The 72,089-nt window shown below is 36.5% G+C and overlaps 4 pseudogenes; 1 reads left to right on the forward strand and 3 right to left on the reverse strand.

Moving 5' to 3' along the window:
- Window positions 1-17,818: 17,818 nt before the first annotated feature.
- Window positions 17,819-25,733, reverse strand: LOC143649342 (vomeronasal type-2 receptor 116-like; annotated as a pseudogene).
- Window positions 25,734-26,104: 371 nt separating this feature from the next.
- LOC143649343 (vomeronasal type-2 receptor 116-like) lies at window positions 26,105-48,500 on the reverse strand (annotated as a pseudogene).
- Window positions 48,501-49,155: 655 nt separating this feature from the next.
- LOC143649344 (olfactory receptor 7A10-like) lies at window positions 49,156-50,085 on the forward strand (annotated as a pseudogene).
- A 12,742-nt stretch (window positions 50,086-62,827) lies between these two features.
- On the reverse strand, window positions 62,828-63,757 carry LOC143649345 (olfactory receptor 7A17-like; annotated as a pseudogene).
- Window positions 63,758-72,089: the final 8,332 nt, after the last annotated feature.

Below are 72,089 nucleotides of genomic sequence, written 5' to 3' on the forward strand. Positions count from 1 at the left end.
GGATTTATCTCCTATCCCTTGACACACGAATGCCTTACCAATAAGTTTAGGGTGGTTGCTATTTTTTACTCACTAGGTTCAATCAGCATGGTAAATAATGGGCCAGTGTGGTGTCTTGTGGGAACGAGAAGCAGTCAAAATCCCAGCAGACAAGATTGTGACATATAGGTCTGAAGAATTATTATATTCATAAGGCAGAATAGGTATACTGCTGGGCTTGCCAGCAGAAGGCAAACTCTTTCTGATGGTCCTTACTGACAGCTATTGAGAAAAAAACTTCTCTCAGATCAATAACTGCATACCAGCTACCAGGAAATGTATTGTTTTTTTCAAATAGCGATACCACATCTGGAGTCACAATCTGATTGAGTTTATGATAGTCCACTGTCATCGTCCAAGACCTGTCTGTTTTCCACAGAGGCCAAATAATAGAGTTGAGTGGGGATGTAGTGGGAATCACCTCCCCTGCATCCTTCAAGCCCTTAAGAGTTGCACTAACCTCTACCATCCCCCCAGGAATATGGTATTGCTTCTGACTCACCATTTTGCTAAGCAGGTGAAATTCTATTGACTTACACTTCAACTTTCATACCATAATATCCCTTATTCTAGGACTCCTGGATTCTACCCATTGTTGAGTATGTCAGTTCCACTTATGTACCCTGGAACTAGGAAATGACCACAGAATGGGTCTGGGAACCCACTGGTCCCACTGTGAGATGGATCTGAGCTTAAAAAAGCCATCATCCCCTGACTTCCTTGAGCCTTTACTCTGACTGGTTGACCAGACTGATGTTTTGAGTCTCCTATAATTAGTGTCACTTCTGAACGAATGTCTAGCAATCTCCAAAATATCTGCTCATTTTCTTTTCGCCTGTGCACAGTCACCCTGCTAAAATGTGGTAGGTCTCGTTGGGAAAGTCTGGGAGGAAGGTTACCAGTGTAAATTTTGGAGAGTGTCAGAGGGTTCTTCCCTAAGAGTACCCAACCCTCTCCTCATTCAGGGGTTCTTGTCTGTAAACTGTCTCCAGTGTGAGAATTGATTAAAGGAAAGTGACTCTCACTTTTTGTAATGCAAGTTATACTTCTGTTCACTTGACCAAGAACTCTTTTGCTTATACAGCTCAAATAAGAGTTCTTGAGCTTATACAGCTCAAAAACAGTTGATTGCCTATCTATTTTACCTGCAGATACCCCATGACCTGTTAGCCAATGTCACAATTCTGTGCAAATCAGATTATTTGATTGCTGCTTTGAGTCTGCTGTTCATTTTTGTGGCCACACCTAGCTTGTCTGTGGTGATCAGTGTCACCACATGGCTTCTGCCATCTTGGGATCCCATCATCCCCTTTGTGTTTAAGGATTCCAGTTCAGTGACAACTTCCCACAGTAATATCTAACTACAAAGAAGGGCGACTACAGAGCTGATTAGGGATGATGGAGCTGGTCTCACAAATTTATTTCTTAAGGTTCTAATGAAAAATGTGTCCTCTGGACATTCCTGGTGTGTATGAGCAGGTCTTCTATGATAAACCCACTCTAACATTTCAATCTCTCTAAGCTTCTGGATCCTCTCATGAGCATTATACCAGGGCAGTTCTGGCATTTTGACCTCAGGTAACATCAGCTACCTTTTGATCCATGTTTCAGCCAACCATACAAGCAAACAGTTAATGTACTTTCTAAAGCCCCTTGAGTTACAACATTGAATGCAGACTCTCTGCTTAGTTGGCCCATATTAATAAATTCAGCTTCATCCAACTTTATATTTCTTCTACCATTATCCTGCACACTTAGTATTCATTCTCACACATAGCCCCCTGATTTCTTTCTGCATTGATTGGAAAACTCATGCAGTTCTCTTTGAGACTATCCTACCTCCTCATGGGGCACACTTTGTACCTCACATTTTGGGGTCTGTTGATACTCCAGTCTAGTTACAAGTCTTGAAGAAAAGTGGACTGGTGGGAGTGGGTCATGAAAAGAAATAGAAGTGTATTTCAAACCAATTACCTCAAGACATTCCATTTCAGATTCATCTGGTGAAACAGGATTAGTTGCTCCAGAGGAGTGAGGGATGTTCCCCCAGGGGAGGTGGTTTACGGGATAGTAGGCACTGAAGGGTTAATCTCATTAAGTGGAAGTTTGATGTCAGACTCTTCTGTGCAAACTGAAGGTTAGGAATCTGTTTCCTCAAGGCAGTTCATTACAGGTCTATCTAGCAAAGGCCCAGAAGATTCCAGAGATTCTCTCTACCCATAAACATCATTATCAAGCCATAAATCTCCACATCACCTCTTAGGATCACATTCTTTCCAATCAAAGCCCTTATTTTAACAACAGACACCCTGCAAGCTTGAGATTTCAGTTTGCATTGTAAATCTGCTACTTGCACAATGAGGTTCTGTGTCTGGTTTTCAGAGATCTCAAGTCTGCAACCACAGGAAATGAGATTTTCTTTCAGGACAAACATGGAAACATTTACATTGTTCGTATGGTGCTTAAGTTGCTGTTTGGATCCTCCAAGTCATCCCTTTCCCTCACCACGGTCTCCAGCATATCTAATAAACAACCAGCCAACATCATCATACCTCTTAATTCTTCAGACTCCATTAAGTTGTCAAAAACACTCTCACCTAGAGTCTTGCCTTATATATACCATAATAAGCAGAATCTACTGGTGGTATTTTGAGTATCTGTGTTTCCAACTTACCCCATGGACTGTCAGTGCCATTTTGATTATTGGAAACAGTCATTAGGGCCTCTGAGCCTAATCAGAGTAGGGAACCAATTGTAAAAAGCCATTTTTAAGATTCTGTTTCTCAAGAACCACTCCAGGTACCAAGGTGTATTTTTCAGGGCTCTCTAGAAAAACAGAACCAACACAATACATCTGTAAAATGAGATTTACAAAAGTGTCTCATGCGACCATGGGAGTGGAAGACTCTAAAATCCACAGAGCAGGCTGGGAAGCTGGTAGCTGCATTGAGGAGTCAGAAAAAACTCTATAGGGGAGGGTTGATGGCTGAAGAAGCAGTGAAAATACAGATCTTTGCCCTTAAAATCTTCCACTGATTGGATTACCTCATCATAAGGAGACAAGCCTTAGTTGATTGCAGATGTAATTAGCTACAGAAGCAGTCAACTGACTGATAATTTAATAAACCAGCTTTTTGGTTTATCACCCAGCCATGAAATATCCTTACAGCAATAAACCAACCAGTGCCTGCCTGACCAGACAACTGGACATCATCACTTGGTCAAGTTGACACCAGAACCTAGCCATCACATATGATTACACTTATATGAAATACCTAGCTTAAGCATATATCATAGAGACAGATATTAGATTACAAATTCCTACACCTGACTTGGGGGAAAGGAAGGAGGAATTATTGCTTTGTGGTTACAGAGTTTATAAATTGAAGTGATGAAAATTTGGAGCAATGTATATTGGTGATAGTACAACATTGTGAATGTAATCAATACTGCTGAATTGTAACTTAGAAGTGGTTAAAATGAGAAATTTTGAATTGTGTATATGTTGCTACAATGGAAAGTGGAAAAAAAAGGAAAAGAAAAAGAATCTGCTTTTCATTACAATATGCTTTTTGTAATTTAGTAAACCTTAAAAGAACAATGTCCATTGCATAGACTTGACAGACAATAAATTATATATATAAAGTAGTGTGAAATTAATTGTTTCAAGACTCAAATTGTGTAAATACAGAATTAGTGAAGGGATAGAATGTTATGGAAAGATTTTGTGTGCATATGGCATTGAAGTTAAGTTGATATCAAACCAAATGAGATTGTTGCAGATTGAAGAGCTCAAGCAAAATCGGTGTAGGCCTTCTGTCTGGGTAATGGGAAAGTTCAGTAATGGGTGGTGGTGAAGCTAGTGAATAATACCAATGAGTCGTATTCGTGAATGGTTTAGACAAGAAAGTACATATTGTATATATGTTTCCACAATAAGGAAAGAAAAACTAAAGATAAAATAAGAATCCATTCAATACATGATCCTGAACAAAATCTAATAATGGAAGGGAATAGATTCAAAGGACATTATTGGGGCATGTGAGAAAATTGGAATATAGACTGTAAGCTTTATACCAAGGTTAAATCTCTTAAACTCAATAATTCCATTTAAGGTACATAATGTTCTTTGTTCTTGGCAAATGTACTGGCAGCTATTATGTGTTCAAGGAAGAGGGTGTATACAACTTATCAAATGCTTACAAAATAGATGGGTCATTCAATAGACAGATGGACATGTAAATAGAAAATTGGTTGATAGTTGGATATATAAATAAATACATTGATATGACAAATGTGTAAAGTTGTTAAAATGGATTGTTCTGTTTATCTGGGGAAAGGTATGTTGGTGTTCTCTATATGAGTTTTGCATTATTGTTGCAACTGTTTGTTAGATTAAAATTATTTCAAAGTAAAAGCTTAAGCAAAAGGAAAAGCATCAGTTCCAGATTAGATTGCAGAATATTAAAAAAATCATTGAAATCTATTATAATTCTGAAACCACCATTCATGTATACTGAAATTCATATGGTGGATAGTGAAAACAAAGTTTCTCATTCTTGGGATGGAAGGTTGCAGATCAGCAATGGAAGGAGGATAAAATGATCCATGTGGTAATGGATTAGAGTTGTGGAAATCAATATAAATTCATTTTCAGCTTGTTATCGGTGCAGATAGTTACATAAACAAATATGTATGAATATGTGCATATATAGGTGTTAGTATCCACACATGTTTTCTGTTCTGTCATTGGAGAGGGCCTAGAAAAAATTAAATCAAAGTTTGAAAGAGTAAAAGTAGTGCCCAGAAGATGGTTTTAATGCCATTTTCAAATAAAAGAAACCAGAGCTCCTTGGAAAATTGGAAGATTCTGTTACTGGTGTAGGATATATTGAAGATGTGCTCAGAGCTTCTTTTATTGCCATAAAATGAGAGTGCTGAAAACATACAAAGCCTACAAAAAACAAAACTACAACAAAATCCCAAAGTGGTAGGTATATGTCAAAGAATATAGGAGTGAACTGAAAGAACTCCCATGGTCAAAGCTGGAACCATTTGAGCAAAAAATAGTGGATAATTTGGATTGTCACTGAGAGCACAAAATAAATATCCATGCATTCATTCAAATATGAGTAAATGACTGAATAAATTGTGCAAAAGAATTCCATGCAATTTATTTAAATACTCTGTCCTTTAAGACGTGGAACATAAGTTTAATTTCTTAAATATGGGTTGTGCATAAGCATTTTCTTCCAAGGTGTAAAGTTTCAAAATGGAGACAAATGAGTAACTTTGTAGTTCAGAAGCCTGACAAACACTACTCAAGCCAGATAATCAAGCTTAACATCAACTGTTATAAATGATACAGAATGCTTGTGCCATTATATGATATGATGAGAATGGCACTTTTTCATTCTTATTTTGCTTTTGGAGACATATTACTGAAGTCTTGTCAAAAAAAAAAACAATAGACAAATTCCTAGTTGGCGATTGGGGTGTGCTTTAGTTTACTAGAGCTGTCAGAAAGCAATATATCAGAAACAGAATGGATTTTTAAAAGGGAATTTCTTAAGTTGCAATTTTATATTTCTAAGGCCAAGAAAATGTGCAAATTAAGGCAACAACAAGCACTTACATTCACTCAAGAAATTCTCATGCCCTCTGGAACACTTCTGTCATCTGGGAAGACCCATGGCTGACATCTGCTGGGGTCTTTGCCTCTGGACACCTCTGTCAGTTGCTAGCTTTCTCTCCTGGCTTCTCATTTCTTAAGGATCCCCTAGGGCTGTTTTCCTTCTCTGCATATTGAAAGGTCTCTGGCTGTGTGAGCTGTAAAACTTTTTCCAAAATGGTTCCCACTTCAAAAAACATTTTTTATTGTGTAATATAACATATATACAAAGAAAAGAAAGGAAAAAGCAATAATTTTCAGAGCACTGTTCAACAAGTAGTTACAGGACACTTCCCAGAGTTTGTCTTGGGCTACCACACCATTCTCTCAGATTTTTCCTTCTAGCTACTCCAGAATATAGGAGGCTAGAAGAATAAATAATTTTTATCATCACAATATATTTTTCCTTTTTTGTGAAAAATAGCATATGTATACAAAAAAGCAATAAATTTCAAAGCACATCACAATTAGTTGTACAACAGATTTCAGAATTTGGTATGAGTTACAATTCCACAATTTTAGGTTTTTATTTCTAACTTCTATAAGATACCAGAGACTAAAAGAAATATCAATTTAATGATTCAGCAATCATACTCATGTGTTAAGGTCTACTTTCTCTGAATACTCCACCACACCTTTGATCTTTCTAACCCACTCCTTAGTTGTTCTTTAAGATTGGCAGGAATAGTTTTGGTTGGGGTTTGGCAAGTTATTATAGGTAGCAATGTCTAACTGACGCTTGTGTAAGAATGACCTACAGAGCAGCCTCTTGAGTCTATTTATACTCTGTCAGCCACTGATACTTTATTTGTTACACTTCTTTCCCCCTTTTGGTCAGGGTGGCATTGTTGATATCATAATGCAGAGCCAGACTCATTCCTAAAACAGGTATATTGTTCACACATTCTCTCAGTGTCTGTTCATCTTTAAACGTTTTAAACTCTCCCTCATTTTTAAAAGAAAGTTTTGCTAGATATAGGATTTTTGGTTTGCAGTCTTCCTCTTTCAATTTTGTAAATATATTATATCATTGCCTTCAAGCCTCCATGGATTCCTCTGAGAGATCTGTCCTTAATCTTAGTCTTACTGAGATTCCCTTGTATGTAATCAATTACATCTTTCTTCTTTCTCTCTTCATCTGACAATGTGGTTAGTAAGTGCCTTGGTTTAGGCCTATTTGGATCTATTCTGTTTGGTGTACACTGCACTTGTTGCTTCCTTAATTTTATGTCATTCATGAGAGTTTAGAAGTTTTCAATGGTCATTTCTTCCATTTTTCTTACTACCCCTTTTCATTTTCTTCTCTTTCTGGGACACCCATAGCAAGTATATTTGTGCAGTAATGTTGCATTTCAATTTCCTAAGACCCTGCTCATATTTTTCTATTCCTTTCCCTATCTGCTTTTTCATATGTAGTGTTTCAGATGTTCTGCCCTCTAGCTCACTAGTCCTTTCTCCTGCCTCTTCAAATCTGCTGTTATTATGTCTGCACTTTGGTTTTCATCTCTTCTATTGTGTCTTTCTATCCCATAAGTTCTGCCATTTGTTTTCTCAAGCTTTTAATTTCCTCAGCACGGGTACCCTGTCTTCTTTATATCCTTCATCTCTTTTTCCACATTTTCCTTTAGCTCATTGAATTGATTTTGAAGACTTGTTTGAACGTCTGTAATTAGTTATTTCGACTCCTGTAGCTCAGTTGAGTTATTAGCTTGTTTCTTTGGTTGGGCCATATCTCTGGTTCCCTGTTGTGAGTTTTAATATTTTGCTGGTATCTAGACATTTGATTTCCTTGCATAGTTTATTCTTCAAAAATTTTTTAAATTGGTTGGCTTTGTACTATCTCTGTTCATTCTTCTTGCCAGCCATTTGTCATACTAACTATGGTGCTGATCTTCCCTGAAAACCAGATGCCCACAGTGGCCTGCCTCAGGGATGGGCTGTAAGCACTGGAACCAAAGCAAGTCTTTGTGGGTAAAACAAGTCTGCAGGGTCCCAGTGGTGCTCTGTATTTCACCAGTCCAAAGACTTGGGTTTGTTTTAAGGCACTGCTTTAACAGTTTGGTCATCTGTATTTCTTAGCCAAAACATGGCTTTCTTTTCATGCCGGGGTTTTAACTAGCTTCAAATGGTCTGAGTGAGTTTTTCTCAAGTTTCTCGGGAAAAGCCCTTCAGTACCCTTGTGCTTTATTGTATGCCCAGGAGATGAAGCTAGCCAATAACTCAATATTCCTCAGAAGCTATTTGCATTGTAGCCCAGGTTATGTCTGGCTGTATGGGGCTGGGACTGTGCACATCCTTTGCTCTGCCTCCATCAGCCAAATTCTGGCTCAGTGTGGGCTTGAGTCCCCCAATTTATTTGTGTAAGAGAACTCCCACATCTGGCCTAAAATTAAGCTGGCCCCCAAGTTGGGGTCAGTCCACCTGTCATTGTATCCTTCAGGAATGGGGGAAGGGTTTTTGTGCCCAGGGCTGGAATTACAGTGTGCATCCATGTTTTGTTAGAGTCTTTATCACTCACTGACCTGGACCTTGAAATGTCCTCACACATCCCGTGGGTCTTTCTCACTGTTGTGAGAGATTTTATATTCTGTGGGGTACTCAAGCTGCTATTTCTGAGCCCTTTCATCACTGTGTGTGAGATGAAGTGAGGGAGAGGTGAAAGGACTGATGCCCCTGTACAGAGGTCTTCTACCTGATATTGTTCTTCTTCTACATTTTTTTTGTATGCCATGTGGCAGGGGTCCCATTTCATTCTTTTTCTGTGTGAGTATCCCCTTATTGCAGCACCATTTGTTGAATTTTTATTTGGTTGGTTTTTCATTTGTTTACTTTGCTTGTTTGTTTATTTGGTAAGTGCATCGGCTGGGAATTGAGCCCAGGTCTCCTGCCTGGCAGGAGAGAATTCTACCACTGAACTATCCTCGCATTCCCCCTGATATTATTCTTTATCTTCAGTTTGGCATTGTAGGATCCTTCTCTAGTCTCTATCTTTCTACAGATTTCTTGAAAATATGTAATTGTCCTTTTTACTTGAACTTCTGAGGAGAGATATTCAGTAGCTCTTTAATTCACTGTGTTGATGATATCACCCTCTAGTTAATACTCTTTTCAAAATTAAAGATATTTTCTTCCATTTCTAGCTTAGGAATTTTGTGATTTGGTCAAAGTATTTTTTAACTTCTCTCAAAGTGATTATTCTTTTTTTATTAAATTTATAAATTTAATTAATAATGCCAAATATATATTTCTGGGAAAATCTTAATTGATCATGATGTTCTTTTTTATGAGACTGTTTGGAGTAAATTACCATTTGCAGTTTTTGCATCTATTTAAAATTGTATTGACATATATTTTCCTTTGAAATGTCACCCTTGTTGGATTCTTAAGTGTATATATGAAAAGAACAATATTTTTAAATGAAGAGATGGTGAGGATTAATGTATTGAGGGATAGATGGATGGAGAGAAAGGGTCAGTGGAAAAATAAAGATGGAGTTTATGGATGGGTGAATGGAGGGTAAGGGAAAATGCTGCCAAAGGGACAAAATAGAAGGATAGAAGGACAGTGGTTAACTACACAATTTGAGAAAGTGAATGAATGTAAAGGCAGATGATACTGAAAACCTGGACCAACAGCAGGAGAATAGAGAATATCTTAAATAATATAGTCTCACTTTTACCTCTTGATATAAAGATAGACTACTCAGTATTGCCCCCATTAACTCTATCATAATTACAAAATCACTGTATAACTTGAGTGTGTTTTGGTTGCAAAGCACAGGAAACCAAACTTTAATTTGATAAAGCAAAAAACAGGGAGTTATCCTCTACAAGTTATGAAATTTTGGGCAAAAATCTTAGAATTTACTTTCACCTATTGCTCAAATTAGGCCATGTAATCATTTCTTACTTATTCACTGCCACTGATGGAAACACATATTGTAATTTGGTTTAGCCAAATTTAGGACTGTGCAGGTGTTTCATTTTGCTAAAGCTGCCAAAAATACAATATTCCTGAAATAGGTTAGGGTTTAACAATAGGGGTTTATTAGGTTACAATGTTATAGTTAAAGGCATGTAAATGTCCACAACAAGACACCAACAAGAAACCCTCAGGGCAAGGGCTGATGGCATCTGGGGCTCCTCATCACATTGAAGACACTTAATACTATCTTACAGTCTTCTCCAAAATATCTTTGTGGGAGGTTTATTTAGTGCTTAGCTTCCTTTGGCTCTGAGTTTTGTTCAAAATGTCTCTCTCTTAAAGTAATTCAGCAAGTGGATTAAGAACCAACTTGAATAGGCAGGGTCCCATCTCCACGGAAACAACCTAATTAAGAGTTCCCACTAAACAATAGGCCTTCTCCACAAGATTGGATCAAAGGAACATAAGTGTGACAGGACAAGGTGGTGGCATAGTTAGGTGTGGAATTTAGTTAATCCTACAGAGCAGCTGGTAAATAGCCAGGAAGTGTATGGAACAACTGCTTCCATACACTCTAGAAAAAGTGGAAGGGATGAGATCCCATACAGAACTATATGTTTCCAAAATTGCTTAGGATAGTGCCCAACTCCCCACCATGAGTATGGCCCACTGGTACCCTGAGGAGAAAGGAAACTAACTTTACTAGTAGCAAGGGCTTAACTCAACCAAGCTCTGATTGTAGAATTAATTAGCAAATTTTGACTACTGAAAACAGGCCCTGGGCATAGAAAAAACTGGAGTAAGCACTAAAGGAACCAGGAGATTTTGCCCCAGCAAAGAGAGGACAGGACTGCTGAAAAATAAAAAAAAGAGGCTTTTTGAGTTGGACAGCACAGAATACTAGAAAAGGGCTGGAAAAGAGCACATAGAGCTTGGGGATACATAGAGCCATATACCAACTCAAGTTCTTGAAAGGCAAATGCAGGGAGTAAGGGTTTGGCTTTCAAAAGTTTTTTTGCTTTTTGTTTACTTCTTAACAGTCCACTAGATAGAACTGCAAGCATTCTCAGGTTCCAGCACTACCCCAGGCAAGAGCAGAAGTAAGGCACATCTGAGAGAAAAAGTAACTAGTCACGTGAAAAGGGCTAATTCCCTTAAAAGGTATATTTTCCCAAGAAAAGCAGGGTGGGACTCAGCTCAAGTGGAAGCTCTCCCTCAGGGAAATCAGGCCCCAGGGGCTGGAAACACAAACAATCAAAGTGCACCCACCACCTAAGCTTCTGTCTCACCACAGCACTGGCATGGAGGGCTGCTGAAATTAAGGGCACCACATTATTTAAGGTTGTTAGGGAGTGGCTGACTCAAAATGCCATGTGCTGAGTAGGATAGGAAAAGCAGAGAGTCTAGAGGCTTCATAGGAAAGTCAGAGAACTTCTGAGTCTCACTCTCAGGGAAAACTGATGCTGAATACTCTCACTTCCTGAGACATGGGCATGTCTAGTCTGGGAAATTCTGACTGAGGTCAATAATATCTGAGGAGACCATCCTAAGAAAGGGCTCTATTTAGGCAGGGAAAGCAACAGGAAAAATAAGAACTGACAAAATTATGATCAGTTAAAGAGAACTTATACTAGAGATCTAGAATAAGTTGAACTGAATGTCAAAGACAGATAGATCACAAAGTCATCCAGCAAGAAAACCCCAAGTAAAAGAGTGAAAACAACCTCCAGAATAAAGTAATTAAGGAAATCAAATGCCTAGATGCCAGGAAAAATAATGAGTCATAATAGGAAAATCAAAGATATAGCCCTGTTAAAGAAACAAACCAACACTTCAAATGAGATAGACAAGTTAAAACAACCAATTTAGAATGTTCAGAGAGACATACAAAATCTCATCAAAAACCAAATTGATGAATTGAGGGATGATATAAAGAGGACATTGGGCAAACAAAGAACTAGAAAGTTTGAAGAACAAATTGCAGAATTCGTGGAAACAAATGGCACAATGGAATAGATGAAAAAACAATGAAAACCTATAACAGTCAATTTGAAGAGGCAGAGGAAAGGATTAGTGAACTAGAAGACAGGACATCTGAAATCTGACTCGTAAGAAAAAAGTAGGAAAAATATGAGCAGGGTCTCAGGGAATTGAATGACAACATGGAACACACAATTATTGCATTATAGGTGTCCCAGAAGGAGAAGAAAAGGGAAAGGAGTATAAAGAATAATGAAGGAAATGATCCCTGAAAATTTCCCATCTCTTATGAATGACACATATTCAAGTGTAGCACACCTCAAACAAAATAGACCTAAGTAAACCTACTCAAAGGTACTTACTAATCAGATTGTCAAATGTCAAAGAAAAAGGGAGAGTTTTGAAAGCAGCAGAGAAAAGCAGTCTATCACACCCAAGGGAAGCATGATAAGGCTATGTGTGGATTTCTTGGCAGAAACCATGGAAACGAAAAGGAAGTGGTATGATATATTTAAGATTCCAACACAGAAAAACTGCCAACCAAGAATTCTATACCCAGCAAAACTGTCCTTTAAAAATGAGGAGGAGCTTAAAATATTTTCAGACAAACAATCACTGAGAGAATTTGTGACTAAGAGATTGGCTTTTCAAAGGAATATTAGAAACAGAAGTAAAAGCAGATAGAAAAATATGAGAGACATCTGGAAAAAAGTGTAGAAATGAAGTCTATCAAGAAAGTGAAAAGAGAAAAAAGGTATGACATATAAAATTCTAAAGACACAATGGTAGAAGAAAGTACTGCATTTACAGTAATAACATTAAATGTTAATGGATTAACTACCCAATCAAAAGGTATAGACTGGCAGAATGGATTAAAAACAGGATCAAGCTATATGCTTTCTGCGGGGGACTCATTTTAAACCCAAGGACAAAAATAGGTTGAAAGTGAAAGGTTGGAGAGGATATTTCATGCAAACAGAAGTCTGAAAATAACAGGAGTAGGTATACTAATATCTGACAAAATAGACTTCAAAGGTAAAACAGGAGAGACAAATAAGGACACTATAAATTAATAAAATGAGTAATTCAACAAGATGTCATGACAATCAAAAATATTTATGCACCAAGCCACAGTGTTCCAAAATAGAAGAGGCAAACACTGACAAAACTGAAGGGAGAAGTAGACACCTCTACAATAATAAGTTGGAAAATTAATTCCTCACAATCATCAATTGCTAGACCTTCTAGACACAGGATCAGTAAGGAAACAGATTTTGAACAATATGAAAAATGAACCAGACTTATCATACATTTCAGATCATTACAGCACACTACAGTAGGATACACATTTTTCTCGATTGTTCATTGCTTATTCTCAAGGATAGACCATATGCTGTGTCACAAAGCAAGTATCAATAAATATAAAAAGATTGAAATTGCTCAAAATACTTTCTCAGATCATAATGAAATGATGTTGGAAATCAATAGAAGGCAGAGGGCCATAAAATGCAGAAATATTTGGAGGCTAAACAACACACTCTTTAACAATCAGTGGATCAAGAAAGAAATTACAAGAGAAATCAGTGAATATCTCAAGGCAAATGAAAATGAGAATACAACATATTAAAATTTATGGCATGCAGCATGCCTATATTAAAAAAAGAAGAAAGAGTAAAAGTTAAGGACTTAAATGTTCACTTGGAAGAACTAGAAAAGGAACAACAAACTATCCCCAAAGCAAACAAAAGGAAAGAAACAGCAAAGATTAGAACAGAGATAAATGAAATTGAGAATATGAAAACAATTGAGAAAATCAACAAAAACAGAAGTTGATATTTTGAGAAAATCATTAAAATTGATGGATACTTGACTAAGCTGACATGAAAAGAGAGAGGATAGGTCTAAATAAAATCAGAAATGAAAGAGGGGACATAACCAGTGGCCCCACAGAAATAAAAGATGTAATGAGGGGGTAAAATAAAAAATTATATGCTAATATACTAGGCAACATAGATTTAATGGATAAATTTCGAGAAAGGCATGAACAATCAGTATTGACTCAAAAATAGATGACCTCAACAAAGCAATAACAAGTACAGATTGAATCAGTCATCAGGATGCTCTCAAAAGAGAAAAGTGGAGGATCAGATGGCTTCACATGTGAATTCCACCATGTATTCAAAAAAAATTCTGCTCAGAGTCTTCTAAAAAACTGAAGAGGAAGGAAAGCTACCAAACTCATTCCATAAAGCCAACATCACACCAAAGCCAGAGAAAGAGACAGATACTACAAAAAGAATTACAGATCAATCTCTTTAGTGAATATAGATGTAAAATACTTAATGAAGCACTTGCAAATTGGATCTAGCAGTACATTAAAAGAATTACAAACCTTGACTAAGTGGATTTATTCCAGGTATGCAAAGCTTGTTTAACATGAGAAAAACAATTACTGTAATACACCATAACAATAAATCAAAGTGGAAAAACCAAATGGTCATCTCAGTTGATGCAGAAAATGAATGTGTCAAGCTTAACATCCCTTCTTGATGAAAACACATCAAAAGATAGGTACGGAAGGGAACTTCCACAACATGATAAATGGAATATATGAACAACTGACAGTTAACTTCATTCTCAATGTGGGGAGACTGACAGCTTTCCCTCTAAGATCAGGAACAAGACAAGGGTGCCTACTCTCACCACTGTTATTTATCATTGTGCTGGAAGTTCTAGCCAGAGTAATTAGGCAAGTGCCCTAAGAAAAACAATCTATGGAACAAAATGGGGATGGAGAAGATGTGAGAAAGATAGACAGTGGTCAGACTCCACAGATTTTCTAGTTTCTTTTAAGGATTTGAACTTTATTCTAAGAATAAGTATTGTATTTGAAAGACTGACACTGGGAGAAGTGAAAGTTGCTCATCAAAAATGATCTCATTTGTTGCAGTTGGATTTTCATAAAATCTGGCCTCATATAAAGCAGAGATGTATATTAAATCTCTTGACCGAAACTCTTGGCTCTATTTAAAAAGTTTGTTAAAATGCAATACTAAATATTATCTTAAAAGCAGCACCATATGTATCATACGTTTGCCAATTTTAAGTGTGCCCATTCAAAGACTGAGTAGAATTGGCTGCCTCAGATTGTTACACATCCTTAATGCAGGTTCAGTTTTAAGAAACCAGAAAGATAAAAAAGAAAGAACTGAACAAGAGGCAAATTCTCTGAAATACACTACAAACAAGTATATTTTGAGAACAAATGAGGTCAAAAGGTGCATCATCCATCTTTGAAAAATGTGTGATCACCAGAACCATGTTTGTGAAATTACAGGCACAGGAAAGGAAGTAGGGATAAAAAATGGAGGTCCAGGGATAATGTTTTTCATTTTGTTTAGTCAAGCTTGCTCCCCATCTCTTCTGTGGAAGAGAGTGTGAATCTTATTTAGTAAGACATATTTTCATAAAGCTGTTATTTTTTATCCAAAATAAAACAATACTTGGTAAGTATTTAGTATATATATCTCCCTGATTATCTAACAGGTTGAAAATTTTTACCATCATTTTACAAAGGAAACATAAGAGTATTTGGATGAGTTGTTTACATAAACACTCTTTTTATCCCCCAAAGATGCCCATATCTTAATCCTTGGAACCTGCAAATATGTTAACTTCTGTGGAAAAGGAGACCTTGCAAATTTGATTAAGCTAAGGATTTTGAGAGGAGGACATTGCTTTGGATTATATGGGTGGACCTAATGCAATTATAGGGGGGATTATTATAAGAGAAGGTGGGCAGAAGAGTCAGAGATGGAGATATGACAATGACTTTAATTATCAAAGCCAGCAATCATATATCATTCTAACCTCTGTTTCCTCTGTGAATTTAAGAATTTCTGGGAGGCAGTCTATGTGGCTAAGATATATAAATGAAATTAAAACAACACACTGGAAGAATATAGTGCTAGTTTATCAAAGACAATGGCTTATATCCCTAATATAAAGAACTTCTAAAAACCCAAAGGATAAAAGATCTACAAGCAATAGAAAGTGAGGGAAGGAAATAAATGCTCAGTTCACAAAAAGGATATTAAAAATTACCCTGTGGATATTTGTGAAAAAGATAATCATGCTTATTCATTGTAAGAGAAATGCAATTTAAACTGCACGGATAAAACATATTTTATCTATTAACGTGACCAATACTTGGGTGAGAAAACTCTCCATCGGTGTGTTTAGAGAGAAATGGGTGTTCTTACTCTTTACTGGTGGGAATTCAAAAGGATGCAGAGTGTACGGAGTGAAAGTTGGCAATAGTTACCAATATATTTACTTTGAGTGCAATGCAAAATCCCTGTTTAAAGACTTCTGTTTTAGTTCTCTTCCTCACTCCTCTTTGTTGCATAAAGCAGTGTCATAAATTGGAAAACTGTTAGGGACTCTTTAGTCTTTTTTGAAGCACCTCACTTCAGAGAGAAGTCATCATTCTACATAGCACTTTATTAGTCAAGCAGGGCACATGGTATTATACTGAGTTGTAAGAGATTAAGTGACTTTTCAAAGACCATAGAGGGTCCAGAGCTATAATCCAGATTTATTAGATTTCTGAGGAATCCCAGACATAAGGATGTTGAAAAAGGTTAGGTGATGATGAACTGTTTGAGTAAACTAATGCATCTTAAACATCATCATCATTCGAATATTTCCACTGGGCAGAAAGTTGCATCTCTAAAAGAGAATTTGGCTTTATTGACAACAAGGTATATCATTATTTGCTTATTTACAACAAAACAGCATAATACAGTTATCCCTTCCCCATTGCAGGGGGCTTTTGGCATTCCCCACCACCCCACCATGATCTGGAAAATTTGTGTAGAAATTTTTTGGCCCTCCTTTCACACCAGTTTTCTTCAGTTTTGGTAAAGTCCTTACCTTCCTCTTCATCAGAAATGCTCCCTCTCCTGTTACTTTTACATTGCATAGACTAAACTTTTTTTTTTAATTTCAGCCTAGTCTTTCGCTGGACTGAAAATCTATAAAAAGCCTTTCACCTACATTTTCCTCGAAGAAATCATGTAAGGACTGAACCTTTTCATGTTTGATGCCAGAGCATAACCAGGATGCCTTCATTATAACAATCTTGCACCCCAACATGTTGAAATTTCTATGCAAGAGGTATGCAGATCACAGTGGTTTATGCAAATGCTTTGCAGATTCTGCTGTAGCTGACACAACAGCTACATAGATTTCCTTTTCTTTTTCCTCATATGTGTTAAGGCCAACTCAATGTCGTAGTAATGGCACCACCTGCAGCAGCTAATTTGCGGCTTCCACAAACTCCCCCCAAATTCCCAGTTAATGTCTTATGCTCACCCACAATATATGGAAATGGCAATGGGGAAAGTTGTGATGTGGAAGGAATAACTGTGCATGGCTAATGAACAGAAAGAGAAAATCAGTACCAAAGAATGGAGCATAACACAAATATTTTGATCATAAATGTTATTCTAGTTGCTGTGGCTGAGCATCAACCACACAATTCTTATTATCAATGAAGATATTATTTTCTTAGAAAAATGGCAGACATTCTTAGATATCAACTCAAATAATTTTCTTATAGTGAAACCTTCCTTTTAGTTAAGACTCTGAGAGGCAAAATGAACAGTGCTTTTCATAACAGTTTTATGATTAAAAAAAGAAATATTTATTCATGTCTGTTTCCTGAAACCAGGGCATGTCATTAAATATACTGTATTCAGAAGGTTATTCTGAGAGAAGCAAAGCTAATGGTCCATGCACAAAGCTTCCTGTTGGAATATGATCAGAGGTGGACTTCAGAGAACCTAGAGAGGACAGGGCAAAGTACTCTTCTTTCAGATGATCTTCACTAAATAACATTTCTGTCAGGCACACTTTTCAATGGCACAGGTATCATGAGGTTTTACTCTCTCTTAAGGTGTAAAATGATGCAATAAAGAGGACAGAAATGTTTTGTCAGCTATCAAACAAAAAATACCATCAAGTCCAGCATATTAAAACAGTCCTCTATTGTTAAAGAGAGAAAAAAGTAATAAAATAATAAATATTAAGGGATTTTGAAATAGATATATTTGTAGGTATATTTAGAAACAGAGACTATATTTAAAATATGACAATGGAAATCTGTGGTTTCTATTAATTGTGGGAAACATGAGTTAAAACTTAAGGAGGCTTACTGTGCCCAGAATAGGTTTTGCATCGTAGTCCATGCTGAGTGTTCCTCTCTGGCCTTAACAAAATAACATAGCGTTTGGGGGCAAAGATGCAGCCCAACAATCCAGCACTGGAGGCCAAGATGGAAAAGATCTCCACGGCCACCATGACCTTCCCCTTGGTGCTGTGGTAGATGGGGAAGAAAGTGACCCAAACACCACAGAACACCAGCATGCTGAAGGTCAAGAAGTTGGCTTCATTGAAGGTATTGGGCAGGTTCTTAGCCATGAAAGCTACAATGAAGCTCTCCAGGGCCAAGCATCACAGGTACCCCTGGACACAGTAGAAGACAGTGATGGAGCCCTTGTTGCACTCGATGATGATATTGTCAGGCTCAGAGTGTGTGTCTATGTCAATCAATGGGTGAGAAGTTCCCAGCCAGATTCCACAGAGATTCATCTGGACCAGGGAGCAGATGGCAATAACTGAGTTAGGTGCCCCTTACCCCAACCATTACCTCATCCTTCTCCTTGATACGGTGACCTTGAAGGCCAGAACCACGGTGATGGTTTTGGCCAAGACAGTGGACATGGCCATGGTGAATGCCATTACAAATGAGATTTGTTGGAAGATGCAGGTAGCTGTGTTAGGATGACCGATGAAGAGGATGGAACAGAGGAAGCACAGAAGCAGGGAGATGAGCAGGACGTAGCTGAGAGCTCTGTTGTTGGCCTTGACTATGGGAGTGTCCTGGCACTTCACAAAGACTCCAAGAACAACAGCCGTGAGCAAAGAGGAGCAAAGGGCCATGCAGACCAGAGTCATTCCCAGAGGGTCTTCGTAAGCCAGGAAGTTCACAGCTTCTTGGAGGCAGCGAGTTCTCTTCCTGTTTGCATACTGATAATCTGTACACTTCATATACTGGTCTGTATCTGGTGAGAAATGCAAAGAGCCATTAGCCCAATAATTTTCTCTTATTCACAGGACCCCAAATGATACACAGTGGACAATTTTTGCCAAATTCAGTCCAGCTCGTATGGATTTCTGTGTTTCACCGTGTTTGGTTTTCATCACCCAAGTGTTCCCTTAAACCGATGGTCTTCCTTTGACTATCAATTTCATAACGGTTGCATTTATCATTCACTGTTGGGCTTTATTTGTTTTCCTTTTAAATATGTATTGGCATATAGTATATTTCATAAAAGGGTATATATCATAAGTGTATTGATAAATGAATTTTGAGGATGTTAACACTGTAATACCACACCAAGCCAAAGAATAAAACATATTCAACCCCATAAGAAGCCCCTTTCCTTACCCTTTGAAACCATTATCCCTGGCATATCTCCAAAGAAAGTACCTCCTTTATTTCTGACTCTATAAATTAATTCTGCTTATGTACTTTTACCAAATAATATGTTTCTGAGAACCATTAATACCACTGAATATAGCTATAGTTCAATCACATTTTCTTTTGGATGCATGATCCAGAAATTGAGCTTGAGTATTCTGTATGGAAGACAGGCATTCTAACCACTGAACCACCCGTACAGTTCAATCACTTTTTAAATACATGTTTTGTTATTTTCCTTTTGCAAACATATCATGTCCAGCAAACATACATTTCCCATTTCCTCTGTGCCCAACCCCTTAGTAATATCTACTTTTCTGTCTCTTGGGTTTTTAGTTTCTAGACATCTCTTATAATTGGCTCTCTACATTATCTGTTCTTTTGCGTCTTAGTTATTTTAATGAGTATAATGTTTACAAAGTTCTTTCATGTAGCAGCATATCTCAGAAATTCATTTTTATTTGTGGCCAAATAATATTTCATTGTGCATATACACCATATTTTGTTTATCCATTCATTGTTGATGGACATGGGTATTTTCCACCTGTTGGCTACTGGGACTAATACTGCTATAATCACCGTGCCCAAGTACCTATTTGAGAATCTGTCTTCACTGTGTTTGGGTATATGCCTAGGAGTGTAATTGCCAGGTCATATGGCAATTCTACATTTAATTTTTAAAGCAACTGCCATACTGATTTCGACATGGTTACACAATTTTACATTCCTATCAATGGTGCATTAGAATTCCAATTTCTCTGTGTCCTTTCCAACACTTGCTATTTTACATTTTGAAAATGTGGTGATCTTTGTGCTTGTGCGGTGGTATAATCCATACACTTATACTCCTGGATAGAATTCAGTTATATTAACACATTCTGTTTTATATTTCCCATTTTGCTACTGATAGATGTTTGGATTTTTTATGGGATTTGGTTATTAATAATAATGTTGCTATGTACATCTTTGTATGTCTGATACGAATATGATGGTGTATTTCTCTGTCATATAATAGAGAAGTACCCACCTTTGCATGCAATACCATACATTTTCCAAATGGCCACACCGGTTTTTACTCCAACAAACCATATTGGATTTCCAATTGTTCCAAATTCTCTCTTGACACTTGACACAATATCTGTTTAGTTTTAGCTATTATGGGGGATATTTTGAGGTATTTCACTAAGATTTTCATTTGCAATTTCTTTGAGACTAATTAATTTGAGCGCTATCTCAAATGTACATTGCATATTTAGAAATGCTTTTGTATGAAGAGCCTGTTCACAAGGCATGTCCTTTTTACTAAAGGATTTTCTTCATGTCTTGTTTACATATTCCAGATGTGGTTTCTTATTGACCCAATCTATTTTTTCTTTTATTTTTTGTTTAGTCTTATCTATTTCTTTTAAATTTATTTATTTTCTATTTATGTTTCATAACCACATACAAACACAAACATTCTTATCATATGATCATTCCATTCTTGTTATATAATAAAAAACTCACACTATCATCACATACTTGTATTGTCATCATATGGTCATTTATTAGAACATCTGCATCAATTCAGAAAAAGCAATAGAAAGAAAACAGAAAAAAATTCATCCATGTCATACCCTTTCCCCCTCCCCTTCACTGATCACCAGCATTTCAATCTATGAAATTTATTTCAACATTTGTTCCCCCTATTATATATTTATTTTTAATCCATATGTTTTACTTGTCCATCAATATGGTAGACAAAAGGAGCAAGAGACACAAGGCTCTCACAACCACATAGTCACACTTCGACAGTCATATCATCATCCAATTATCTTCAAGAAATTTGGCCACTGGAGCACAGCTCTGCATTTTCAGGCAGTTTCCTCCAGCCTCTCCATTACACCTTAACTAAAGAGGTGATATCTATTCAATGCATAAGAATAACCTCTTGACTCTGTTTAGAATCTCTCAGCCATTGACAATTTATTTTGTCTCATTTCATTCTTCCCCCATTTGGTTGAGAAGGTTTTTTCAATCCTTTGATGCTAAGTCCCAGCTCATTCTAGGATTTCTGTTCCATGTTGCCAGGAAGTTCCATACCCCTGGGAGTCATATCCCATGTAGAGAGTGGGAAAGCAGTGAGTTTTCTTGTTGTGCCCGGTCCTGTCTATCTTTTTTTTTTTGGCTTGGGCAGGCACTGGGAATTGAACCAGGTCTCCAACATGACAGGTGAGAACTCTGTCTGCTGAGCCACCGTAGCCCATCCCCTATCTATTTTTAATATGTTATTACACCAGATGCTTGACATTCCACTGATGAACAGGAAATTGTAGTTTCCTATACTTGCATTTATTTAAATTTGGCTTTAAGAGTGAGGCTTTAACTGTCTTGTTTAAGAAATTTTTGCTTTCTTAAGTTGAAAGAATTTTTCTCCTTTGACTTCATTTACATTTTTTAACTTTTTGCATTTAGATCTATAATAATTCTCCCATTGTTTAGTCCATTTTTGACCAATGCGTTTCTGGATTTGCCACTTCATTCCTTTCACTTATTTTATATCCTTATGCTGAACCACATTACTGTGACTTTAAAAATCTTGAAACAGGAGAAGTGTTCCTATTTCATTCTTTATCTTCAAGTTTGGTTTAGCTATGCTTTTGTTTTCTTCATATTCTTAAGAATTTTTTTAATAAGTTCTAAATCCAAAAATAGTTGTGACTGTGATAGCAATTGCACTGAATCACTCAATCAATTTAGAGAGCACTGGCATCCTGAAATGTTGCATCTTTTCATCACTGGGTATGGATTATCTTTCCATTACTTTCAGTCTTATTAAAAATGCTATTAATATGCTTCTATAACTTTATGAGCACAGTCTTTCCAAAGTTGCTTTACTTTTATTTATGTGAATTTTTGTGTTTTCAAGATATTACAATGTCATCTTTTAAAATTTCATTTTAGAATGCCTTATGACTGGCCTATATAAATTTATATCTGTCTAATTTCCTTGTACTCAGACCACTGAAATAAGTTTATAAAAATCTTCATATTTTATCTTTACACAATAATATCACTGGCAAACAAAATCAGTTTTATCATTTCTGTGTTGATTCCTTTCACTTCTTTACTTAATCCGCTGGGCAGGATCCCCAGGGTAATGTCTAGTAGAAGTGGTATTATTCAGCACTTTAGTCTTATTCTTGATCTCTCTGCCCTGAAATGCTTTCACTATTGCACCATGAACTTGAATGCTTGCTCTAGTTTTCAGGAAGTATTCCTTATGGGATTAAGATGGTTTCCTTCTATTCCTGATTTGATTTGATGAATTGTTTTTTTGTTATTTGTTTTAAGATCACGAATGGGTGTTGAATTGTATTAAATATTCTCCTGCATTTATTTAGATGATTATTTTCCCTTTTCAGTAGTTCATGTGATGAATTACTTTGCACAGCTAAACTGTGTCATGATATACCCTCTTTATAAAGTAGAGATGGATTGGGAATGTAGATTTTTAAAAATATGTGACTTTATGTTCAAAAAAGAAAGTGTCCTGTAAATTACCTTTCTTGAAATGATCTTGACAGATTTTGGTACCAATGTTATGCTCTTCTCATAAAGTGAATTGTGAAGTTTTCCTATTACCTGAAATAGTAAATGAGTATTATGTTTTCCTTTAAAATTTGGTAGAATTCCCCAATGAAGCCATTGGTTGCAATATAACTTTATGAGAATATTTTAAACTAGGGATTCAGTATCCTTGGTAGATATCAAACTTTTCAGATTTTTAAAATTTATTCTTGGGACTGTTTAGTAACTTTTACTTTTCTGGGAATTTGTGAATTTCATTCAGATTTTCAAGTGTATTAGCCTGAAGTTGTTTTTACTATCTTTTTTATGATGCTGAAAAATGTCTATACAGATGACCCACTTTCAACTCCTGCTGTAATTTATCATGTAATTTTTAAAAATACATCTTTCTAGGGCTTTCCCATTTTGTCTTCCACTGGAATTGGCTTTGACTGTATTATCCTCTCCTTATTTGGCTTTTATTAACTTTTCTTCTTTATTTATAACTTTCTGTCTTCTAATTTCTTTATGTTCAGTTTGCTGTTCTTTTTAATTTTGTGATGAATACTTGGAACATACATATTAATGTACACACTAAATAATAAATAAATGTATTATGTAAAATTATACATTTTTCTCTAAGGAAGCTATAATTCCATCCCATAAAACTTGATATGTAATATTTTCAATTTCAAAACATTTTATAACTTCTATTGTGGTCCATACTTTTAAATATATATTGTTTAAAAGTTTATTTCTTAATTTCTGAACACATTGGGGGCAATAATCTTTATATGAGTACATGAAACATATACTCGAACTTGCCTTATACCCACTGTGTCCATAAATCATTTCCCAAATTGACTAAATACCAGATTATATTGTCATTCTCAACTTGTTTCAAAGAACAGATATAATAGCAAGTATTTTATGAATTAAACTACATATAAACCACAGAAAGAAAATTAGAAAATCATCACTATAGAGGTGAATCCAGCATTTAATACCATGAATATAAGTAATTTCAAGATGTTAACTACAGTATTGAAAAATCAGAAATATTGATTTTCTGTCTCTTTTCTACATCCTGTCCTAATCTTCAACCCCAATCTTCTCTGTGATATTTTCATGTGAACCTTTGTTTTTTAATTCCCTGATCCTAATAATTCTGACAAGAATTTATTCCACCCTTCAATTGTCTCACCTAATACTAATTCTAATACTAATTCTACTGCCTCTATGGAGAAATCTATGATCCCCTCCTCCTAACATAGATACTGTTCCATGGTCCCTGTATGCACCTTTATTGCAGCCTTGAAGGATGAATGAAAACTGTCTCTATTTTTTCTCCCCTACTCGGCTCTAAACTAGAGCAGAGCAGAAACTGAAACCTACTCACTGAGCATCTGCTTTATCATCATCATGTTAAGCAACATAGAAATACCTTCTTCTTAAATCAATCACAACTTTTCTGAACATCTACTCTGTGTCCACAGTGTTAGGCACAGGAAAACTGAGGGTAGTTTAAATCCATGCCTTCAATGTAATCTAAATAGACATTCAAACAAGAACAGAAGCAGGTAATTATAATACCGTGTGTTAAATTCCAAGATATGGATGAAACAGGTTAATGTGGTGTGGTAAAAAGAGTGTTTCCTGGAAAAGATTTTGCCTGCAGTGACTCAAGCTAATTCAGGGCAGAGAGAGTTATTTCAATGGAAAATATTATTGATTATAAAAATCAAACTACTAAATGAAGGAAGGAAGAATTTTGACTCTGAATTTGTTTTCCATATTCTTTCCAATTCCTTGTGTGGTTTGGAGACATAAAGGAGAGGTGGGGACTTTCAGTGTGTATACTCAATTACCTGTCTCATTGAAAATCTCATTCTCTGGGCAGGGGGTGCAAAGAAAACAATAGGCAGGCTTTCTTTCCTGAGCAGTTTTCCGGAATCCAGGAATACACCTGTCACTGCATACAGACAGGGGAGTCTGAAGAAAATCATATATGTGTTGTTAACAAAGTGACTTTAACCATCTAATAATTAGGCTATTTCGGATATTGGACCGTTAACAAATTTAAATTTTAAATAAATCAAGTTAATTGATGGGTGTCATCTATATTGTGTGGTGTGAAATATATAATAATTTAGAGATATGTGTTTGAATAAATGTATTCTTTTTCCATACATTGGATAGCGCATAAAAGGAAAATCTTCCACTTGAAAGGTGAGCTGTTAAATGCCTGGATTTGCCCATTTAGTGAACAGTAAGGATTCAGAAAACCCCCAAAGACAAGATTTTGATAATTTATGTGTAATATAAAAAAAGCATGGCCTGGGTCCCACTCACCTCGGAAAATCCTAAGGCCTATGCTATCAAACATTCATATACAGACAATTGTTGATCACGTGGAACATCTGAGGCAAATTCTCCTACTTTGACTTTAAGTCCAAAACCTTCTGGAAAATTGCAGAAGTTGAGAATGACATAACAGGCATCCAATTTTCTTGCATCATCCAAATTCACTGGGTCACCAGCAGGATTGTTAAATTGGATGTTCCTCAGAAATGAGTGCAGCTAAAAGATGTGCATCATTTTTGAAGAAGTGTGTCCCAATATTGAGGACAGAAAACCCAAACTCAGGAACACCCCTGATCCTCTGTAAATCCTTGCTTCATAATGCAATTTGATTATTAGCTTCCAACGAAGGAAAACAAATGGAAGCATATGGAAGATTAAAATACAACAATGTTTATAAAATAGCAGTCAGTTTCAGTAGAAAATTCCAAATACAAGGAGATCAAATCAATCGGTGGTTGTGGGATGCAGGAAAATCTTAGTGGAAGAATCAAAACCAATGATTCTTTTGCTATCTGAATTCTCCAAAAGCATCAGCTTGCAAAGCAAGCTTATCAATAGCTGCAGCAATTGCAGGGGGCAGAATTAAATGAGATAATTTATTTATAGTATATTCTATAGTACCCTGCTTATATAGTCAGTTAAAGAACAAGTTCTCTCCATGTTGTCCCAAAAAATTTCATGGAAGATATCTGGATATTTCCTTTTAAAAACATTTGTTGGGTACGATTTTGATATCCTTAACACAAAACATTGTCCTTAATTCATAACTCATTCCTCCCTGACACTTGACACCTTATTTTTGATGACATTTCTATGTAGGTCTAGATTTACCTCCTAGATGGTGAACAAAGTACATAAACTTCTATGATTTTGGAGAGTGATTCCTAAATTACTTAACTCAAACATATGTGGAATGCCAAAAGTTTCGTTTATGACACATGTTAAAATACATGTGGTATGAAATGGAAGAGACATTACTACCAGGGTTCAGCGACCAGCTGATCTCCATTTATGACTGGCCATCTTTCCATTCATGGAAGAAGCACTTTGTGAAGAGTCTGAGCCACAGCATGTACTGCATTGTACACATGATAACTTCCTTCTCTCATGACCTTCTCAAATTGCCAAAAAGGCAAGGATTCCAAGGAGGCATTGAGTGGACATTGCTCCAGTGTTTTACAGTCAGATTTAGAAACCAAGCAATCAAAACAGATGGACAACAACTTAGAGAGTTAAAAGTCTTCTGGGTATTTGGAAGGGTTAACTGTCTGAGTAAAAGTCTTGAAACCATGTATCTTCCATGGTGGTGTGAAAAAAAATGAGAGCTCCATGGAATGTGCCAAGGAGAAACTCTCTCTCATTGGAGGAAAAATTCCACTGTGAGGTTGTGACCCAGACTTTATGGATCATTAAATATTCCCATCTCTGAAAGTTAAAACCTAGTAGTGAGTCAGAGTCCCCATACACAACAACCACATTCATGGAGGATTCCTCGATCTGCAAATGATAGTGGCAGTACTTTGAGTAATATAATCTCTCAGTGATGGGGATGCTGAAATGTAGCATCAATCAGACCATGCCAAGGGCCAGAGATGTGTCCTTGGGGGCCATCTGGTAGAGAGATGGAAACTGGCCACCATCACTCAGGTCAGGATCAAAAAGGCCATAGGAAAGCTAAAGGGGGAATAGAAAATGAACCAGTGTAAGGAAGAGAATTGGTGAGGAGCACAACCTCAGTCCTTGTTAATATTAAGCAATGATAAGAGGTGATAGAAGGGAAGATTTGCATATGCTGTTTTCTCATCATACCTTGATCCATGAGAGCTTTCTAAAACACAGCTGATGATTCTAAGATTGAATAAAATATTTTCCTCTCCCCCCTTACCTTTCTTTCTATTCCAAATTAATGATACAGGCACATCCTGCCAAGGGTATGTATACTGGTTGTACACTGAGAGATGCAAAGGTGCAAGTACTTCATTTCCCCCCTTTTTAGGAAAGGAACTGAAAAAGGCACTAAAGGAAAAATGATTTAATTTCCCTCCCGTCTACCCAGGCTCACCTGAGGTACTTTGTATAATTCTAGGAGTGTCCCAATCTGAGCAAACACTGCCCATGTTGTTCCTGCAAGGGCTGTTACAGATTTTCTCTCTGACCTACAGGTGTAATTAGGGTTGCCCTTGCCCAGCCCTGATTGCCAAAGGATGGTACTCTCCAATGTCCTCTGTTTACTGTGTATGGTGTTATAGAGATCATACCCAGAAAATGTTGGATAAGAGATGAGGGTTCCTGTTGATCTCTTTGATGGCATAAACTAAGGCCAGGAAAAACTGGTAGTTTTTTGTCTGAAGCTTGCAATGAGGGCACAGAGATATTTAGGCAAAAGAATCAAATCACAGTTATCTTCAAATTCAACACAATGACTGAACTGAGAAGGAAATTACAGTTGGCTTAGGCTCTATGTGGCAGCAGCTGCCTCTTTTCAGATCTTAGACTTTCAGCATATGCAAGTAATATAATGTTGGCTCTAGAAGTTCTTGACTGAACTCTATATACATAGGGGAAGAAGACGCTAAGTACAAAGGAAAGTATGATGAATGGAAAAACAGACTGACTTTCTGGTGGTATTTGCAATTTGTTCTTTGATTCAGAAACGACAGAGTTTATTATTATATTAACACATTATTAATTGTTTTGTAGTATGCTGTTAATATGAACATGAGGTTGAAGACACAGTAATTGCAACTGAATGGTCTATCTCCTTAATGGTTTAGCTCCACATCATAGGCAAAATAAGATGGGGTTAGCAGAGGCATAACATCTGAAGGTCCCAACAGAAGACTGACAATCATGCAGCTTAAGCCTTTACCTCATTAAATTTTGATTATTCCATAATGAAAAATCAATAAACTTTCCCAGTGTCTGCCCATGCAAAAGTAAAAAAAAAATCAACAAACTGCGGGGAACCACAGAGCCCCAGTGAATGTTGAATCATAGAAGGAAGGAATATTTAGTAGAAGCAAAAACCTGGAGAGGGAGATGACTCTTACCTATAACTAAAAAGGATGGGGAATACGTTAGGAATCTAACTGGAAAACATCATAAACTCTAAAAGGTCTATAATCCATTTCTCAGTTTAAAACTATAACAATTACGTTAACGTGAATAATCAACATCTTCAGTAGTATCTCCTCCAAATGATCCTTATTTTTTTCACCTTTCCTGTAGACCTGTGCACAGTTCCATTTTCTTTCCAAAGAAATCATCTCCCAGACCTAAGAAAATTCCCTTCCCTTTTATTACCTGGGATCTGAAATTCCAACAAAAATAAAATAGTCCCATATATTTATTCTGAATGTCCTTTTGTTTAGGTTTGATTAACATTTTACTACTGTTCCTGTTCCCTGTACCTTCGAGGAGAATGGGCACTCTTCAACAGTTGGACAAGAGGTTCCAAATATATCCAGTAAATCAAACTTCTTAAATTTATTTCACCATATAGTTGATATTATATATATATATATACATATATATTATTTATTTGAGAAATATTAAAATTTCTCAATATGATCGTTGATTTTATATCTCCTTTTTTCATTTTTGGCTTTATTCACTTGAGTCTATAGTATCTTCACATAATATATAATAATTACTGTACCTTTGTGAAGAGTTGGGACTTTTATCATTATAAATTGACCACTTGATGCCTAAAAATGTCTTATATCCTGATCCATTTTCCCTTAATATAAATATACTTACCCTTGATTCATTTTAGCTAGTACTTGCCTAGGATATCTATAAATTCTATTGCATACTCTGGATTTCAAGTTTTCCTTTTTTTCCAATATAGTCTTATAACAAATTTCATAAGTAAAAAGCATGATGCAGCCTTTATGAAAATAAATTGAATTATCTGAAGAACACAGAGAGGCAGCTACATTTTACTTACTACAGATGTGTCTTGTACCTAAAAAAAAAAGGCATCCCTATTCGAGTAATCAGTAATAAAGCTTGCATGTTACTTGGGTTCTCCCTTAAGTAGATGCTAAGATGGAGTTACGAGTATGAGAAATTTACTGGTATATAAGAACTTTGAAAAATTAAGGAAGTGAAAGTTGTATTAGGTAGGGAAAGCTTCTAACCACAATGTGAGATAAAATCCTCACACCCCACTTCTTATCTGCTGAATCAGAGGGTCTTGCGGGTAGGTGGCATTCAGCCATCCAACTGTGTTCTTTTTTGTTTTGCATGGGCAGGCAACAGGAATCAAACCTGGGTTTCTGGCATGGCAGGCAAGAACTCTGCCTGCTGAGACATTGTGGCCTACCCCAGCCAATTGGGTTTAAACAAACATTTTAGGTGATTTCAATGCATGATAATGTTTGAGAATCACTGGTTTTGGAAAAAAAGCCATAATATCCAAGAAATAAACATAAATGCAGAAAAATTGGTTTTAGAAAATGTAAAATGTAAAATGCCAGATACCTTAAAACAGAAAGCAGGAAAAATCATCTGGATTGGCAGTTCAAATTATGCCTAGATAGACTGGATTTGGAGAGACGACTAAGAAGTAAAAACTTAATAAAATTTTTATCTAAGTCAATGAGACAAGGCCTTAGATTCTGCACTCTTCTTCATCTTCTTCTTTTTTACTGAAAAATATTCTAAAATACAATGTAAATAAGTTGCATATTACCAAGCTAGTAAAGGACATTTTAACAAGAACAATTGTTAAACTAACAAATCTAGGAACAATTAAAGGAAGTGAATTACAGCAGCTAATAAAGAACCACAGAGGTGTATCCACATATATCATTTTAATTATTTAAGTGATTTTTTCAATATTCAGTGTTAATCTATGCACAGACAACATATGAAATCTACACTAAACATAGGTACCAAAATACCAGGGATTATCCATGACAATGCCATAAAAATATTCAAAAATAAAGCTACATTTAATATGAGACAGTTAATACTTTCACACACCCTTAAGGCAAAATAAATGTTAAAGGAGAAAAAAGTAGGGTCTCAAAAGCATTAGCACCACATTGTAAAACAATTAATAACACGGAATTATACACTTAAATGTGGTTAAAGAGTAAATTGTATTTGATATACATATTATTAGATTAAAATAAGTAAATAAATCATTCCAATCTGCATGTACAATCAGTAATTCTTAATAACATCACATAGTTGCATATTCATCATTTCTTAGTACATTTGCATCGATTTAGAAAAAGAAATAAAAAGACAACAGAATAAGAATTAAAACAATAATAGAAAGAAAACAAAAACAAAAACAAAAACAAAAAACCTATACCTCACATGCAGCTTCATTCGGTGTTTTAACATAATTGCATTACAATTGGGTAGTATTGTGCTGTCCATTTCTGAGTTTTTATATCCAGTCCCGTTGTACAGTCTGAATCCCTTCAGCTCCAATTATCCCTTCTCTTTTTTTTTTTTTAATTAACGGAAAAAAAGAAATTAACCCAACATTTAGAGATCATACCATTCTACATATGCAATCATTAATTCTTAACATCATCACATAGATGCATGATCATCATTTCTTAGTACATATGCATTGGTTTAGAAGAACTAGCAACATAACCGAAAAAGATATAGAATGTTAATATAGAGAAAAAAATAAAAGTAATAATAGTAAAATCAAAACAAAACAAAACAAAACAAAACAAAAACCTATAGCTCAGATGCAGCTTCATTCAGTGTTTTAACATGATTACTTTACAATTAGGTATTACTGTGCTGTCCATTTTTGAGTTTTTGTATCTAGTCCTGTTACACCGTCTGTATTCCTTCAACTCCAATTGCCCATTATCTTACCCTGTTTCTACCTCCTGCTGGACTCTGTTATCAAGGACATATTCCAAATTTATTCTCGAATGTCTGTTCACATCAGTGGGACCATACAGTATTTGTCCTTTAGTTTTTGGCTAGACTCACTCAGCATAATGTTCTCTAGGTCCATCCATGTTATTACATGCTTCATAAGTTTATCCTGTCTTAAAGCTGCATAGTATTCCATCGTATGTATATACCACAGTTTGTTTAGCCACTCTTCTGTTGATGGAGATTTCGGCTGTTTCCATCTCTTTGCAATTGTAAATAACGCTGCTATAAACATTGATGTGCAAATGTCCGTTTGTGTCTTTGCCCTTAAGTCCTTTGAGTATATTCCCAGCAATGGTATTGCTGGGTCGTATGGCAATTCTATATTCAGCTTTTTGAGGAACCGCCAAACTGCCTTCCACAGTGGTTGCACCATTTGACATTCCCACCAACAGTGGATAAGTGTGCCTCTTTCTCCGCATCCTCTCCAGCACTTGTCATTTTCTGTTTTGTTGATAATGGCCATTCTGGTGGGTGTGAGATGATATCTCATTGTGGTTTTGATTTGCATTTCTCTAATGGCCAGGGACATTGAGCATCTCTTCATGTGCCTTTTGGCCATTTGTATTTCCTCTTCTGATAGGTGTCTGTTCAAGTCTTTTTCCCATTTTGTAATTGGGTTGGCTGTCTTTTTGTTGTTGAGATGAACAATCTCTTTATAAATTCTGGATACTAGACCTTTATCTGATATATCATTTCCAAATATTGTCTCCCATTGTGAAGGCTGTCTTTCTACTTTCTTGATGAAATTCTTTGATGCACAAAAGTGTTTAATTTTGAGGAGTTCCCATTTATTTATTTCCTTCTTCAGTGCTCTTGCTTTAGGTTTAAGGTCCATAAAACCGCCTCCAGTTGTAAGATCCATAAGATATCTCCCAACATTTTCCTCTAACTGTTTTATGGTCTTAGACCTAATGTTTAGATCTTTGATCCATTTTGAGTTAACTTTTGTATAGGGTGTGAGAGATGGGTCTTCTTTCATTCTTTTGCATATGGATATCCAGTTCTCTAGGCACCATTTGTTGAAGAGACTGCTCTGTCCCAGGTGAGTTGGCTTGACTGCCTTATCAAAGATCAAATGTCCATAGATGAGAGGGTCTATATCTGAGCACTCTATTCGATTCTATTAGTCAATATATCTATCTTTATGCCAATACCATGCTGTTTTGACCACTGTGGCTTCATAATATGGCTTAAAGTCATAGCCCAAATAATTCTTGTTACATACCAAAATGCAGTAAACAAATGCAACAACTTATTAACTAACAACCATACTCGTGGATAATTCTTGGCTTAAAGAGATAATCATACCAGTGATCAGAAATGAGGAGCAAGTAGCCAATGAGACAGAGAGAGAGGAAGAAAATTTCTAATGTGAGATAAAATATCTGAGGGCTTCATTTCTTGAATAAAAAATAGAAAGGGAGAATAAAAGAATGTGAAGTAAACCTCAACTCGAAAGGAGAAAATCAAGGGGAAAAAGAGAAATGAAAGGAGTAAGAAATTAGTTTTAAAACGCAAAAAGTGTACTCAACAGATGTAAATTATATCCCAAAGAAAAATAGTCACAAAATCTGTTGTTTTAAAAAGGCCAATATAACTATATCATCCAGACAATTTTGATATAGAAAAAATAGGGAAAATAACTATTAGCAACATTGGGTAAGAGAAAGATACAAGAATGAAGCCACAGAAGAAATTTATTATCATCAGGAGAACATTGTGTATAATTATATGTAAATACTCTTTATGATCTTAATGAAAGGGCTGTTCATTTTACTCAAAGAATATATAATCAACCAACTGAATGAAATATCAATGAAAGGGAGATATTATAGCAATGATAAGAGAAGATATCAGGCATTTTTTTAGAAATAAAATTGAAAATATACAGCATGGATAGATTCATAGAAGCTTCTCAAATTTAAGTGAGAGAGAATTACTCTTGTGGAAAACTCCCAAAACATAGGGAAAAAATGGAGCATCAAAAGTTTGAGCAACACTGAAAAGAAAATATGAGTGAAGAACCATCTTAACAAGATGATTAACAATTTAGGTAATTGTTCACTAATGGTCCTTACACTTCTGCGAGGATAAAAAATTATGTCCTCATTGAAGTAGAAAAAACATTTGAACAAATTCAATGTCTGTTTCTAAGTAACACTGGTTGAGGAAAAGGCCTTTTCTTAGCATGTTTAAAAACAAGAACAAATACCCTCTCAAATTCAGAACCTCGGCTTGGCTTAATGCAAAGGTAATGAGTCACACTCAGGTATGTGTGAAGGTGAGTCATGGCAGAATTACTCGCACCCAGGAGCTCATCTACCTGGTCAAATACTCCTTCGCTTCCAGATCTGAAGTCACCAACACTATTAACCAGGTTTATCGATGAAGTGTCATCTCCCTCAGGTATTGTGGGATAAAAAATGCTTAAAGAATCCCTGAACAAGAGGTATTTCTACTAAAATCAAGATTAAAAGTGCATTCTGTTAATCCCAGAATTACTTAGTACATTCCTGGACTTGTTAGCCTATCAGATAATACAATAAAATAACAGGCAAAAAAGAATGGAAAGGGAGGAGCAAGCCACAATATTTTTCTGGGGATAAGACTGTTCACCTGGGAAGCCCAAAAGAAAATATGAAAATGATACATAATTGATAAAGATGTAGTCAACCAAGCATACAGCTATCAATGGTTTTTTAGTATAACATCAATAACTTTTCAAAGAGTTATGGGAAAATATGTATTGATAGCAATAGACAAAGTTTTCTCTGCATACTGTGGACAGAACTAAAAAGCTCTACTGATGAATGTAAAATCATTAAAAACAATATTGCAAAGATGTCAATAGTCTATAAGGGCTTCTATAAAAGTTAACAGAGATGGTAGATTACAGGTGACCAGGGCCTAGGAGAAAGGGGAATTATCAATTATTGGTGCAGATTTTCTGTGAGGTGTTGAAATTTGGGAATAATGAGTGTTGGTAACGGCAGCACCATATTGTGAATGCCATTAATACCAGTAAATTGTACACTTGAAATTGAGAAAAATGGAAAATTTTGAGTTGTATATATGTTGCTACAATAAAAAGTTTTAAAAATAGTTTCAAAGAATTTTTTAAAGTAATGGTAATATAACTTTAGAGATTTTTTAAAGCCATGAAAAGTTAAGGAAATTAGTGAAAATAATTGAAGATGAGTGAATTTGACTTATCAAAACCCATAATTGCTATTAGTAATTGGTCACAATATTTTAAGCAAGTTAGAATGGCACTAGAAGATATGGTTATATCACTTGTAGTGTAGAAAAGAGAAGCACAATGTGTGTTTAGGTAAGTGTTTAATGCATCATAAAGAAGGTATTGAAAACCAGTAGAGGAATAATGACCAGTTTAATTAATGGTGAAGATAAATCATTTTGAATATAAAATCAAGGTAATCTACCTCACACTTGAGGCAAAAGCTTCCCATTTTTCATAAAGAGAAACTAAGTACTAGAATTAACATTGCCTATTTATAAAATTGTAGCTTTGGGAGGCATGGAAAAAGACAGAGATAATAGGAAAAAAGATGATTAAATTTTATTCTGCACGCATGAAATTCCACGTTGTTTTCAATCTTCAACATGCCATAGGCAAAAATATTTAAAACAAGCACCAATCTGATAAAATGAATAATGTGAAAAGCCAAATACTTGTGTTTTATAAGTATTTTTTAAAAATTAAAATGTTTGTAATTGAATAGGAAAACAACATAAAAACATAAAATTATCAAATGATGTATTCTTATGATCAACTGAGACAAGGAAATAATACCAATCCATCTATTAATAAAATAAAATACAAATATACTTAATCATTTTCATACATTAATCTGTCCAAGTATTTTTTTAAATGGGAAGGAAATGGAATCTGTGCTTCAAGGTTATTTAAAGTGTGAATTAGTGCATTTCTGCAGGGGTCCTAAGCAATATGTCTTTAAAATGCACAAAGTCTTGCACTCAACCTCTTTACTCTAAAAATTTCATTTGCTTTTTCCAGTATAGAGTATAAAGGTCTGTCTACGCATATGCCCATTATTGTCAATTTTAGTAGCACGTAATTAGAAAGCAATAAAATACAATAGTTTTTAGGTTAAAATTATGTTAGCTCTAAGTCTATAATATTATGCAGGTGTAAGAATGATGGGTGAAGAAATTTATGTATATAAAACATACTTATGACACCCTGTTTTGTAAGAAAACCATGTTAAAGAGAAATGGGGACAAAATGATCCCAGCTTTGTAATAATCTCATATTTATGCACAGAAATGTAAAGAATATGATGAGGGATTCATTATAAATTTTGGGACCAGAGGCACTTTTGCCTCTGTGAGCCTCTTGTTCCATAAATAAGTATATATTAGATATCATATTTCATGACTGAATTGGTATAAAGACAGATATATTAATATTATATGTTAAAACATTTTCTTTGACCAAAACTATTTTTTCTTCTGAGCTTAAAGGACATGAAAACATTTTCTTGATCTCCTGACATCTTGTGAGCCCTGGACACTGTCCTTCTGAGCCTAGTGGATATGTCAGCCCAGAGGAGAAAGACTTATATGATTGCAGGTGTGCTTTGTTAAGTGTCAGACCCGGTTTTTGTCTCTGGGTCTCTAAAGAGCAGATCTGACAGGGTACATGGTTCCCTGTGGGGGTTTGAGTGGAGAGCAGAGGACAGGAAGAAAAACATCCTTTCCCTCCACCCTACAGGGTCCTTCCAGTAGGCTGGGTCATATGCACGAAGTTCACCTGCTGCCCCAGGAGATTCAGGCCAGAGCTTCCCTGAATCAACCACCCTTCACACCTGCAGCCCTGAGCCTGGCTGAGAGTCAGCACTCAGCAGCATCCATCAGGACGAGGTGTATGCATCACAGACATGGAGAACAAGGTGGTAGATACATTTGGGAAAGTTATAGAAAAAAATAAGCAGGGAAACATTGGAAGAGTGTCAAAGAATAAAAAGGGTAATCAGACAAACATCTGGAAATGAAACGGAATTAAAGATATGTACAAACTGCTTCTCTAAAAGGAAGAGGACCCAAAGTCCTAACCCTGCCATCCCTGGTCAGAAATGGGCACAGCTCCTGGGAAACCATGCGCCTCTGGTACTTTAAAAAAGCAGCAAGCAGTCATATTCTTGAGGGAATTACCCTCTTCTCACACAAGCAGAAACAATCTGCTGTAATTCCCTGATATTTTACTTCATAAATGTATTAATTAGTCCATCAAATAGAGAACAGGCATTAGCAGAAATCTTAAAATAGAGGTTTTTCAAATGTGCTTGTGAAACAGAATCAAATTGGAGTAGAAAATACCTCACAAATCATTAATCACTTATTCCTGGCCTGTCTTACAGTTCGTGGAGGTCTGGAAGATACCTGCCAGTCTGTGATATAGAGATATTTCAAAGAATAACCAGATGCCCTACAGTAAGAAGTGTGTCCATGCAAGTGGGACTCAGACACCAGTGGCATTTTTGTAGAAATGTTGGTAGTTATGCCCTGGAGGAAAGAAGCATTAACAGACCCTTGACTTCAGCGAAGAAATATTTTTCTGTAACCTCTTAGTACAATCCTACTGCCAGTGAATTATGTTCCTAAGGGATAACACTTGAGCCACTACTTGTGGCATCCAAGGTGGGAAGAGAAGCAAGGATGGTGGAGTGTGGTGGAAAAGGCTGCAGAGTCAGCAATGGAACAGAGGAAGTCATGGAAATTAAAAGAAGAAAAATGGAATTCTCCCATTCCCCTTTGAAAGAAAAAAATCAAGTGGGAAGAAGCAAAATGAAATATGGACAGTGTGGGATGTCAGTGTTGCAGGTGTGAAGGAGAAGACAAATATGTAGAGTGTGTCCATCTAGCCACCTGAAAATTGCCTAGACAGCATTCATCCTAATAATCAAGCAGAAAATAAATGAAAAAGGCACTCACTGCTGGAAATATACATCGTTGGTGGGCTTGGCGATTCCATAGTGTGGCATAAATGTATAAAGGGGGAAAACCAAGCAATAGTCAGCTCTCTGTCTTTAAATACACTGGGTTTCATTCTGAGGAAGCAGCTGTGGTCATTTGAATTGCATACAGAGAGGGGAAGCCTCAGGAGCAGGAGAATAATAATCAATGGAAGCATCTCAGAAGTATCGCCACAAACTCTAGCCAAGTGTGTGCAAGATATGGCACAGCAAAAGTGAAATGAAACCTCAGGCTCAAGCAGATAAATATGTATATATATAAGGATACATGAATATGCTTTTGTTGTGAACTGGAGAGGCAGCTCTAATGCTTCTAATGACATCTTTTTGCTAAACCTTTCCATTCCCTCTGAGACAATTGGACATCTGGAAATTTTCTGCCCTGGTGCTCTACAGCTGAGGTCCTATGCCAAGGTGAAAAACCAAAGTTGAAAAATATATTTGAAGACCATCCTTCTCACCCCTAGGTGCTGTGATTTCATCCAAGTTCATGGACAGCCAGACCCCAGGGATCAGCTCCTCCCCAGGCAGATTTAGTCCTAACCCTTGTCAACAAACCAAGCCCATTCAAGGAACCGACATTTATTCTATCTGAAAAACTTGAATAAGATGATAAAATAACAGTCCTAACATGCATATTTACATGGCACCACAGTAGGGTACATGTTTTCTTAAGGTGCTCAAGGATAGACACCATGTTGAGTCACAAAATACAAAACAATTCTTAATAAATATGATTGAAATTATTCAAAGCACATTACCTGACCATAGGGAATGAAGCTGCAAATCACTAAGAAGCAGGAACCAGAAAACTCACAAATATATGAAAATTAAACAACACACATTTAAGCAATTAGTGGGTTAAAGAATAAATTGCAAGAACATTCCATTAACATCTGAAGATGAAAGAAAAAGAGAACACAACATATCAAAACTTATGAGATACAGCAAATATAGTATTTGAGAGGGAAATTTATAGCCCTAGGTGCCTACATGAAAAAAGACAAAGGTTAGAATCAAACACCTAGCCTTTTTGATAACTATAAAGAGAACAACAACAACAAAACTAACTAATACCCAAACAAGCAGGAAAAAAATCACTAAGATTAGAGCACAAATAAATGGAACTGAGAATAAAAACAATAGAGAAAATTGAAAACCTCAAAATTAGCTTCTTCAAGATTAATGAAATTGATAAAATCTGATGGTAAAATGAAGCATAATAATGAGGCTACACAGTTAGTAGGTCATGATAACCAGATAGTGGAGGGATGAGAAATTGCCAAAAAGCTGTCATGGGCCATCACAGTGAGAATCAGACCGTCCAACCACCCAAAGCGATTTTCAAAGGACAACTGTATCGGGTAGCATATACAGGAAATTACTATTGAATGAGTATCACTATCCATAAGCTTCTTTGGGACTGTGGTAGAGGTGAAACCAGCACCAGCCAAGGTTGAAGAGGAGAAGCACATAGGGGTACGATGGTGGGAGTCTCAGGTGACAGCGTGTTGAGTAAGTTTCCCAGCATAGTGACCTGATATATGGACAAAAACAACCCAAATAAGAGGGGTTGAAGTTCTGGGTCAGCTGAGAGCCCTAAGAGGAGCAATTGTGAGATACTGGTCCCATTCTGGGGTTCCACGAAGCAGAGACATATCTGGAAACGAAAATAAGATTTTGTTAAAGAAATAGTATACAGCCACCCATCACTGTGTGTTTATTTCAGATTCGAGTAACTCATATATAATATATAACCTTCACACTTCAGGAATATACACACTGGTATCTTAGCAATACTTTTCAGTTTTTACAAACCAATACTTTTTAGAGTCACTTTGCATTGACTTCTTTGGCTTTTCACGCTGTTTCTTGATACTCCCACCATAGAGAAACTGGGAGCAAGGACAAAAGAACAGAAAAGAGCCCATGAATGCACTTAGATATCTCTTTCCTCCATGAAGAAACATAAGGAATAAGAACAACTCTTCTTAAAAAACATTGTAATTGCAGAGCGTTAAAACACACTTTACCAAAATGCATTGAAATGAATCTTCCTCATTTGGGCAATTAATTAATATTTCATGTAACTATATAATCAAGAATATGATCCCATTTTTGAATGTTTGACTCTTGACTGCATTTAAGTCTCATCATCGATGTTACTGAAACTTAGCATCAGCGGTGATAAGAAACCCTGCTCTCTCCTTCTGCACTATGCAGAGAATTAAACCAGGCAAAGCAAATTCCTAGCATGGGGACTCTTAACCCAGTCTGACCCACTAATCACAACAGAAACACAAATATGCCCACTTATCTTGCTCCCTCAAGCCATTTTTGACCAGCCATTTTATAACCAGTCTTGGAGCTCTAGCCTGTTCTTCATAAACAGTCTCTTTATGTAGGTAATAACCTTTCCAGACATTTTTGGACATTTGAACCAAATATTGGGTGGTAGTCAATCCTGTGGCTTCAGAACCATCTAAAAACCTACAGTAGGAGAACTTAATTCTAACCTAAATGCAAGTTTATTTAGTAGGCTATATTTATATATAATAATTAAACCTATATTAGATTTTTCTTGGAAGAATTTAAGTAAAATAAGAGAGAGAGTACTCACAGCACTGCATCTCTATTCTGTTTGATCTTTATAAATACCCATAAGTGCTAAAATATACTGAACCAATAAAATCAGAAGTTCTCCATAGGAAGCCTTTGGTGACTCTTAAGTTCCTAGATTTAAGAACTATTGCTAAAACAATGTTAGGAAATTTTTAAATGCTCCATTGATTATACCTATTATTATTATCATTTATAGCAAGCTATATAATATTGCAAACATATAAGCCATTTGCTTTATGTATTACTATTTAAGCTATTACCAGTGTCATTTCATTGTTTCTTCCTATGTTTATCTTATGCTTTTTATTTGCATTTCTGTCCATCTCAAGCAAAAACTGTCATGAATGTGGTTGGTACATTTACCTAATAATGCTTCCTTATGTTAGTATTGATTTAAATATTCATAAAGTATTTTCTTTTACATTTTCTTAGTCTTTTAATATACATATAACCTGAATACATTCTCTTTTACTCCAATATTGTATTTTAAGTCTCTCTGTCAGGTACATACATCTAGTTAAATTCTAGTTTACTAATGTATGGTATTACCTGGGGGATGTGCATAATTTTATTCGCCAATTCCTCCTTACAAAAAACTTTTGAAAGTTCTTCCTTTCTCCATTGACACAAGTGAGAATTTCTATAAAAATAAATTCATAAGGATACTTGTATGAGTCATAATAATATATGCATCTTGAATGGTACTATTACTTTCCTACACCTTCTTAAATAGAAAAATCAAACATAATTAACTACTTGCTCTTATTGTTGAGCTATAGAATCAGAAGTACAACTAATGTCATTGTAATAAGATTTATTTATGAATGATCCACAAATTTGCATCTTTGTACAGAATATTTATGCTCTCAGACTACAATTTGAGCTGTAAAATGCAATTTTACTCATGGAAAACCCAAGATTCACTGTATTTCTTGTACAAAATCCCCTTTTAAAAAGTAGCTCACATGGCAAATTTAAAGATGCATTCTGGGTTTGTTTCCAAGTCCATTCATCCCCCCGCCCCCCCAAAAGATGCATTCCACCTCTGTTACAAGGAGAAATCAATGTTTCTACCTCTGTTTTCTTCCTGAGACTGAAGTAGATTTAGAAAAAAGAACACTTTATGTTAAAGGGTCATATTCCTAGTATTGAACCCAGAATTCCCTATCTTTCAAACCCTGGAATTTGGTCACTTATAAGATACTCAATTTTATTTTAATATTAAATAGTATGAGGAGCAGATTTATTGATGAAATAGTATCACAAGAAATAGTTAATTTCCTTTTTCAATAATATGTGAGAGAAGTTCAAACTTATCTTATCTCAAGAAATTATAACATAGAAAGAGTAGAAATCCTAAAATATTTCTAAGACCACACAATAAGATTCTTTCATCCACCTCTATCTATTTTTATTGCTTTACTTTTGATGAAAGTCTGCAAATGTTAAATAAAGTAATGTCAGACAGGCTACCTATTAAGTGAGGAAAATAGTAGGTTTCATTCAAACTTCATGAGACAGTATTATAGCTCTAGATCTTTCTTGTCTTTGGTCCTATTGAATGTCCCTAAAACGTATGAAAGCAGATATAGGAATCAAACCATTGTGTAGGATCCATAATCATGCAATTTGTGCCTGTGAAACAAAGGGGTGTAATAAATATTTAATAGAATTTTATTTGTTTACTCATTATGTCACACACTGTATAGACTCTTGGGAATCAAGCAAATGTGACTTAGGAATTTACTTCTAACCGCTCTGACCGGAGAGACAGCAAAAAATATTTTGCATGTTGCATTGCTGGAGGACAATACTGGACAATTTGCTGTGTGCCTTGAGTCCCACTGCTGAGGTTAAAGCTTGGGTCAATGGTTTCCACACTAGAACTTGTTAAAATGAAATAAAAATTACATGATCATTTGGACATCTGTAAAATAGCATTAATATTTGCTCTTTATATTGGGTATGATTCTGCAGATGGAATGATAGAAGGAATTTAGAAACTGAACTGAGAGCTTTGCACTGGATAGCACTCTGTAACTCTTCATGACATTTTGGTTTCTGTCATTCTCTTTCATGATCATTTTGGAGTGATTAGCAGATACTTTACAGTGACATATTTCAGTTCTGGTGCAGGATATTTCTATGGATGCTGGAAACACTGTGGAGAACAAGAGGACTGAGAATGATGGCAATGATATACCTACTAGAATAAAGAACTAAAACCTGTAAGCCTCTGAACTGAAACTTTGTATTTCAGAGCCCACCCATTTGGCTATGTCTTCTGCTTATTTCTATAGTGGAGAAGCTAATCCTACCCATAACTGTGCCTAAGAGTTGCTTCCAAGAAACACTTGTGCTGCTAACTGTGGCCTATCCCTCTTTAATCACACCTCTACTAGGAAGTTCATCACCTTCCCCGCTATGTGCAACATGATATTCAGGGGTGAAAGTCTCCCCGACAACATAGGACAGGACTCCCAGAGACTTCCCTGGGCCCATAGGACTGACAATGCTTTCTGGAACAAAAGGGGAAAAGGAAATGAAACAGAATAAGGTATCAGTGGCTAAGAGAGTTCAAATGGATTTGAGAGACGGTTCTGGAGGCTACTCTTATGTGTGCTTAAGCTAGATATTGCTAATCTCCATAGTTTCCCAAACACCAACAAACATCATTCCTGTTAACCCTAAAGAACTCCCAGGGCTCCATCTCAGATTCTACCAAAAAAAATCAGTGTAGATATGCTGGTTTGAGGTGTACCTAACACTGTATTCACATTTGCTAAGTTGCCTTCCTTTTTCAGACCTGTGGGTGCAGGTGACCTTTCTCCTGCTTACTGGTATTACTTGTTCAGCAACTGCTGGAAGATGCTGAGGAGCTCTGCTGCATGTTGAAGCAGAGAGCATATGGATATTGAAAGTGGCAGGGTCACAACATCAGTAAGAAACACACCTAGTTAGATTATAAGCATAAGAATCACTCATGTATCATTTAGCATTTCAAGTACAGATACACTCATTCTATTGACACACATACATTGTGAGGGAAGTTTGGTGGAGTATTTCATGTTATCATTAACTTACATGGGGGTCCTGAGAGCTTAATATTTAATCAGAAGAGAATACAATACTTTAATTCAGAGGTCAGTAATCTCTTTCTGAAAAGGGCAAATAGCAAATGTTTTACGCTTTGCATGACAGATTATATCTGTGGTAATTATTTAAATCTGCCATTGCAAGCAATTAGGCAGCCAGATTCAATCCATAGATTAAAGGACATGGGTTTATTTTAATGCTTTATACACAAATCAGCAAAGGCTAGAAATAGCCTTTTTTGCCTAATTTGCATTAAAAGGCAGTCCAGATGAAATGGTTTCTTAAACAATGGTCAAAATCAAGACTTGGTAAGTTATAGTGATTACAAAAATTGAAGAAGGCTATACTGGTGGTTGGATATATAAAAGATACATGGGAACCGCACTCCAATGATTTGGGGGCAGCTATTCAATGGTTCCATCAGTAAATTCTGGCTGCCCATCCAAGGAGTCTCCCCAGGGATCCCTTCATGACTCTGTTCCTCAGATTGTAGATGAAATTTATCCTGATGGGTTTCATGTTGTACATTGTTGAGGCCATGAGAATTGTCCTAGAGGTCAGCGTGGCTGAAGAACACAGGTGGACCCAAATGGTAGTGCCAAAGAATAAGGAGGCAACCAAGAGGTGAAGGGCACAGTGACAAAGACTTTATAATTACCCCAGGATGATAAACTTTTCAAAATTGAGGAGACAATCAACAAGTTACATTGCTCCAGTGAATGGAATCACCAGCGATCAGTTGAAAAATATCTGCTTGTTCCTGATGAGTATTTTGGACAAGTAAGTAAGCTAGATTACTTCAGGGAGTTCCAATTATTGAAGGAATTCAATAACTGCAGAAAAGAAATCCATGACCTATAATAATTTTCATGAATGCCTATTAGAAGCTCCCAGGAAGGACTGGGGTTCAAAATGACCATGCCATGCAGGTGAAGATAGATGGCCATAATTCTTCAGAGCTCAACACAGTGAGTAGTAAATTTTTACCAAAGTGGAAAAATAGTGAAAAAATATATAACTGTCCTATGTTTAGCTAGCTTAGGAAATGCTGGATATTCCATAGAATCTTAGGATAAGTGGCGGAATTGAAAGAGATAGAACAAAAGGAAATGTTGGAGAAAAAGAATTACACAGGCCTCTGGAATTGGGAGTCTGAAATAATGGACAGAATAATGAGAAGATTCCCCATGACACTGAGTAGGTAGACCAAAGATAACGGACTGCATCTCTGGATTCTAAGAAAGTTCCAGGAGAGAAAGACTGGAATATTTGTTGGTTTACTGATATATGAGTAAAGGAAGTATCTGCCAAGAAGTGATGTAGAAGGAATCCCAAATTGGACACCAATTGCTAAGTTTATTCATGTTTTAGATGTATCAGAATTTTATTATTTTTTATGTCTATGAAATATTCTATTGAATTGATATGTCACATTTCATTGTCTATTCATCTGTGGTTGTACTCATGAGTTCATCCATCCAGTTGTTAAAAACATTTGTAGAAACACACAGCATATTAAGTTATAGGGCCTGTGGAGAGGAAGAATGGAGAGTTATTTCTTAATAGGCATGAGTTTATGTTTTGGGTGATGAAAACATTTAGTAATGGAAGGTGACAATGGTAGAAAGCATAATGCAGTATGTGTCAATGAATTGTACGCTTAAGCATGATCAGAATATTAAATTTTATATTGTATATATTATTACAATAAAAATAACTAACACCTTAAATGATTTTCATGCAGTAAATGAAACATAGTTAATAAGCATCTCAGAAAGATTTCCAATGAATCTTATATATTGTTGAGATAATTATAAGAGCTTTAACAGCATCCCTGGTCCCTAATAGTGGATACCTTGAACCACATCAGCATTTAAACTTCCCAGCTTCAAAGCGCTTTATCATGAATGGAAAACCACCATCTACATAATGGAAGAAATTATTTGGAAACCACATATTCAGTAAGGCTTTAATATATAGAGTATATAAAGAAAGACTTCAACTTAATAACAAAAAGGCAAACAACCCAACCTTTAAAATGGTCAAAATAACAAGGAAGTTCTGAACTCCAAGTATAGTGCCAGCACCCTCAGTAAAGACTTGGCTTCATTTTGTTATCCAGTCCATTTGGGATCTGCAATTTCTGCTAAGTGCTTGGACTGCCTGAGTGACTATACAAAGGAAGATAATTGATATCTGAGATATTGACAATGTAGTTATTGATTAAGTTATGTAAATTAGATGTGATTTCCAATTTGGAACAAGAAGAGAAACCATGGAGAGAAGGATTAGAATTTCTCTATAGCTAGAGTACAGGTGATCTCCATGAGCCTTTTCTGCAATATTTGTTGGAAGATGGTAAATGAATGAGCAGACCCTCGAAAATGTCAACTGCAGATTTCCTTAACTGAGTGATAGTCTCTGAAATATAGGAAGGGAAAATGATTTTAAACACAGGAAATTGTATTCATTCAGTATATCTGGGGGAAGAACACATCCACCTTCCTTGTAAAGCAGATTTCTCACACTGGAGGGAATCCCTTCCTATGTATTATCTGGGAGAAGATTTCAATCACAGCTCCCCTTTGACTCCAAATGTGCCAACTCACCAGTCTTATGTCAGCAAACAATTTCAAAAAGTTCACGTGAACAGTCGTCCTGAAATCAGCATAAGCAAATTCACACTAGAATAAATTTCAATTTATTCATAAACAACATGATTGTGTAACATTTGGAGGAAACCTATGTCTGCAGGTACCTGCAGGAGATTGCATCTGATCTCCTGAGTATGCACAAGAAAAACTCAGCATAGGAGTAGCCCCGGAAACAATTAAATACACAGGAAAGTCTTTACCACAAAAGGGAGACTCTAGAGGAACCACAGAAAATTTTTCTGAAGAAGTCATTCAAATAAATATGAAAAGTCTTTTAGATACAAGCAACGTTTTTTAAATATGTAAGGTTACACAATGTATAAAAACTCTGTGCGTGGTGGCAAGGGTAATTTAGTGGTAAAATTTTTACCTGTCATGCAGGAGATCCAGATTCAATTCTTGGGCAATGCACTTCACAAAGAAACAAGCAAACAAATGAAAAAGCAACCAAAAAATTCAGCAAATGGGGCTGCAATAAAGGGATACTCACATGGAAAAATGATGAAATGTGACCCCCACCATCCATCATACAAAAAAGTCTGTGTGTAAATAATAAAGGAAAGTTTTCTGTGATTTGGAATTCCTTCATCAGTGTTAAATTTTTGCTTGTGGAAATGCCAATCCTATAGTCAAAGGGAAAAGTCCTTCAGCTTCAGCTCAGATCAGAGATATTAGACTGGGGAAAAATCTAACAAGAAAACCTTTGCCACCCAATTCAACCATGGATTCAGAATTTTGCCTTATGATCTAGTATTGAAAAAAATAAAATAAAGATTTATGATTGTAAAGGGATCTGATAATGATGAAAGAGAATTTGTAATGAGTAGTTGGCAAAGATATGACACATTTTTCAACATATCAGTACTTGCTAATACATATTAAATGAAAGCTGTTGCTGAAAATTATAATATGTTGGTCAGTTTCTAGGTTTAATGCAACTCTAAACATGATTGACATGAATAGGTTGAGTCATAAAATATCTTTGTATGTTAATTGAACACTGTGCAACAATACACCATTATTGTTATATTTTTAATTTGTATGTAACTAGCAGTGATGAATGGAAGATAGGTAAATAGGGAACATGGGAGTAAAATTCTGGTGGTTCATAAAATTTCCAAGGAAATTGCCAGTATTGTTCTCATAACTTAAAATGGTATTAAAATTAATTTAAATATTAAATAAATGGAGAAAATTATTTGAGTAGCTATTTCTCCAAATGAGATATACAAATGACCAAAAAGCCCACCAAAGGATGCCCAACATCATTAGCAATTAGGTAAATGTGAATCAAAACCACAATGATTCACAGTTCCCTAACTGCTGCCAGAATGCAACAAACTGAGATGAATCTACTTTTAATATAGGGATTTATTTAGTTACAAATGTGTAGTTCTTCCTATGGAAGAGATCTCTTCAGAGCAATGTTCATCGTGGCATTCTTCACAATCCCAAAAAGATGGAAGACATCCAAGTGTCAATTAACTGATGAGTGAATAAAGAAATTGTGGTTTGTACATATGATGGAATATAATTCAGCCATGAAAAGGAAGTAAGTCTTGAAAATGGGAGACAACTTGGATAAACCATGATGATGTTATGTTGCGGGAAATACATGCAATATGAGAGAATAAATGTTGTATGAACTTACTATTTTGAAATAATTAGAATAAGCTAAATCACAAAGTCAGAATTGTATACACAGCATTCCAAAGAAATGGGGTGAAGTTAGGGAAAAGAGAGTTAATGCTAAAATGTACAGAGTTCCTATTGGGTAAAAGAAAATTTTGGCATTGGATGGTGGTGATGTAAGCACAACATGGTGAACATAATCGAAATATATATCAGAATGTGCTTAAAATGGGAAATGTTAGGTTGTATGTAAGGAACAAAAATACACCTTAAAAAATTCATAGAACTACACAACAGAAAGAGAGTACACTGACTTAAATCATGGACTACAGTTAATATTATAAGTATAAAAATGTGCTTCCATCAGTTGTAACAAATGCACCACACCTATGAAAAGTGTTAATATTAGGATGTTATATGGGAAGCCCAGCTTTTAGGGAATCATCCCTAAAATAAAAACAATCATGTTTTATAAACCTGCAAGTTCTCTAATGAATAAAAAAGAGAGAAAAAACAATAAAAGAAGAAAAAGAAATAGTAGAAATTGTTACTTTTAAAGGATTCTAAGAGAGCAATTTTCGTTTGTGTAATTTTAACATGAAGAACTGAATAGATTAGGAAATTCATTGCATTCTGTCATGTTGCAAACAATTCATGTAGCTCAGCAGAGTGTAAGTTCTTTAGTATTTTATAATACCAAAACAACATAAATCAGTTGTAAAGAAAGTTTCTATTTGTAATAGAACAGATTTTATATGAGCTCTTCCCTGACCATATCTCTGGGCATTGCCGTGTAATCACAGGGGGGCCAGAATCACCCATTTGAAATCCACTGGCTGAGAAACTCAGAACAAGAAACATCTGTAGAGTTCCAAATAATGTCCAAGCATTACCTGAGTCATAACTTTTGTCAGATAAATTTTGAATCACCATTTATGCAAATTTAAATTTGGGTTCATAATACTGCTCTTAGAGAATGATTTTCATAAGAATTCAATGTGAAAGTTCCTATCAATGTGCTAGGCTCAAGAAATGTCACATAAAGGGATTAATTAATTTGATGGATGGGAAAGGTGCTAGAAGATTAGAGCTATGCAAGGCAGCAGAATCCATGAGCAGAAAGAGTGATAAAGCTGGATACACTTGGTGTAATCTCCTGTCTTGGGAACAGAGATTGTGCAGGACTCATTTCCATTGTCTTCGGACCAGTGTCCCAAAGGGAAATGATGGGTCAGGGGTGAAGCAACAAGGGAATGCATTACTGAGGGATACAGTGAGAAATGTGCTAATGAGGGACAGAATGATAAGCAGGAATGAGCAGCTGTAGGAAAGCTGTAAATAACCCCTCTGTCGCTGTCCCTTATTCTGTGCAGTGCTGGGTAGCTGAGACATTGTTTTATCGGTGGGGTCCTAAATCTGGCTAGGGGACAGAAAACTGACTCCTTCCTACCTGTCTGATCAGGAGACAGAGTCTCAGGCTCCATCACCAACCATCCAGGAAGGAATTCAGACTTTCATGCAGAGACCATTTCAGAGCTGTCCAGGTGAGATGGAAAGTAAGGTAGAGGCTGCAGGAAAGTGTCAGGGACTACACCTGCCAAGAATTTTTATTGTATGTCATCTGAGATCAATGCACCAGAGCCGAGAGACAAAAGATCATTCATCTATTTTCCTTCTTTGCATAAATAAACTAAAGTATTTGTTCACCGTGAAGTTAAAATTGTTTTTGTATGATGAACAGATATTCGTAAACCTCTGTGAAAACATGCAATGCCATTATAGCCTCTGCTTCCTTGGGTTTTATAATAGATTGGAGAAGTTAAGTACAATAAATAAGTGCATGTGATAGAATGTTCTCAGGGATACAACAGAATAAGAAAGATACTATCATAATACAGTCTTGACATGTGCAGATATTTATAGGGAATCATCTTGAAATTCCTTTGCATATTGTATGAGGTACAAAACTAGGACTCGGTGTCAATATTGGATTGTCGAAAAAAAGATCAAAGCACAAAATATAGAAATCAATTTTCTGAATGAATCATATATTATAGCATGTCTACTAGACTAGCAATGCCCATTTATGTAAAAATTAGTCACATTCTTTATCACTTTCTTCCTAGCTACATCAACCACATGGAACCAGAAAATCACACTTAAATTTCAGAATTTCTTCTTCTGGGGTTATCAGAGGAGCCAGAACTCTAGCCCTTCCTCTTTGGGCTCTTCCTGTCCATGTACCTGGTCACTCTCGTTGGGAACCTGCTCATCATCTTGGCCACCATCTGTGACTCCCACATCCACACACCCATGTACTTCTTCCTCTCCAATCTGTCATTTTCTGACTTGTGTTTTATCTCCACCACTACTCTAAAGATGCTGGTGAATCTTCAGACACAGAGCAAAGTCATTTCATATGCAGGATGCCTCACCCAGAGGTCCTTTTTCTTACTCTTTGGAGGGTTGGAGAATTTCCTCCTGACTGTGATGACCTATGACTGCTTCGTGGCCATCTGTCACCCTCTGCGTTACATGGTCACTATGAACCCCCAGCTCTGTGACCTGCTGGTTCTAGGGTCCTGGATCATAAGTGCCCTGAATTCCTTGATACAATGCTCAGTGGCATTGCATCTCTCTTTTTGTAGGCATTTGGAAATCCCCCATTTTTCCTGTGAACTTTATCAGATGGTCCATCTTGCCTGTTCTGGCAATTTCATCAGTGACCTACTGATGTATCTTGCAGCTGGGCTGCTGGGTGTGGTTCTCCTTTCTGGGATCCTTTTCTCTTACTCTAAGATTGTTTCCTCCATACGTGCAATCTCGTCATCTCAGGGGGAGTACAAAGCGTTTTCCACCTGTGCATCTCACCTCTCAGTGGTCTCCTTATTTTACTGTTCATGCTTAGGGGTGTACTTTAGTCCTGCTGGTTCACAGAATGCACATTCAAATGCACTTGCCCCAGCGATGTACACTGTTGTCACACCCATGATGAACCCCTTTATCTACAGCCTGAGGAATAAAGATATAAAAGCAGCACTGAAAAATTTCTTAGGAAGGAAATCTTAAAAGCATCGTTAGTGCTGGGACTGAGAATTGTTTGTGATATCAGGGCTCAAAAACAGATTTAGAAATCTGATTTATTTATTAAAGCATGGAAATAGGAAGTGCCTTTTTAATTTTTTTCAAAGCATTTCATTAATATGTTTGATTTGAAAACAAAATTGATCCACAGTTTTCTCTTTGTCCACTTTCCCACTTTTCCAATGTTATTCAGAACTCCTGCTGAGAAACAGCTTTGAAATTCTAATGTATCAAAAGAAGCCTGGATTTCTTGAAGAAATATTTTCCTTCAGCTAACACTTATTATCAGAAGTGTTTATTTCTTTTGTTTTACTAAAGGTGGTGAGTTGTCCTGGTCCTGTGGAAAAGTACACATAGCACCTCAGACTATTTATTGAATTGTTATGTAAATTTATGTAAAATAATTTACATAAATTATTGTTATGTAATTGTTATGTAAATTGTTATTGAATTGTTATGAAAGTCTGGCAGTGCAGCATATCAGTTTTGTGTCCATCAACCCATTCTATGTCTATAGTTTAAAATACATTTCTACTAACAACAGCATTTATGTGTTTGTGCTGCTTATTATAGGCCATCTGGTTTTAGTGTCCATTTTAGGATCCTGCATGCTTATTATTTTCATTGTCGAAAGTGCATTGATTTCATATGCACAGAATATTAAAGCCAAAATTGTTACCCAAATGTTCATCTTTGAAATGGAGTTTGCTAGAAGACATATTTATGTATGATTTACATGATATGTCCATAACATCACAGATGATCTAAATACAGAGGAGGAAAATTTTCAATTGTGCAGTGTTAAACCACAAAGAAATTTTCTCTTGATGATATAAGTGCACTCATGAGAAATGGAATCTTTGTGCCAATATATAATAGTATATAAGGGGGTATGTGCATTGGCATTCAGGAAAGTGCATGTATCACATATTATTTATTGGTCTATATGTGTTATGCTTTTTCAGTTTTAACACTTCCAGTAATACCAGAAAACGTGATTCTATTCCTCTAAACGAAGTATCTGCCATTTTCCTGACTATTGTGAAAAAACTAAAGGAAGGTGAAAGAACAAACTGTATTTGCTCTATCATCCCTCTATCTCACTTATCAAGATTCTCTTCAATCCTTGTGATCAGATGTATGTCATTCTATACTCTCCTAGTTGTCTGGAAAGGATACTTATTTGTATTCACATTTAAGTACAATTAACTGAAGTAAACCTTAATAACAGGTGATCATCAGTCCTGACTTCAAATGTCTGAAGGAATGTAAACAATTGGAATCAGCAGGCTATATGAATACTCCCATGTCTGGCTAATATGTGTCATTTACTGATTGTTGCATAAGAAGTCAACACAAAATACATGACTTCAGATCATGGTTTTATTTCCCATAGGAGAGCATGATTTGGAGTTCCTTTGATCTTGTTTGGCTCCTCATGAGTCTGGTCTGTTGTAATTGGCTGGGGCTGTTTTGATCTTCTTGGTTAAGCTCTCTCACCATTGGAGGACTGATTAACTGCAGACTGGGCTGTGATGACCTTAAGTGGAACAACTTGCCTCTCCTCCACATGTCCTCTGATTCTCCAGCAGGTGAGCTTGGATGCGATAAAATGGCTGAGCAGGATTACAGGAGAGAGCATCAGAAACACATTGAGTCTTCTTGAAGTACGCTGCCAATTCTGCCATCTTATATTGACCAAAGCAAATGAAACATACTTCCTGCCCTGATTTAAAGGTGGAAAAAGAGACTCCACCATTTAATGGGTGGAGCTTCATGGTAATATTGCAAATATATGAATACAGAGAAAGCTGGAGGACTGGTGTCATCCCTGCAATCTATCTACAAGATTATAATTTCTGATTCAGTTACATTTAATGTGATATTTCAAGAACTAAGTCTTGAAGGGTGACATTTTTTTCCAATGCTTCCCTCAGGAATTGAATGAATTTCTTGATGAAGAAAGTGAGAGTTGAAGTGCATTTTTAATGAGAAGCTACAGAAAAGCTACTCCAGAATATATCTGCCCTTCATCTCCAGCTCACCACCTCCTAGGTAAAACAAATATCCTTTTTCTCTCTAGATACTACACTGAGTCCAGGGATTTCATGTCTGTCTCATTGATTAGGAGACTTACAGAATTCTTTCTTCACTAGTGCCATCTTGATGCCCTAATGCATATACTTCCCTTCTTTAGATTGACCTTCTTTTTAATAGATTCATTAATTTTTCTACTCCAGTACTAGTAAGTGGGGATATTGGAAACTTCTAAGGGAAGTTTCACTTTTCAAATGCAAATAGACAATGGGAATTAAGAATTGAAAAAAAAATGGAGTTTTGAGGGATTAAGTCCACTCTCCTGGGATGATTTTTCCCACCCTAAATGTAAGGATTGAGGAGAGTTGGGTCTCTGTACACTACAAAGTCACCAGCAGAGATGGTATGAAGTGATATTTCTGAACCTCAGTCAGCTTTCCACTCAGTTGCACACAGGTTTCATGGACACTGATTCCTCCTTATGCAGAAAATAACTTCCCTTTTCTTCTTCAATTTCCCTGTTAAATGTCCTTCATTTTCCCCTGTTGTGGTAGCAGTTCTGTGGAGATGTTGCAATTTATTAAGGAAATTCTTGGTTCTTTATCAAAGCATTTGCACACTAAATTGAATTATTATCATAAACTATGTAAGGAACATGACTATTTTCTATTACCACACAGCTCTTCTAAAGGTGATACCAGTTAAAAAGTCCTAAAATATACCACAAGCTGTGAACTTAGAGACAACATCAAGCTGCAAAACAAAAATTAAGGATTTATTAACCCATATATCAACAGGTCTAGCCTGAGGTGTCCCTGACTAAACAGCTCAATGAAATTGACAGGAACTCTGGATTCATTAACTTTCCTCTTCGTGTGGTTTCCATTCTTACCATCACAGAATAGGTGCTGCAGTGCTAGGTACTTAATCAGCATCCCAGTCAGGAATAGAATCAAGGGCATGGTACAAGTAATTTTCAAGACATATATTTATGAAAGAACCTGTTATTGGACTATAACATATATATGGAAAAAATGATGAAATATCATAGACTCATTGAACTTTTACAAATTGAATACACTCCATGTAACTAGAATCTAGTCCTAGAAATAGAATATGAGTAGCCCCTGAAACTCTCTGTGTACTCGAATCTAATCACCTATTCCTTCGCCAGAGACATCCATATTCAAAATTGTAACAGATTTGTATTTGTTTTTTTAATTTTGTGTGATTTTATCTAACTATTTATCCCAAATTTCTTCTTTTAACCATTCAAATGCCTATACTTAAGTGTTATAAATTATATTCACAATTTGAGTTTACATAAACATAACCATATAATGTGTCTTTTGCATTTGGCTTTTCTTTGCTCAACATTATGCCATGAAACTGTTTTTTTAAATTAGGAATACACATGTTTTCTTTGAAGCTCCATGTGACCTTTGGTTATGTTTCTTTGGCTAAAGTTGGAAGACATGGAAAGGTTGAGCTTGATAATTTCAGGGTGTTCAGAAATAGTGAGACATTTCAATTACTTCACAGACAGAAAGTCATGATACTTAAAACTTTTCAGGAATGTTGACAAAAAGGTCATGAGAAGGTACTGGCACAGAGACAGGGCTCCAGGTGATCATTTTGTGCTGGTGCTGACAGACAGCTATGAAGCACTTGTAAGCCATCACAGTTAGTTGTAAATTGTGCAAGAGTGGAAGAACAGTGAAAAATTACAAATTATAAACTTGAATTAACCAGGTATCAAAAGTAAAGCCGGATATCAGATAGTAATTTAGGGTCGTTAATGGAGGTGAAACGATTATAACAAAAGGGCAGGTTGGAGAAGACTAAGTACATGGACCTGTCGAGTCAGGCTTCTGAGATGATGGCAAGGCTGATGAGCAGGTCATCTATGAAGGTGACCAAGTACATGGACACAAACAGCCCACAGAGAACAGACTGCCTCTCTGGCTTCTCACAATGTCCCAGGAGGACAATTACTGGAAGCCCAGCTGGTTTCCTGAATCCTAGAAAAAGAAGTGTCTGCCAAAGGCGATGTAGAAACTACACTAGATTAGGCACCAGTATCCAAGGTCGATTCATGATTTATGATAAGTCAGAGCTTTTTTTTCTTTTTATGTTTGTTCTATTCCATTGTATGGATATAGCACATTTCGTTTGTCCTTTGTCTGTGATTACACTTGAGATTTTTCTACCTCTGGATTTAAGTACATCCATTGAAACACAATGTAGATTAGGTTATGAAGGCTGAAGAGAGGGATACTGAGGAGTTATTGCTTAGTAGGTAAGAGATTCTTGTTGGGTGATGAAAAAATTTAACAATGGAAAGAGAGGATGACAGCGCAACATGGTAAAAGTTAATTATGCCATGGAATTTCATGCTTAGAAACAATTAAAATGCCAAACTTCTGTTGCACGTATATATATATTAGTGTAAGTACATTAAAAGCCAACTATTAATAATTAAATTAATAAAATAAAGCAAAAATATCTAATAAGCACCTCAAAAATATTTGGCTTAAGCTAAATACATTATTGACACAATTGCACAATTGTAGGATATTTAGTGGCACCCCTGGTCTCTGCCCACTGGATAGTATTTGCACCCCTTCTTCTCCTGTTGATAAAGTATAAATATCTCCAGGCACTGCTATATAATAGCAGGGGTCCAGAATCTCCCATGGTTGAGATCCACTGGATGAAAGACTGAGAACTGGAAATATTTTTGCAAGGCTTCAAACAGTGTACCAGCACTTACTTCGTTTATAACTTTAGACAGCTGCTTAATCCTTTGTTCCCCACCCATTTTGGTAAATTCCAGAATTGGGCACACTACAGTACTACACTTGTAGAGTGGACTTTTGTAAGAATTCAATAAAACATTCCCCATCAAGGTGCTAAGCTCATGTAATATTGTATAAATAAGAACAGATCTCTTTCAATTAACAAACATTTTATAAATAAAGGACTAAATGGCCCCTCTTAACTTGCATTATAGGTGGCACGTTCTTAATTGACTGGAAAAAACATCATTAAGCAAAGGGGTGTACTGGTTAAAATTTCGTAGCCAAGGTGTCCAGTTCTCCACCTTTTTGTGAAGGGAAAAGTAGTGTTCTACTGAAAATAACAGAGGTTGTGCCCTCTCACAAAGGCAATGATTTGGGCTGCAAGGTACTGAAGATTGCTTTGGAATTATTAGTTGTGGTATAAACTTTAATTCAAAGGATGGGAAAGGATACAACACTGCAAGGCAGTAGGATATATGAGGGGAAGGAACAACAAAAGCTGGACTCATCTGATGTACCTGGTTCTCTCGGGAACAGAGAGTGAGCAGGAGCCATTTCTCTTTTCTCCTTTCTGACCAGTGTCTAGAAGGGAATGATGGCTCAGGGGTGAAATAACAAGGGTATGCCCTAATGAGGAATAGAAGGAAATGTGCTAAAGAGTAGCTCAAGAAAAGCTCTAAATATCTCCACTGATTTTCTCCTTCATACTGTGTGATTTCTGACCAGGTAAGGCATGATTGCTTCTTTGGGGTCCTAAATCTGGCTGGGAGAAGATATCTGACTCCTTCCTACTGATTTGTCTGTGGAAAAAGCTTTAACCTCCATTAACAACAACCATGGAAGGAATTAAGACTTTCACAGAGAGGTCTTCATCTCAGAGGCATCACCAAGTGAGTTGCAAAGTAAGATAGAGGTTGTTGGATGGTGTCATGGAGAATGGAAGCCAATAATTTTTCTCTGAGTTCATGTAGAGTCAATGTAGCACAGCCCAGAGCTGAGAGACCACCCAGTTGGCTTATTTGACTAATAAATGAATGTATTTATTTCCAATGTACTTAAACTTTATTCCTATATAAAAGGACATAAATTCAGAAACAACTGTGAAAACACACAGATGAACAAATATCTGAGTTGCTGCTCATTTGGAACTTAGCTTTAACTATAGTAGTCAGAGAACAATTTAATAAGTACATGTGACATAATTTCCTTAGGAATACATCCAAAGGAGAAAGGCACATCAGAGAAAGCAATAATTGTGGTGTGCATGTTTATATCCACTGTAATCTGGGAAGTTATTTGCATATTGTATGAGGTATAGAACCAGGAATGGAATGTAACCATTGGGTTATCAAAAACAGATCACATAATAAAAATATTAAAAAAAGAAAAAGAATCAAACAGACGACAATCACAATATCAAGAATAGTAAAGAAGGTAATGTCTTGAAAGTAAACAGAAAAACAGTCCTATTTCATCCACTGCTGGACCATATGAAAACCACTATCATCTAACAAATATGTGATAGGCACAGGAAAAACAGGTAGATCATTCCCTAAAAGGGAGGCAGGTGATCACGAGGCAGGTACGGGAAAGTCATCTGCTCCACCTGTGGCTCTTGAGTCTGGAGGAGCCACAGCTCCCACGCTGGCTGCTTGTACTCACTCCAAGCTTGGTCTAATTTTTGGGCTCCGTTCAAAGACATTTTCCCCCACTTGGAAGGACTGACTTGCCCCTTAAGCTTTTCTTACCCCTAGTGAAGTACTTTCCAAAAATTTTTGCCCATTTTCCAAAATATGAAAGGCATATTACCTTGTGACTTACAATGTGCTTTTGTGTACACACACACGGGCACAGCACACAACACACACAATTAACATATAACACATATAGATCAAGATAGAAGATTTACTACTACACATGCCCAGTATACACAACACACAGCATACACACAAATGACATGGATATGCATGCTTAGATGCACACACATCAATGTAGATACACCCATAAAACAACACACATACTGCTCTAGTTTGCAAGCTGCCACAATGTTATATATGAGAACTGGAGTGGCTTTTTAAAAGGGTAATTTAATAAGTTAAAAGTTTATAGTTCTAAGCCCATAAAAATGTGCAAAGTAAGACATTCAGGGAAAGATATCTTAATTCAAGGAAGGTAAATGTGAAGGAAGTATATTATATATTAAGATATCTTAATTCAAGAAAGGTCTATCAGCTGGGAAAGCACATGGCTGGCTTCTGCTGGCCCCTTGCTCCTGGACTCTGTTGCTTTCACCTTCTGTTCCTGTCTAGATTCCTCACTTTGCTTCTCCAGGGCTGGTTTTCATCTCTTGGCTTCTCTTGGCTCTTTCCGTGTTCTTCTTGCTTAACAAGTCATGGTGATCGCTGCTGGGTTCCAAGCATCTCCAAATATCCATGTCTCTGTTTTCCAAGTGTTGGAATCTGTGTCAGCTCTCTCTCTGTTGGCTCTGTCGTTTCTGTCATGTCTATCATTTCTGTCATTTCTCCAAAATATTTCCTTTTTTGAAGGGTTGCAGTAAACTAATGAAGAATCACCTGGAATGAGTGGAGTCACATCTCTGTCTAATTAAAAGCTTACATTCATATTTGCATGTGTCTCATCTCTGTGGAAATACTTTAGCCAAAATTTTCCCATTTACACTATTGAATCAAAATTAAAAGATCATCACCTTCACAGATTGGATCTGGATTAAACATGGCTTTTCTGGGAGACATAACAGTTTCAAAATAGCACACATAGTCAACAAAGAATTTCTTGAAATGATTTTGAACATACCCATACTAGATATGTTGCCCTTTGATATGATCTCTATCATTTTATTCTAATTCACTAGAAAAATGTCATTTTGAACCTTTCTGAGCAAACATCTCAAGAATATGGCATTCATGCTTCTAGCAATTTATCCTCACCATTCTTCAACCTTTCCCTGCTTCTCTTTCTCTCATCATTGAAGATTCCTATGAAAAAACATTTGTGCTGGTTTGAAAGGATGTATGCACCCTAGAAAAACCATGTTTTAGTTGTAATCCCATTTTGTAAAGGCAGTCATTCCTTCTAATCCTTATACAATACTGCATGTTTGAGACTGTATTTAGATCATCTCTCTGGAGAAGTCATTTAATCAAGAGTGGTTGATAAGCTGGATTAGGTGATGACACGTTTCCACCCATTTGGGTGGGTCTTGATTAGTTTCTGAAGTCCTATAAAAGAGGAAACATTTTGGAGAATGAAGGTGATTCAGAGAGAGCAAAGCAGAATGATACAGCCATTAGAAGCAGAGTTCATCAGCCAGTGACCTTTGGAGATGAAGAAGGAAAATGCCTCCTGGGGAGCTTCATGAAACATTCGGCCCAGAGAAGAAGCTAGCAGATGACACCGTGCTTGCCATGTACCCTTCTAGATGAGAGAGGAACCCTGACCATGTTCACTATGTGCCTTTCCAGATGAGAGAAACTCTGACTGTGTTCACCATGAGCCTTTTCACTTGAAAGAGAAACCCTGAATTTCATCAGCCTTATTGAATCAAGGTACCTTTCCCTGGATGCCTTAGATTGGACATTTTTATAGACTTGCTTTAACTGGGACATTTTCTCAGCCTTAGAACTGTAAACTGGCAACTTATTAAATTCCCCTTTTTAAAAGCCATTCCATTTCTGGGTATATTGCATTCCAGCAGTGAGCAGACTAGAACAACATGCTTTCCATCATTCACAAAATATGTGTTTATTCATCTACTGTTATAACTCAGTCACCGCTTTAGCCCATTACATAGAATATTATTAAATCCCTGAAGGCGTGAGCAGTATAATAAGGTAAAAAGCCTTGGAAGTCAACAAAAGGAAAACCCTGTCACTTCCATCCAATTTAACTGCAGGAAAAGAGCTGTCATCTTCCTGTGCCAATATCAAAAGAAAAGGTTCACAAAGTGATTACTCCAGGCATCCCTGAATGGGGAAGTGCAGTTTTCCTGGTGGGAGGGGGTAACAAATTCCATTTGCACCAGTGGGGGAAAACTGAAAGAGGAAGCAGGGGAATAAAGGTACAATGGGGCTTTGACTCTTGCATGTCAGTGAAGGTGTAAAACAAGGTCAACGTCACGGTGACCATGGTCAAAGCCAGGGAAGCCATGGTGTGCTGTTTTTGTGTGTGTCTGTGTGTATGCCTGCGTGTATTTGCTATGCTAGAGCAGAGGTGATATAGAGAACACAATGCAAATCCATAATTGGAAATAAAGAGGATAGTCATTATTATTTGTGGGAATCCTTAGGGACCATTTTAATAAAGGAGAGGAGATACAACATGTGGCTAAGGGACTCCATTTGGCCAGAAGTATCTGCAGCAGTAAGACCACCTCAGTGGTGAACAGAGATATGAAAACAAGATGAAATGTGCATAAAAAGTGATTTATTAGCTCAAATGAAATCTCTTTTGTAGTGTGAAAAGCAGTGGGAGAAACATGATATGTACACTGATAGACTGAACCACACAAAGTATATTATCTTTCAAACATTACATCTCAATTACGTCTATACAGACATAAAACAACTAATTTCAGAACAACAAAATTGGTGGAAAGCCTGCAGTTTGTTTTTGACATAAAATAAAAAGAGAATAAAACACTCAGATCTAATCATACATAAATAAAAATTTGAACAGTTTGCAAAGGAGGAAGTGAATGGCTAATAAACAAACATATATTTAACCTCACCAATAAAGGAATAATTGTCAAGTAAAGGCTTCACTATCTCCCTTTCACCAACTAAAATTTTTCGTATTTTATATCAATAGCCAGCGTGATAAAGTATATCTCATGAACTGATGTTTCAACATAGGATTTACCTGCTTTGGACTGGAAATTTCCCATCCATACACGCACATCATCAAATATATCTTATCTTTAAAATAAGAAAGAAATGCTCTCACCTCCAGCACCTACCTTCACTGCAAATACCCCACTTTTCCCTACATGGCTTAACTACAAATCTCCCTGGACAGATCATCTGCATTTCTAGATTCAATTTAACTCATATTTATTATTCTAATTGTGCTTCTATTCCTAATAATGCAGGAGTTCATTAACTCCTGAATTACTAAATTCAATGGAATTCTCATTTTTTGAATATGAAAAATATTAAATGCATTAATAAATTAAGCAAACATGAAAGCAAGCAAGAAGAATTCTCGGTCATGGGCAACACTCAATTAGCACTCAGATGACCTCAGATAAAATCTCTCAGGTTCCATTTGACCTGACCCCTTCCTTCAGTACTACTTGCCTCTCCAACTAACTTCATGGTGTCTTCATAAGGAAGGTCTCCAGGTGGAAGTTTCAATTCTTCCCTGGATGTGTGGTGAAGGAGAATGAAGCTCTCTCCCGAGACAAAAGACAGGAGGAAGGAGTCAGGCATGGGTCCCCCAGCCAGAATTACAACCTCAAAGATAAATGTAGCCTGTGGTTGCAAAAGCTGAGGGACAGCTATAGAAGAGATATTAACAGCTTCCTTGTAACTGTCTTTTTGGCACAATTGCCTCTTATTATTCCAATCACTGATCCATCATACACCTTTGGTAAAGTAGTCTGAACAGAAAAAAATGTTCCAGCTAATGGTCTGTTCCCAAGAGACCAGGTTATGAGATGAATCCAGTCGTATGATTCATCCTTGATGAATTAATCTTCCTTCCATCGATCTAACCACATTAAAAAAACCCTTCCAATCCTTGACATAATGCTTACCTGAGGTCTAAGGCTGGGTAAACCTATCTTGACTAGATCCATTGGATCTCCAAGGCACTGACTCTGGGGAGGATACGGCCCCTGTTGTTGTCTCCAGAAATATCTTATTGTCCTTTTCAACTGAGTGGATAACTGTTTACTTAACATAAACCCATGGGTGCTGCACTCTTTTGTTTGATGAGGCTTTGCCAAAACACTTAAGAATGCAATGCTTGTAACAGAAATTAGGACCTGTTATAGAGTCCTTCATTTATAATATCTTTATTAATTATAAGAAATATATTTAGATCTTTTATGCACCATGGCATGTTTCTACCAATTATATGGAAATTCTCATTTAATTTTACTCCCATATCATTGAATCGTACTTAATTTACTTAGTTAATGGTTATGTTATGATTTCTATACATAGATGAAAGTGTTTAAATTGTTTTGGCTGAAAGAATACCGTGGAAGTGACAGTTTACATTAAGAGGCCTCAGTGTGTTTCTGCAGCTCTCCCTTAGGTCTCTACCTCAGCCATGTGAAGAACCCCAGGCTAGCCTGTTGTAGGATGAGAGAAATGTGGAGGAAACACCGCTGTCATGTGCGCCCTAGAGCAACCTATTACCACCTAATCCCAATATGTGAGGGGACACAACCATGACCAGCCGAGCCTTCATAGCTGACAAACAGCTGACTGCACTGCAGTTGCAGTGATCAGAATATCTCCACAACACAGACTTGGCTGCATTCTCATAAACCACTTACTTTTGAGACAGTCTGTTATGCAGCAATTATGAGCTGAAACAATAGACAATGTGAAAAGAACTGAGGGTATTAAGAATAATTGACTGCTTCTTATTATTGGTCATGCCATCACATGCATGAAATAGTATGTATAAACACACTTATTCAAGTTTATTTCAGATAAGTGTATTAAAAAGTGACTACTGCTGAGGTTCCCTTGCAAGAAAGCAGGAGATGTTGGAGGGAAATGCATGTTTATGTAGGAATAAGTCATGGCCCAGAATCAAAACAGTCCCAAGAGTATTTTAGGAATGATTTCAAGCACTTACATTGTCATAATCTCTTCATGAGCATTGAAGGGGGTTTTGAATATATGGGTGATTTAAAAATTGGATGAAAGAGAATATACATAAATTTTTCAATTATGTTCTTTAAAGTTTATGAGGAATGTAGAGACAGGGCAGCTATTTGTTTAGAGGAATGGAAAGAGTCATATTTATCATACACTGACATAATGTAGAACATGATCTTTAGTACACATCCCAATGCATATGTAAATTGACATATATGCACCAAGATTTCCCAATTCAAAGATTAGAGGTGAATCATGAAAATAATCAATGTGAGCAAAATTGCAGACAGAAAAATCAACTGCTCTTTATACTGAGGATTCCTTCAGATATCTGAGGACAGTGTTTACAGTCACACTGTTATTACAGTTGATTTCAGAGAAGCATATTAAAAAGTGACTGCCTTTGAGATTCCATTTGTTTTCAGCAGTAGATGTTGAATAGACATGCATCCGTATTCAGGATTAACTTGTGCCCTTACTCACAAAACTCCATTCCCAGAGGAATCATTAGGCTGGGTTTCAAGCTCTTGAGTAAATCATCATTTCGCCATGGTGATTGAACAGAGTTTTGAACATTAAACCTATAAAAGTTGGAAGAAAGTGTCAAACAACAGATTGTGTTGCATTAAATGCATGATTTAATTTTTGTTAAATTAATATTTCTGACAAAAATTAGAGAAAATTCAGCTACTTAATTTATAGGAATGAAAAGAGTATTATTTCTTTCCCATTAGTAATACAGAACATGCAACCCAGTCCTGCACCTCAGTGCATAATATCTTCCACATCAAAATCAAGATTTTGATGAGTTGATGAAAAAAAAAAGATTTTTTATGAGTTGATGAAAACCATCAACAGCAATTCTCTTCTTTTAGTAACAGCATGCATAATTTAATCTTTTCTTCAACATATTTAATGTCATAGCTCTATCATATGTTTAATTGCCATGAAATTTCAAAGAATCATAACTTTAGTCACTGAGGGTTTCAGCCCTTCCATCACTGCACTTCTTCAGCCCCAGGACCAATGAACATTTTATGCTCTTCCACCAAGGAGTCTCTTCAGAGCCCCCTTTATCTCTTTGTTCCTCAGATTGTAGATGAAGGGGTTCAGCATGGGGGTGACCACAGTGTACATGACTGAGGCTTGGGCACTTGCGTGTGCACTAGGCATAGAAAAAGAACTCATGTACACACCAATACTCATGCAATAAAATAAGAAGACCACAGAGAGGTAGGATGCACAGGTGGAAAACACTTTATACTTCCCCAGAGCTCATGAGATTGCACATACAGAGGACACAATCTTAGAATAGGAGAAAACGATGCGAATGAATGGCCCTCCACCCAGCAGCACAGCTGCAAAATACATCACTATCTCATTAAGGAAGGTGTCAGAGCAGGCAAGTTGGAACATCTGATTATATTCACAGAAAAAGTGGGGAATTTCCACTGGTGCCCAAAAGGACAGTCACAGCACCAGTAAGCTTTGTAACAAAGCATTCAGAACAATTATGATCCAGGACCCCAAAACCAGCAGGGCACAGAGCCGGGGGTTCATGATGACTGTGTAGTGCAGGGGGTGACAGATGGCCAGGAAGTGGTCATAAGCCATCACGGTCAGGAGAATGTCATCCAACCCCATAAAGAGTAAGAAAAAGTACATCTGGGTGAGGCAGCCTGCATATGTTATGACTCTCCTCTGCAACTGGATGTTCGCCAGCATCTTTGGGATGATGGTGGAGGATAAACAGATGTCAGCAAAGGACAGGTTGGAGAGGAAGAAGTACATGGGTGTGTGCAGGTGTGTGTCACAGATGGTCGCCAGGGTGATGAGCAGGTTCCCAGTGACAGTGACCAGGTACATGGACAGGAAGAGCGCAAAGAGGAAGGGCTGCAGTTCTGGTTCCTCTGAAATTTCCAGAAGAAGAAATTCTGAAATTTCGGTTTCATTTACTGTTTCCATGTTGTTGGTGGGACTACCCAAAAATAGAGGGAGAAGATGACTAATTCCCAAACAAACAGGCATTATTCAATGAGCTATAATTTACATTTTGAGGACAAGTTGTATTTTAAAACTGTATAATAATTGATGAAAAAGTTAAAGGCTCTCTTTAATTGAAGGCAAAATAAGAATGTCTTCCACATTGTGAGAGAGGTGATGATGTGTAAAAAACATCCAACCATAAAAGTCAAACTGTAACAATAGGAAAACATTTCGGCAACACATATACAAGGTGATTCATCAACACAAATGATGCTGAAAATCTTCTTAGGTTTGAAAAAAATAAGGAATAACAATATGTGGCGCCAACTGATTTGACCAAACAAAATTAATTTTTAACCATTTCCCATAGATACAACTATAAATTCAGAAAAAAGTTAAATGGCAAAAATTAAGTGGCTGGGAAAATATTCAATTTTTCTTTCAACACATGCAAACATAAACAAGAATAAAAATTCGCAAATCACAGTTGAACAAAAGCAAAAATTTGAATAGTGAGAGAAATAGAGCAAGGAAATGGCTAACAATATCACAAATATACTCGGCCTCATGTTTAATAAAATTAGTTCAATGTGCTATGCTGTATTATTCTTCTAGTCACCTATTAAATAAACTGTTTTTCAGGTGAGTAACCAAAATGAGAGAGCATGTCAGCCTGCCGTATGAACTGTGTTGCAAGGTAATATGTATATCTCTTATCTGAGTCTTTCTCATAAATACACAATTGTGTTCAAATATAGCCAATTTTTAATGGAGGGAATAATATTTTCACTTGGATGCACATTCTTGAACTGATAATATCCCATAAATCTCTTAATGACAAAAAACTCTTTGGACAGAGATTCTGCTTTTCCTGGATCTGTTTACTTCTTCCAAAAGCATCCTCTAATTCGTCTTCCATTCACATCCCTGATTTTCCACAATGATCCATGCATTTCTCCATCCAACGCACATTTTTAAAAATGTAATAAATAAAATATTAGTTTATTAATCAAGAAAATAATCAAGTATGGAGATCTCTCTGTTCTTGCCTATGTAGGATTATGTTTCAGACGACCATGGACAGAGTTTTTTGTGTCCATTCTCTCTGCCCGTTCCTGCATTATTTACTGGGCTCTGTCTCTCACCTGAAAGCATTTCAGAGAGTTAGGACTCCCTGCAGAAGTCTGAATTCCTGCCTGGGAGGTGGAATCTGGAGTTTGCAGCTCTGTATCCAAACAAGACAGCAGGAAGAATCAGGCATCCCTCTGCTAACCAGAGTTAGGGTCACAAAGAAACCACCTTGTTCTTTTCAGCACAAATTGTACAGGATGAGAGTTAGCAGCAGCACAGGAGATATTTACAGCTTTCTTTTAACTTATCTTTAGCACAATTCTCTCTGTGTTTCTCATTAGCATATTCCTTGTTGCTTCACCCCTGAGTCATCATTTCCCTTTGGGACACTGGTCAGGGGACAATGGAAATGGTTCCTGCTGACTCTAACTCCCTAAGTGACCAGGATGCATTTCGTGATTCCAGTTTCTATCACTCCTCCTCATGGGATCTGCTTGTTCACATTGGTTTAACTTTCTCCCATCTTTCCCATCCTTTGAACCGAAGTTTTCACCATCTCTATAGGTGATGAAACCATCTTCACTAAGGGCTGGTGTCTCCAAAGCCTGCACTTGGGATAAGCATACAGCCTGTGTTGTTCTCCCAGAACATTTTTTTTTCTCTTTTTCAACCAAGTGGAGAAATGGGCTTCTTGGATATGAAACCAAAAGCAATACACTCGGGCGGGCCGCGGTGGCTCAGCGGGCAAAGTGCTTGCCTGCTATGCCGGAGGACCTCGGTTCGATTCCCGGCCCCAGCCCATGTAACAAAAACGGAGAAACAGAATACAATAAAAACAAGAAAATGTTTAAAGATGTTTCCCTTTCTTCCTTCCTTCTATCCTTCCTTCCTTCTCTCTGTCTTTCCTTTAAAAAAAAAAAAAAAAAAAAAAGCAATACACTCCTTGATCACACTTATGTTCAGTCAATTAGGAATTTCCTTCCTATAAGGCAAGTTAAGAAGTATCATCTATTCTTTTATTTAAATATTGATTAATTAAGAGATATATTTTGATCTCTTTATCCAACATTACTGAACTTAATACGTTTGTATGGATTTTCCCATTGAAGTCTTACAAACATCCATTTTATAATAGCAGTACTATTATGTACCTGATTTCACACTTTTAGAAAAAGCTGGGGTTTCATGGTTTAAGTACCTGCTTAAGGCTGTAAAAGAAGAAAGGGCTGGGGCATTATTGTTAACTTTGTAAAGATGCTTCCAATTCTCAGTCTCTCAGCCAGTGATTCTCACCCATGGGGGACTTTGGTCCCCTGTGGCAATGCAGCAATGCTTCAAACAGGATGGGGGGGCACCGATAAAATCCAGTGAGTAAAGACCAGGGAGCTGCTCACCATCCTATGATTGAGTCGACAACATATTTGGTTCAAGAGAAATCTTTCTGAGGTGCTTGTAAGATATTTTGCATTTAATTCATACATTGTCATTTAAACAGTTTGTCATTTTTTTCATAGTAACATATATACTATGATTAAATTTGCCACTTTTTGACACCAGAATACTGGGTTCCCATTTGTCTGGTAGATATTTGAGACCAGAATCTGTTGCAAACAATCTGTGGGGATACTCTTATTAACCTGTGATTCACTGTAGCTTGTGAAGTGTTTCCCACATATCTAGCATTCATATTGTTTCTTTTTCCAGCGTCAGTTCATGCATATCTTCTAAGGGAATAGGACTGATGACTTTCCCACACAGAAAACACCCACATGATTCCCTTCTTTGTGAGTTCTCATGATGCCTAAGTGTAGAAGGATGTGTGAAATTTTTCCCACGTAGATGACACTCATACGGTTTCTCTCCAATGTGAGATCTTTCATGCATTTGGAAATCTGGTATGAACAAGAAGGTCACTGTAGGTGGATTGCCAAGGCCAAAGCAGATTGTCACAAGAGGTGGGTAGGACAGGAAGGCAGGGACTTGAGCTTCCAAATATTCCAAATATGATCAGCTTGATGAAGGTTTTATGCAGGGTATTTATTTATGCTTCTAAAAATCATTCTGCAAATAGAAGGCAAGTAGGCAAATTGGAAGTAGAGAGATCAATTACGGGGCTTTTCTAGTCAGTAGGCAAGAAATGCCTGTGGCCTGGGCTATATTACGAGCAGAAGTTGGAATAAACTCCATCATATCTGTCACCTGTTTTCAAGATGGACTTTCTCAAACATTTGTGGTGAGGTAGAAGAGAATCAAGGACAACTACTAGATTTTTTTGTTACTGGAACACATCAGTGAATAATTTTATTCTTCATTGAGATGGGAGAGTTTAAGGGAAGAACTTGTTTAAGTGAAACCTGCAGGTAATCAAAAAAACTTTGGAGTGTTGGGAAGAGGTCAGTGTTGATGCTGGAACTAAAAATATTTTTTTTGTTGAGATATTTTCACACATATACAGTCCATACACGGTGTACAATCAATGGCTCACAAAGTCATCACACGGTTGTGTATTCATCACCATGATCATTTTTAGAACATCTGCATTACTCCAGAAAACAAAATTAAGAATAAAAAGAAAAAGATAAAGAAAAAACCCATCCATCTTTTAGACTTTACCCTCCCTTTTATTGACCACTAGCATTGCAATTTATCCAATATTTTTACCTCTCATCCCCACCTATTATTTATTAATTTTGATCCTTATTTTTTACTCAACTGCCCATATCTTGGATAAAGGAAGGGGCAGCCACGAGGTGTTCACATTCACATGATCACATTGCTAAGGCTATAAAGTTATACGATCTTCAGAAATAAATGCTATGGGAATACAATTTAACCATTTCATGTACTTCCTTTTAGCTATTTGTGTACACCAAAACCTAAAAGGGATATCTACATAATGCGTCCGAATAACATTCAGAATAACCTTTCTACTCTATTTGAAATCTGTCAGCCACTGAGAATTTGTTTTGTCTCATTTTTCTCTTCCCCATTTTGTTCAAGATGGCTTTCTCAAGCTAATGATGTCAGGTCTCAGTTCATCACTGGGAGGTACATCTCATATTGCCAGGGAGATTTACATCCCTAACATTCATATCCGATTTAGGAGGTGAGGACAGTGACTTCATCTGCTGAGTGGACTTAGAAAGAGAGGCCACATCTGAGGCACAGAAGAGGTTCTCTGAGGCTGATTCTTAGGCATATTTCTAAGTAGGCTTAGCTTCTGCTTTGCAGGAATAAGTTTCATCAGGGCAAGCCCCAGGATTGAGGCTATTAAATTGGTAGTCCCCAAGGATTGTGAGAATATCAGGAATTCCCCAGGTGGGGAAGTTTAATTCTTCCTTGTTTCTCCTCAGGCCTTCAAAGGGACTTTACAAATAGTTTTATATTCTCTGCCCAAATTACTCTGGAATGTATCAGGGCATCACACCAATCTGTCCAAACCAACAAGATCTCTCTCCCTATTCAAGATTCCATGTTATTATTGTGTTTGAATAAAATGGCCATTCAAGTTAAATTAGTGTGCTACCAAGCATATAAATTTTGCACCAAATAAACATCTCTGAACTTAATCTCATGGAGAAGTCAAAGCTTTAAAATACAGACCATATCATCCTTTACCCTGCATTCTGATTTCCCATAGCCCTTTACAGATCAGCCTCATTCATATCTGTAGTTGAAGTCTGATCACCCTTTCAACTTTTTAAACAGTTGTGATATGGTAGTAATGCTGACTTTAATAGCTTCAGAGCTCTCACTCTGAATCTCAGATATCACAAAAATACCTGAAGTTCCAGGGGACAACCAGGAAATGCACAATAGCTCAGCATCTCAGAATTTAGAGACAACAGTTACAACTCTGGAATAGTGCTATAAGAGTTCACAATCTAGGAACTATTGCAAAGGCCTTAATCTGATTACACATCACCTCAATTTCAATTCTCTGAGTTTGTATATCATAGTTAGTTTACATGAGTGAGGCTTGATAACACTTGCCTTTTTGTTGCTGACTTTTTATTTCAACATTCGTCCTCAAGTTTCATTCACATAGTTGCTTGTTTCACAAGTTCATTCCTCCTTCCAACCCTTCAGTACTTTGTTCTACGTATACATGACAGATCCCTGGACCAATCCTTAGTGGATGTGCCCTTAGACCACTTCCATCCATTGTAAGTCAAGAACACTGCCACCATAAACACCTGTGTGGCAATAGGTCTTTTGTTTTTAGCATGGGCAGGTGCTGGGAATTGAATCCCGGTCTTTGGCATGGCAGGTGAGCATTCTGCCTGCTGAGCCACCATGGCCTTACCATAGGTCTTTGATAGCAGTTTAATTCTGCTGTAGGAATTACCCTCTAACTGTGAAAAGTCTATAATTAGATGTCTAGTCATTAAATCCTGTCAATTTTGAAAGAGCTTCTTCCAAATTTGGGTCACTTTTGGGAAAAAAATATTATTGGTTGCTCTAAAAATGCTACTTCTGTGATATAAAGCATTTTGTTAGAATTTGAAGGAAGTGGTGAAGCAAAGTGCTTTTATTTACTTTATAAAGTTTTGACATGCTTGTTCTTAATGGACACAAATCCTCAATTATTTTAACAGCTATTTCTTTTGTGCTTCCCTATCTCAGTTTAAACTCATACTGGCAAGCTATATTTCATTTAGAAATTTTATGCTACTTTGCATCTTTCTCCAGTATCAGTTATCATCATATCTTAATATATATGGGTAGACATTTTTTCCCCCAAAAAATAATGAATTGTACTAAAACCATTTATTTCAAGCTCCTTCGTTTTCTTACTGGCTCTAAAACCATCTTTTAATTAAATAATTTATTAATTTAATCTTTTTGTGATTATTTTGAGGTATATACATACATATATATTTCACCTGTTACAATCTCACAGAGTTGTTTTAAGCACAGCCTAATTACATATTTCACAAAGAAAAGGTTAAATATCCCTTATTTATTCCTCTTTATAAAATTTTCTTGTTTAATTATTCCTTGTGTAAACCATTGAAAATTTCCAGTTACATGTGGACCTTAACGTTATAGCAGAAATCTGATTTTGTTAGTGGGGCAATATATATATATAGCCAAACCCACAATCTAGGGTTTGCAATATGTATCAGTTTTCTGTCTCTGCTGTAAGAAAACATCATCAATTAGGGGTCAAAAATAACACAAATCTTTTCATTCAGTACCGAGGTGAAAAATCTAAAAAGGTTCAAATTGATCTAAAATCATTCCATCAGAAGAGATGTGATACAGTGCATTGTCTCTAAGGAAATACTTGTTTTCCTTGCATGTTCCAGATTCTAGAGAATTCCTGGGCTCCATGTCCATGTCCGTCTACAAAGCCAGTTCCTTCTCAGTCACATCCTCTGACACAGACTCGTCCACTCTCCTCAGCAGTTAAGGTCCATTGACTTTACATTGGGCCCACCCAGATCATCCAACGTAATTTCTTGATTTAAGATCAGTTGAAAAGAAACTTGAATTCCGCTACTGTCTTGATTGTTACTGGTCAGGTAGTGTACCTTATTCCCAGGTTTTAGGGACTAGGATGTGGGCATCTTTGGAAGGTTTACAAAAGACCATGTGAACGAATTTTGGCTAAAGATATTTAAGCCACAGTCTTAGGTGGCTCTTCTACCTAAACATGTACTTTCCTTATGAAAAAAAGAAACCTCACCACAGAATGTTTCCCAGAAGAAGTCTAAACAAAAAAAACATGCATGATATGGTTCCACTTATACAAAGACAAATGTAGATACAATTTGCAATATTGATTGATGTGCAGTAAAATGATTAAAATGGGAAATTTTAGTATAGGTAGATACCTGATAGACAGACAGAATCAATAAAATAAAAGATATAATGAATTCTATGCTGTTAGAATTGTGGATAGTGGTGGCCTAGGGGAAGGGAGTGGTGATTAGATTTGGGCACACAAGGGAGCTTCTGGGGCTGGTAATGTTCTATTTATTACACTGGGTTCTGGGTACATGGTTATTGCTTTGCACAAATTCACTGAGTTTATGATATAGTATTTGTAAAATAATACATTTACATTATTATTCAATCTTTCATAGTGACCAATTTGGCACTGCATTTGTACTCCACCCTTCATTATTTTTCCTGTCTTCCTGACTCAGATTTGGATTCCATGTCTTGAAGGGAAGCCCATATTCTGTGACCATGAGAAGGAAAACCATGTGATGAGAAAAACTCATAAATGCCCATCCTAAGTAAGATCATTTAGCTGCTGTACTAGATCTGGGTAACTTTACCTAAATCTGAGATGTATCCTTAATTAAGCCTTAATTTCTCTATGACACTATTTGTGTTTGGGCTTCTTTTACTGAAGCTGAATGCCATCTCTAATTAAATTCACAGTTCTTGACATAGTTTGGAAGTTTTTCAACTATACCACTTAAAAAATTCGTGCAGGTTTTCTAAAAATGACCTTTTTACTTTATGACCATTGAAAATGCTTCAGAAGTTAATTATTTTTTGACTGCTACAGTGGAAGAAAGTCCTTTGAAAATGATTAGATTTGAGAAGAGAGTTAATATGTACAGAAAACTCTGAGAACATGGCATAGGGGACTCATAAGAGCAAGAAATATATTTTCTGCATAACTTTAGGAAAATGTGGCATGACACCTATGTTCAAATGAGCATAAAGCTATTGGAAGTACCACATCACTCCAAGCCTTAGCTGCAAGTAACTATACAGTATGTTGAGACCCCATCTGTTTAATCCTCCCATTTAGGAAGGGCAAACCCATCCAAAAATGAATCTAGTACTTCAAAACTCCCTTCCTTTTCCAATAGCTAAGTCTCTTGTCTAACTGTACTTCTAATGTCTAATCTCCCAGCAGGATCCAACACCCCAACCTCCTGTAAGTGAATAGAAACCTCACTATGATAAATTGCAAATCAATAAAACAAAAGGCAGTATAGACACAAAGACATTAAGATGACAACACTGAAGTAAGAATACTTTAGCTCTGGTTATCAGTGAACCAGACATGATATCCTTGCACTCCATGAGGGATCTGGAAAGAAATAGTATATTTCTTCTTTGGTTAGGAATTGTGAGCTTGAGATGAGGGGCTGGTAGAGAATATTTACATCCAGGAAAGCCTTGAAGTTCTAGAGAAGAATTTGAATAGCTTCTCATTAAACCTGTAGATTAACCCTTTAGCTCCTCCTCCAAGTAATTCATTCATTTGTTG

The sequence above is a fragment of the Tamandua tetradactyla genome, chromosome 11 (assembly GCF_023851605.1).
Source record: "Tamandua tetradactyla isolate mTamTet1 chromosome 11, mTamTet1.pri, whole genome shotgun sequence".
Taxonomy (NCBI): domain Eukaryota; kingdom Metazoa; phylum Chordata; class Mammalia; order Pilosa; family Myrmecophagidae; genus Tamandua; species Tamandua tetradactyla.